At 37.1% G+C, this 54,096-nt stretch overlaps 1 protein-coding gene across 1 annotated transcript; it reads left to right on the forward strand.

Moving 5' to 3' along the window:
• The first annotated feature begins 468 nt into the window (after nucleotides 1–468).
• Nucleotides 469–49,666, forward strand: apbb2a (amyloid beta precursor protein binding family B member 2a). Its single transcript, XM_088343772.1, has 14 exons — nucleotides 469–726; nucleotides 5,894–7,040; nucleotides 9,448–9,620; nucleotides 11,850–11,993; nucleotides 12,092–12,177; nucleotides 12,262–12,322; nucleotides 13,494–13,640; nucleotides 13,733–13,860; nucleotides 36,432–36,546; nucleotides 40,185–40,260; nucleotides 46,240–46,320; nucleotides 46,409–46,524; nucleotides 48,049–48,231; nucleotides 48,298–49,666. Exons 2-14 carry the CDS (start codon nucleotides 5,927–5,929, stop codon nucleotides 48,478–48,480), a joined length of 2,607 nt encoding a protein of 868 aa, XP_088199898.1. The 5' UTR covers nucleotides 469–726; nucleotides 5,894–5,926; the 3' UTR covers nucleotides 48,481–49,666.
• Nucleotides 49,667–54,096: the final 4,430 nt, after the last annotated feature.

Raw genomic sequence — 54,096 nt, forward strand, 5'->3', positions numbered from 1 at the left:
CTAGGCAAAAATACATGAACTGCCATACCATTGTTAATTTGTATTAATTAAAATCATAGGTCGAGAATTTTGTGTTTCTTTTTCATAGTGGAATCCATACCTAAGGTAGCCGCCAACTATTTCCGCTGTCTTGCTGCTTGGTTTTCATTCGCATTAAACAACAGTGTCATCTAGTGGTCATATATTATACACTGGGGCTTTAATACTAGTGTTATAATGACTGAAAATTTGTTGAAATAAAAAATCCACTTCAATGACGTGTGATTTTATTTCTTGACTTGCCCCACAAAAATGGCGGGTTGTACTATTTAAAAAAATGTTAGTAGTGATGTTTTATATCTGAAGAACATCCTCTTCGATGACGTATGATTAAATTACGATCGCCGGCCACTTAATGGCGGCTTTCCCTCGTCGTCCTTCACTTCCCCCTTTGGTTATCCTCGCCTCTGATTGGCTGTTTTTTTTTCTTTTTGGAGAGGAGGTCTTGATTAACCATGGTGTCGCAGAGAGAGAGAAAGAGAGAGCTCAGCTGGGCCAAGCAGAACTAGCGTTCTGGATCCGGGGTGGGCGGATGATGTGATCGGATGCGGGAGGCCCGCTTGCACCTCGGGGCGGATTTAACTTGTCAGAAAACACGCCAAGAACACGCGTGGACTTCTCAGTCGTGTCGTGGAAGTGGAGGACATCCGTGTGACCCCCCAATCACCAAAGAGGATCAAATAAAAGGTAAGAAAATATTGGATTCGAGAGGTTCACCTGGTACCGGATGTTGAGGAAATCGACTGCGTCTTCGCTGTCTTCACATTTAAAAATATTTTTTGCATTAATTCTGCCTTTATTATTTGGTGGGAAAATGCGGTAGGGAGATAGGTTGCACCTGCTATGACGTCATCGACTTTCTCAAGTTGATTTTTTCGGACTCATCTGTTGCGTTTTTTTGTAAAATCGTGACTCGGAAAAAGGAGCTCTACCGTTACCGGGAGACGTTCACGGCCCACCCAGATTGTCTAGCGGGGATGTCAATAGAAGATTTACTGTTATTTGGCCGCTCTTTTGCATTTAATTCGTATTTCAAGCGAGAAAGACGAGTTAACTCAGTCTTTAAAGGGTAATTTCTTACTGATCGCTAATGCAACTCAAAATGGCGTGCATTTAAAACTTCCATACTGCAACGAATAAACAAATTTATCCCCCGAGTCTTCAAAAATAAGGTAAATGTAATAATATTTAATTATGATAATAATAATCTGATAATTAGCCAGCCCAGTCTCCAAACACTAACTTGTGAAAATATATATAGCTAGCTATCTTAATATTCTTTAACATTTGTTATTGCATGGTCATCCTGGAGTGCCACGTCCAATCTCGTGTTAACAATATTCAAAACATTGTTACACGTGATAATTAAGACGATTTGATTAAATTTAAAAAGGGGAGCCATTGCTTGGCACAAAGTAACAAGGAGAGGAAACAAAAATCTTAGGAGCGGGATTTCCAGCCCCAGATATCAAGTGTAATTGTTTTTTTAAGATGATAAAATCATTAATCAGTTATTTTATTATATTATGTTTCACAATTCAATCATATGTAATACAAAAATGCAATACTAGTGCCATTTTTTTATTTATTTACACTTCACGGGAATTTCCAAGTTCTAAATTGAACTTATATGTATCGTGCTTATCAGACTAGAATTATTAAGTGTGTGTTTAAGAAAACCAAATAAATAACTTTATCAATTCAAAGTAATTTTTTTTCAGACAGTAAAAAGACATTCCATGTTCAATAAGGAAATACAATTCCCTCCTTCTCCATCCATCAACTGGAAACACCAAATAACACAATAATTAGAACACATTAAAGACAATATAATAACAAAATAAATGCAGGTAGAAAATTATAAAATCAAACGCTAAAATAATGAAATAAAAACCATTATTGCATGATAAATTACTCCTTAGAAGTAATTAAATTGGATTACACTTTGTTCTTAATCTTCCCTTAAGGAACAGTGGAAAGCCTCTAAAATACTATCTGAAGAATGGTCCAATTATTTTATATTATATTTTAAGAACACTGTTGGGTGAAAATCTCAGGTTTTTGTGAGTTTAGCTAATATTTCTTTGCCACAAAGATGAAAAAGCTCAACCCTGGCAGTGATGCTTTAACGCTGCAAAATGCCTCGTCATGCTCTCCGCTTCTTCCTTTAATAAGATCCCTTCTCCACTCTATTTTCTTGGCTGTAATCAAGGCCTGCGTTGTTTAAGGGGAGTGGAGGACATGTGATTGCATTAAAGGCCCAGTGTGTATTGTATAGCGACCCCTAGTTCTGAATTGAATAATAAACAATGACACACACTATTTCATAGACATGATTTTAGGTTTGGAAATTCGTACTGATATGGCACAACTTGAAGAAGCTGTCCTGTTTGGCCACCATGTTACTTCTACAGAAGCCCAAATGACCATTTTGCGAAGCTAGCTTGTCCTGGTGGTGCTTTTAGCACTTAACAGGAACTTATTGTACCCAGCTGAGCCTTGTGATGGTTGCCAAATCCCTTGATTCAGGCTTCTTTTTTTTTTTCAACTGTTTCCTTCATTAGTCACTCATCTTAGCTACTTGGCTGCATACTATGGCCCGCCGCTAGCTGCTCTTGATATTGTTAGCTGCTTCTGCCTATGTCCTTCAGTGCCACTCGCCTTTCACAGCTTGTCATGTAAGTGAACATCACAGAATCCCGTGATTAAGAATATTTGACTTTTTTCTCCTTGTTTCCTTCTCTAGCCACTCACTCATATTACCTAATTGGCCGGCGGCTATAAATCGATGCTAGCCACTATTGTTAGCTGCTGCTGCTTCATACTTCAGTGTCACTCGCCTTTCAAGGCATGTCATGCAAGTGAGCTTCGCAGAGTCCTGTGATCAAGAAATCATTGACTTTTTGGGATAGTCTCCTTCTCTAGCCACTCATCTTACCCACTTGGCTGCAGGCTATTGGTCAATGGTAGCCAGTATTGTTATTTTTTTCTGCTGCAGCTTTTTCCTCTATTTTTACTCGCATTCTGCAGCTGTTAATGCTAGCAAATGTCACAAAATCCAGGCATTTGGTGCGTTTTTCTTCTCAATTTCCTTTTCTACTCACTGCATGTTATGGCTCACCGATAACCGCTTTTGTTAGCTACACCCTGTCAATGAAGCATGCTTTGTTCTTTAGTGTCACTTGCCTTCCAAAGCTGCCTCTGCAAGGCATCTGTCACTTGTCATTTTTAGCTTTTTATCCATGGTTTCCTTCTCTCGCCACTCACGGAGGCTATTGTACGTGAGTTTTGTGATTTAAGGTCCCGATGCTTGATAAATTCTGCCTTCTTCTGACTAAAAACCTTAGTAGAAATTGTATCTTATCCCGATAGCTGCTAAAGTTAGCCACTTATACCAGCTCTGACCAACTCCAGGAAATGGCTGTTTTAGCTGCTCCTTGTGTATCCCTCTAAAATTCATCTTTTCTCAGGCAAAACATTTGGAAGTGTAATGCTTTGGCCTTTCGGGATGTGTCTTCTTGCAATGTTTCAGCTTCATACTAAGCTCGAAAGACTTCTTGTCAGGGATTATTTCGCACTGTCACTTTATGCTTGGCACCTCAGGCAGGTGTTTGACATGGACGCTTACGAAAACATGAGATCAATGCGTGTTGTGTTTACTGTCATACTAGAAATGTGGACGGATGAGCCACGATCTGACGATGCAGGTACCTGTTGTGGAGTCTCGAGTGCGCATTCAGCACAAAGCGAGCAATGTTGTTTTGTTCCCGAGACCAAAGTGAAAAGCGGGCGGGCCCCGCATTAAAACATGCAGACTAAGGGATTCTATAGCTCCTGGGCAGCTCGGTTTCTTCGATTCCCAGGATTGTTGTCTTGCTTTAAAATCTGCTGTTTGTGTTTTTTCCATACTTGTAGAAAAGACATGGGCAAACCACAGCCCTCGAGCCATATACGGCTTTTGAATTTATAATCTTAAAAAAAATTGGTTGGAAAATGTTTAAAATGACTTAAAATGTTTCCCCATTTCTGTTCAATGCCAACGTTTCGGCAATGGGTGGCGCAATCAAACAAGATTTTCCCATCCTTTTATTCCATTCCAAGCTGCACAATAGATATACATGTAGGTATGAGTGACTGCTAAGCACTGAATACGCAGAACCAATCTTGCAGCTTCACTTTTATTTTCACTTGGCTGTTGACAGGGTTGGGTAGGGGTAAAATTATGACTCACAACACGTGGTAAGCTTTCTCTCCTTTCTTTGATCTCTTTGATCTCCGGCAAAACTAACATAAAATGTGACAGAAGCAAAATGAAAATAAATCCAAACAGCTTGCCAAGCCTGCACAAAATGTAGTAATTTTATTCATATTTAGTTTCTTTTGTCTTTTATTAGTATATTTGGTATTGGAATAATCCAAAAGTAATTGAAAGTAATCCAGTTAAAGTAACCCTACCCAACCCTGGCCGTTGAATACCTCCTCTAAAACTAACTAGTTTCTTGGAGCAATTTAACAAAATTTTTCGGACTATAAATCGCCTCGGATTATAAATCGCACCAGCCAAAAAATGCAAATCTAAGAAGGAAAAAACATAAGTCAGCCCCCCGGGATAAGTTTGAAAAAAAACCCGCGACTTATAGTTCGGGAATTACGGTAATCAAAATGTCTTTTTTTTTTTGTTTGTTTGTTTTTTTGTACAAAATGACGCCATCTTTTTAGTCTTTTAACAACCCCATTTTTTTAAACAACCCCTTTTCCGTTTTACATAAATTATTGTGATTTTGTGGAATGGCAACGTTTTCTCAGTTCACTTTCTACAAAAAGACAGTTTTGGGGAGCTTTTCAAAAGTAAAACCTATATTTGAATACATTTATCCAGTTTTGGTGTTTATTTGTACAACATGATCTTTTTTTTCTTTCTCTTTTTTTTTTTCACAAAAATCTTATTTATTTCTTATATATTTTTTAAATAACGTTTAGAAAAACAGGAAAAATACTCTTAATTGAATCCAAGCAAAATTCACTCGTAGTAAAGAAACAAATGGAAATTATTTTAAGACACTGAAATAAAACTGATCCTTAAAAATTTGCAATAAAAATCAACAAATGGGAAGAAAAATACAATTACAATTTTCGACAAGTCAAATGCAGTTTTAAAAATGAGAGGAAATTATAATTCATAAAATCCAATATATGAATAAACATCAAATATAAGCCTTACACAAAAGAACGGCGATTAAAAATTGACTTTATTGCTGTCATCATCTCCCTTTTTTAATAACAATCCCAATCGTCACTTGGTTACAGCAATGCATCTTGGCGAGGGTAGCGATTCGTGTGCTTCATATTTCTTGACAATGGAACACTTTGATTCCATGGTTATGATGATTTTGCTTCTCCTTTTAGTATCACTGCAAGCCTTGTGACACATGCTAAAAAAACACAGTACAAAAAATACACTATTGTATGGGCGAATCGCTAAGTCATTATACATCACGCAAGATTCTGAACTGAATAGCACAAAGGGCATTGTGGGAAGGAGTTCAGCCAATAGCATATCAGCATTTTAATGATGACGTGACGCAAACTGTTAACAGACCAGCATCTATATGATGTCGAACGTTAGCAGATGAGCATCTTAGAAACGTAACTTGGAATACAGTACACACAAACACTGCAAACTTTTCGAGCATGTGAAAAAATTTGTTGTATATGGTGGCGAAAATGCCGTAAGGAGGGGCTGATAAAACATTGTATTCCACACTGTAAAGTTAAAACGTTGTAAGGTGGCACCAAATCCTGGGGGGCTACTGTTTAAGTCAAACAAGTAATGTTTGGTTTTGTCTCCCAACAGGTTTATCCTTTAGTAGCATTCGTCCAATAAGCCATGATGTCAGTACAAACCCCGTCACTCTGCCGCTCTGGCTCCTCCCCCTCCAACGTGGGTCAAGCCAATCGCGGCATTTCCTCGGCCACGCCCCCCACTTCACTCAGCCTGCGCTCATCCTACAACCAATTACTCGGACGTGACGTCATTAAAGAGTCAGACAGCGGAGGCGCTTCGGCCACTTTGCCCAAGAGCCGTCACAGGAATCTTGACAACATGTCATCCAGGAACCAAAACAGGGGACGGGGCTTGCCCACAAAGTCCTCCTCCAGTTCTGCCCTCTATTCTTTCTCCACCAACCCAAAACTAGCAAAAAACGGCGCCAACATGCAAAGACGTGCTGAAAGTCAGCAGTTGGAGCTGAGTCGAGCCAACACGGAGAGCAAAATCCACAACGCCGATAACAACAATTCCGACTGGCCCGAGTTGGAGAAGGATAATTCCTTGCCGACTCCCTTCAGGAGACGGACAAAAAGCTTCTTGGAGTATAACAACAAGGACTGGGGGGACAAGGAGGAGGCCGAGCCCTTCTTGGAGAAGGAGCAGACTAACTCTGATAAGGAGAGGGAGAACCAGGAAGAGGAGAAGGCAAGTGGCAAGGAGGAGGCAGTCCCAGTGGTAAAAGAAGAAGAAGAGGACAAAGGAGAGGATGCAGAACAGGAAAAAGAAGATTCACCAGCACCTGCAAGACAACCTCTCCTTCCAGTGGTTCTGGAAGCCCCACTGTGTTCTTCCTCATCTTCATCCTCCAGCCCAGACTGGGAACCAGAGACCCACCAGACCCCATCCCACCTGGGATGCATCTCAAGTCCCAGAAGCCCCGCAAAACCTCCTCGGAGCTCCCAGCCCAGAGTCATCAAGGTGGAACTGCACCCCAACGACGAGGACCAGTTCTTGCAGCAGGCCTCCCCAAAGCTGGTCCGGTCCAGCGAGAAAAACACACCGACCCGGAACCGGCCTTGCCCCGCCCTGCCTGAGGCTAGGCCAGAACTCGGGTTTCCTAGAGTGAGTTTGAGGATGGATATGACTCCTGATACTCTGTCAGAGGATGAGGACTCTAGTTGGACCACTTTGTCCCAGGAATCACCTTCTCCTCAAAGTCCGAAGGAGACAGGTCAGTTTTTGTTCGGGAATGCAGATGTGAATTCATCTGGTTTTGGGATATCCATCTAAAAATAATCTACCAAATAATCTATTCCAAGGGTCTCCAACGTGGTCCCCACAAGCTCCGGTTGTCTCTTTAGAGCACCTTATCTGGCGAACCAATTATGAAAACAGTTATGTGTCGTTGGAATTTTTGAAGAGATTTTTTTTTTGGGGTGGGGGGCAGATTTAATTAATTTATTTATTTATTTATTCGTAATTTTTATTTTCCTTCTCTCTAAAAAATGTTTTATATTTTAGTATTTAGTCGGGCCTCTCATGCATTATGAAGAGAAAGAGAGGAGACATGACCAAATGGCGCTTCTATTTTTGAAGAAAATCAAAATATATTCAGATTCCAAGGATCTTTTTTAAATTTAAGATTTCTTTAATTTGTTAGACTGTATATTTTACAGTTTTTTTTAGGACCTCACACACATTATGAAGAGGCGGATAGGAGACACAACCAAGTAGTGCTACTACTTCTATAGATAATAAAAATATATTGTTAGATGCTTAATATCTGTTTTTAAAATGTATTTTATATTTTAGTATGAATTGGTGCTCAACGCACATCATGAAGACGTAGGAAGGAGACACGACCAAGTTCTGCTGCTACTATAAAAAATCAAAATATTTCTTATGATGGACATGTATGTTTATAACATGTTTTTAACTTTAAAAAAAAGTTTATATTTTAGTATTTAGTAGTGCCTCGTGCACATTATGAAAATGTAGAGAGGAGACAAGGCCAAAATGTGCTACTACTTCCATAGAAGAACAAAATGTAATCAAATAAAGAACACTAATGCTAAGAATCTTCCCAACAAGTAGTGTTGGCTGATTCATTACTCTATAGTGATTAAGTTACTCACTATCAGGTCTTTTTTTATTCTTTATGAAGAGAGGGGACACAACCAACGAGTACTTTTACAGAAAATCTAAATGAATTCTAAAATAATTAGAATCTTTTTTAAATTCATATTTGTTTTTTTATTTTGTTTTACTATTTACCGGTGGCCTTGGGGGTATGGCGCCCGCCCCGAGACTGGGAGGTTGAGGTTCAAGCCTCGGCCGAGTCATACCTAAGACTTAAACATTGGTACCCGTTGCCTCCCTGCTTGGCGTTCAGCATTAGGGGTTGGAATTGGGGGGTTTGGTCACCTAATGACTCCCAACACCTCAGTTTGGTTGAGCGAGGGGCTGGGAATCCCCTCCTCTGAATCAATCTCCCAAAAAAGAGTCAGAAAGGACTCTAGCCACCTCCCACTAGGGGGATATAGATAGATAGATAGATAGATAGATACTTTATTCATCCCCGAAGGGAAATTCACTTTTCCAGCAGCATCCCTGAGCTGAGAACAATCGAAAATAACACGGCTGTGATGTATATATATAATTTACCAGTAGGGCCTCATGCACATTATGAAGACAGACACAGGGTTCCCGCGGATCCTTGAAAAGTCTTAAAGGCCATTGAATTCGTTATTCTAAAAATAAGGCCTTAATTGGATTAAAATGTCTTTAATCGAGTCTTAAAATGTAAGGATTTATATTTGTTTGAACTTAAGTTGGAGTAAAAAAGTCATTTTTCTTGCATGATCAAAATGCTTCATGAATGTAGCAGATGAGAATTTGGAATTAGTAGTTATCCGCCGTTTTTTAAAATATCCTTTTTACGTGTTGTTTTCCATGTCTAAAATTTTGAATAACACGATGTTTTGAGATGGAAAGTTTTCAACCGGAGCAAAATATGATCTAATTCTTGTGGTGTTTTTTTTTTGCTTTTGTTTGTCTGTTTCAATCTGTTCTTGAATTTAATTTCAAAACTAATTAAAAAGTCTAAAAAAAAAAATCTTAAATTTAACTCTCCTTAAGGTGTAGGAGCCCTGGGTAGAGATGAGACACGGCCTAGTTATGCTAGTATATCCATAGAAATTTAAAATATATTCTAATGATAGACATAAAACCTAAAATCTTTCTAAAAAATATTGTTGGCTGATTCAATGTTATAGCGTGGCATCAAGTGACTAATTATCATCTTTTTTTTTTTTTTTTTCGATAACTGCAACATCATATTTTGCCATTATCGATTCTATAGCCCTAGGTCCAATTGTTTGCCTGCATCCTTGGAAATAGTTAAAGGATGTTTAATACAAATGGAAAACGACGCAGAATGATCCCGAATGGAAACATTGAAAGAAAATGAGCAGAGGCCATCGCCTTAAGGGCACTGCTGTAAGGGATGAGGACAAAGTTGCCATGGCAACGCAAGCTTTAACGATTCCCTTGCCTCCTCCCTCTGCAGACACACACATAAAAATGATGTTCTGTTCTCCATGTCTAACAGTTTTCCCCCCTTTTTTTTGCCGAATTAGCCGACGTCTGGGGCGAAGAGGGGCTGCCCCCAGGCTGGCGGGAGATCTCGGACTCGTCCGAGGTTTATTTTTGGCACGTCCCCACCGGCACCACTCAGTACCATCGACCTGTCGCCGCCGGCGACACCGAAAACGAACCAAAAGAGGACGACTCACTACGGCCGCCCAATGAGGTCAGATGGGAAAAATGCAGGACACGCTTTGCCCACTCAGTGGCAGTGTTTTTGGTTTGAACAATTTTATTGACACTATTAACAGCAAATAAACAATTTTAACAGCAATTAAGCATATTCACAATTTCGTTATATCTGACAATTTGACGTTTTAACAATTTTTTTCCGACCTTTTTAACAGCAATTAAACACACAATTTCATTATATCACATCCCAACAATATGAGTTTTTATCGACACTTTTAACAGCAATTAAATACATTCACAATTTCATTATATCATATTCTAACAATATGAGGTTTGAACAATTTTTATCGACACTTTTAACAGCAGTTAACCAATGTGTAAAGGGCAATACTATTGTGCAAGGGCATAGCTCTGTCTTCTCAAGTGGGATTTCTTCCCACCCTCTCAAGCAGCATCCTCCAGTAGGACAGATGTGAAAGACCCTGGAAGAAGAGTTTCATAAATACGTGCTTGTTGGATTTTTTTTTTCTGTGGGGAACATTTTAGTACTCACGGTGACCACTTTTAACAGTTAAGAAAACTCTATGGCCAGAAAAGGGTAGCATTGCAAATCTCTCGCAAATTGCAAAGAATAAAGAATTTAAAGTTGTGGTCCGGGATTTGAAGACTTAAGGCTAAAATCATGAAGAAAATATTACCCATATTTTTAGTATAATTTATCTATTTTCTCTAGCAAATTTTGACGATCTTAAAAACAAGTCAAATGTTATGATATGATTCATTGTATAACATGTTGCTAGTTGTTTTATTTTCTTATACTGAATATTTAACAAAACAATTTATTGCTAAATTCAACAAATAATATTTAAAATAAGATTATTTTTGTTTGATGGTTAAGAATGTTCATTTTTTGTTATTATTTATCTTGTCTTTCTTTTTCAACTATTTTTTCTTGCAAAATTAGACAAATAATCTTTTAAATTGGACAGTTTTGGATAGGCTTTTATGACAGTAAATGTCGCTAATTTTGTTTTATTATTCGTCTTAATTTACTGAGTTTAACTCGTGTTTTCTAGCTAAATTTGACAATTATTTAAAATGGGACATTTGTTATGCTATAAGAAAAAAACGCTCATTTTAAATACCTAATTAGATTTGTAAAAAGGAAGAAGAAAATACAATAGAGCAAAAAACGTCATCACATGGTCAAAAAAAGTAGGAGGAAGTATTCACTATTTTAATTTTTTTTTAAAACAAGAAAAGCAAACATCTGTCATTTAAAATATTTGATTGAAAACTTATAATTTTCATATTTTACCAAGAAATTAATGAAAACTTATAAAAAAAAATGAAGTAATTATCCATTGGAATTATCAAAACTTGATCAAGTCAGAATAAAAAGAAAATTTGTCATCCATAATATTTTGTTAGCAAATGTATAGCTCGTTTTTCTTTTCTAAAGAAACCATTAAAAGAATTTGTAAAAATAGAAAGAAAATCTTAAATGAATAAAACTTTATCAAATCAGAAGAGTAAAGAATTAATACTTAGTAAATCGATTAAAAAAAAAACAGAATAAAAACTGGAATAAAAAAACAATGAATACGTAAAAATTAGAAATTTAAATATCAATAATTAATACATACATTTTCAAACATGTAGTACAATTCATTCTAAATGATAAATAAAAAGTAAGAAATATTGTATCACAAAAGTACTTATTTAATGTTTTTCATATTTTACCAATGAAATTATTACAAAATATAAAACAAAAATTAAAAATATATATTAAAATGTGTAAAACTATGAAAAAAAATATTTCACAATTTTTTATTTGAAATTAATTCTATAGTAAAATGAGAAATAAATGTAAAAAATGTAGTAAAAAGAAAAAAAAAATCTTAAACAAGCCAATCTTTATAAGATCAGATGACATAAATATAATGTGATAAATATTTCATTATGAAAAACATATTAACGATTTTACCATATCCATAATTTCAAATATAGCAAAAACAGGCTCAAAAATCTTAAAATCAAGTCAAATCAGAAAAAACTTATGCTAATTGAAGGAAAAATTATTTATTTTTTAACCTTGAGAACAATCCTTATTTATAATGTGTTTCTCATAGAAGACCTACTCAAATTGTGTCAAAAAAGAAAAGAAAGAATAATCGTTTCAATCCATATTCAGAAGCAAGGACGTTATATATATATATATTATTCATATTTAAGCTTTCCTTGTTATTTTTCTTCTCGATAGCGCCCCAGCAGTTTAGTCTCAGACAGTTCTGTGGAGCCGGTTCCCTCCCCCACCAGTTCTTCCCCAACCTCACCCACTCCTTCCCCTGTCGATGACATCATCTATCCTGCACACAATCCCAACAGCGCCACCCGCACCATCAATGTAAGCTTTTTCCTTATTCCTCGTCAGAAATACTCTTTTTAATGCATGAAATGAAAGAGTTGCAGAATGATTTCACTCCACCATTTTTTGGTTTCCAGGATCTGAAGGATTTCCCAATCTATCCCGACCCAAGTCTGAAGGCTTTCGAAGGGGCCACGCTTCGCTATGCTTCCCTCAAACTCAAGTAAAAACTGCAATCAAACTCTTGCTGGTCTTGCCACTGTTTATTTTCTCTAAATTAAGGATTTAATATCTGTATTTTGTGCAGCCCGCCTGCCCCACTGGAAACCGTCGACCTCAACAATCCTTTTCCTGATCCAGACGCAATGGTGAGATTAACTATGTCCAACACTTTTTTGGGTGGGGAGTATCTAATTCAAAAGGAGATTTTACAGTTATAACATTGGAAAAGGAGACTGAAAGAAAGAAATGAAGGGAGGGAAGAAGGAAGAGGAGGGAGGAAGGATGGAGGCAAAGAATGAGTTAGGGTAGTAAGAAAGGAGGAAGAAGGTTAGAGAGAAAGAAAGGATGGAGGCAAAGGAGTCAGGGTTTAAATAAGGATGGGAGAAGGGATGAAGAGGAAGCAGGGGAAGGAGTTAGAAGAAAGAAAACAGGGAAAATGGGAGAAAGGAGGTGAGAAGGGAGCAAATGGGAAGCGGGATGAAAGAGGAAGAAAAAGAGGGGAAGAAGGATAATGGGAGGAAGGGGAAGTTGAGGAGGCAGGGGAAGAATGGAGGAAAAGGGGAGGACAGGAGGAAGAAGAGGGTTGGTGGGAAGAAAGAAGGCAAGAAGGAAGGAGGTAAAACGGTTAGGAAAAAGGGAGCAAGGGAAAGCAGAGAGGAAAGATGAAGGAAGGGGAAGGAGTGAAGAGGAAGAAGTAAGGGAAAAAGAAGGAAGGAATAAGGGAAGAAAAAGGAAAAATATAAGAAAGGAAGAACCAAAATGAAAGAAAGAAAGAAAGCGAGAGAATAAAATGGTGAACGAAAGAGATAGAAATATAGATACAGTAGATGGATAGAAAGAGACAGAGAATAAATGAGAATACAACAAACAAGAGAGCGAGAAGAAAGAATGAAATGGAAACAGTGAATGAAAGAGATCGAAAAAATGAAAGCAAGAAAGAAGGACACAGAACAGAAGAGAGAATGAAATAAAATAGAAGGAAGGAAAGAAAGAAATAATTAAAAAAAACATTAGAAATAGAGAATAAAAGAGCGAGAAAGAATTAAAATAATGAAATCATCCTGCAAAACAATTATAAAAACAGAATCCAAAATAATCTGTTAATATCTGTGAAGCAGGAAACAAAGCTGAAAAAAGATGGCAAAAAGCTAAACCTAGGTAGAAAGTTACTGTCAGGGCTAATAAGAGTCAGGTGTGGGGAGTTTGGAAGCAGGTGTGTGCAGTTCCGCCACTCCCCTCCAGTTGGCACCTTCTGGCATGCCACAACCCGACAACACCATTAAAAAATAAATGACAACTCGAATTTGTCGATTGCAGTCGTTCCCAGTGCGGTCATTGGGCTGGGTGGAGATGTCTGAACAGGATTTATGCGACGGCAGGAGCAGCGTGGCCGTCCACCATTGCATTCGACAGCTTTCCTACTGCAGGAGGGACATCCGAGACTCGGCCGGAGTCTGGGGAGAGGTCGGTTAGCGCACAAGTCCTAAAGTAGGAGTGGCTAGAGAAGGAAACAGTGGGACAAAAATGTTAATGTAGTTTGTCACTTTATTTTGAAGGGGAAAGGGATGCTCCTGGTGCTCCAAGAGCGTATGTTGATTCTTTTGGACCCAGAGGATCAAAGTCTCCTTCACTCTCAGCCAATCAGCAGCATTCGTGTGTGGGGAGTCGGCCGGGACCATGACAGGTACATTTTAATGTTTTTTGTTTTATTTTGGGGTGAGGGTGCTTGGTTATTTGATAGACATCTAACTCCATTGGCAGAAAATTTTGATCATTTTTTTGGTTTAATTGTTAATTTTTTTAATTAGATATTTGTCATGAAATGTTGATTGGGTGGTTGGATCCCTTAACCACACGGTTGTAGGGGCACCAATGCCGCTCCATTTCTTGTGGTGTGTCTTGGGCAAGTACAGCCTGGTGGCGCCCATTGTTTCCTTATTTTAATACATTTTTCTTTGTTATTTCATGAGTTTTGTTGCAAGGATTTTGTATTCAATACATTTTCTTAATTATTATTGTAATACATACTTTATTAGTTATTTTTGTTCTTATTCCCATTTTTTTCTGTTTCTTCTATATTTAGTTTACATTCATTGTAATTCAAAATAAATAAATGAAATAAAAAGATCATTCTTTGAATAAGAAATATTTTTGTAATTTTGTTCATTTTAGGTAGAAATCATTTTTATTCATTATTTTTCTTTAAAACTATATTTAAAATAAATTTTTCATTTCAATTTTTTATTGTATACTTAAATCTTTTTGACACGTGTTTATGAAGTATTTCATTTATATTTCAATATATTTTTCATTTAGTTATTTAAAAAAGTTATATTAATTATTTTTAAATCTATTTTTTAACTGTTATTGTATTAAAAAAAAATTTTTTTTCTTATTCCCATTATTTTTTTTTGTTTCTTAGATATTTCATTTACTTTCATTGTATTTTTAAATAAAAAATATCGTCCTTTAAATAAGAATTTTTTTTTTTAATTTTGCTAATTTTAGGTAGAAATCATTTTTATTTATCCCTTATTTTTCCTATTACTAATTAACTTCACTTAAAATTGTTTTTATATCCTTTATTGTAGTATGATTTTTTTACATGTATTTATAAAGTATTTTATTTATGTTTTAATACATTTTTTGTTTAGTTATTTTATTATTTATTTTTGTGTTGATTATGTATTTTGTATCTATTACTGTATTAAATATTTTTATTTTTTTATTTTTTCCTCTTCCCATTCTTCATTATTTTGTGTCTTTGATATTTTAGCCATTTTCTACTTCATCTTTTAAAATGACAAAGATCATCTTTAAAACAAGCTAAATTATTTTTTGTACCAGGAGGTGGAAAATGTTGCACATTTTAGGTTTCTTATTAATTTCATTTTTGTTTTTGTTTTTTGTAATGAACTATGCACCGGTATTATTAAATGCATTTATATAATGCTTTTTAGGAATATTCAATTTATACTTAATTGTTTATGCTCATTTTTGGGTTTTTATTTATCATTTAGAATGGATTTTAATGATTGAAAATGCCTTATTAATTATTAATATGTACAATTTTTATTCATTCGTATTCATTGTTTTTTTATCCTTCATTGTTAAATCGATTTAATAAGTATTATTTAATTCATTATATATATATTGTGTATAATCTAAAAAAAAATTCAATTCTATTTGTGATAGGATATTCTGATGTGTAATACAGAGTATATGTCGCTAGAGGGCAATAGAATCAAAGCCATTTGCTGGTTGGAGTTGGCAAGTTTTTTTTTCCTGTCTTTGCATTTTGGAGAATATCCTTGACATATGACAAATCATGAATTATTTGCATTTTCACATGTATCAATAAGAGATGCTTAAAACTACTTTAGAGACCGATAACTTTAATTTTAGTGCAATTTATTATTTATTGTTTCATTTATACTTTTTTTATTGGGATAATTATGAGAATACCTTTCTTTCCTTTGTAGTTTATTCACTGGACACCTGACTACATGTTTAGAATGTTTTGTTAAATAAGAAAAAAATATTGTAAAAAATGAATATTTGTTTAGGAAGCGCTTTTTTGAACAAAGAATTTTAGATTTAAAAAAATCTGAGCTTTTTTAGTTAAATGAGGAAAGAAATTATAAAAAAAGAATTATTACAAAGACATTTTTTTTGTTTTGTTTTCAGTAATAATAATACTAATAACTATTATTACTATTATTATATTTTAATGATATTAAGTTTAGATAAAAATAATTTCACTAACCCAAAAATTAATCATGTTTTTAAAATCTGAAAAAAAGTGTTTAAAAAAGCAGATCTCCTTTAATTAAATAAGAAAAAAAAATCAAAAACAATGATTTTTCAAGACAATATTTTTGCTTCTTTTCGATCGTAGAATAATTACAATATGATATAATTTTAATAATAATTTCAATAATAATAATTCAACACACAAAAAAGATTCAAATTAAATTACAAAACAAGAACTCGACTTTACAGTGTGTATAAAAATAATTACAGTTTTATTTATTTTTATATATTTTTAATATTGAGATAATTATGGCCAGATCTTATTAGTAGTATGATAAAATATGTGCATCTATTTTATTACTTTTTTATTCATAATTTGATATTTGTATTAATATTTGTGTTATTATTACTCTTATTATTAATGTGTTAAATGTTTAATTAATATTTATTCATTATTTTTTTCTTATTCCCATTCTTATTTGCCTATTCTTTCTTTAGATTATATTACATTTTATTAGCTTTTTCAACCTAAAAATAGAATAGACTAAATTGTAAAACAAGATATGTGTTAATATTTTTTTCACTTGACTTTACACAGATAATTTTTCTTTGAAGATGATTATGTTAAATGAGAAAAAAGTATTTTAGGCTATTTTTAGGAGTAATTTTCTTCTTTTTTTTTTTCAATTTTTTTCAATTTTTTTTTTTTTTTTTTTGCAAAAGAAAATAAATTTTAATTTTCTCTGTTTATCTCAATTCAAACTGAATGACAAACACCACTCACACCCTCCTCCCCGGCACCTCCACCGTTCATAAATCGGGCGGGGCCGAGGGGGGGAAACGGGAACCGGCGGTCCCTCGATGAAGTCATGCATCTATATCGGGACCACTCAGCAAGTCCGAGTACCTGAGCACGCATGTGTGAAGTTCTGGTCCGGTTCTCCCGTCTCCATCCCTCATTTGGGGCTGCTCCTTTTGTCTCCCGCATCCCTGTCGTGTGATTGGCTGCTAGCCTCAGCATCTTCCTCCCTCCGCTTCTCCCGCACTTTCTGCCGGACCGGAGAGAGAAAGCGAGCGATAGCGGCACTTTTAGACAGATGCTGACTTTAACTGAGGGAAGATGCATCCCTCCTAGTTTTGACTCTGAGGAGTGAGAGAAGAGCGAAGGAGAATTTGAAAAAAAGAAGAGAAGGGTGTATCGAGGAATGGGACAGGAGCAAAGGAGTTAACTGGGCGAGGAACGAGTTAGTGACGTGGCCGGCATGTCCGCATGTGTGAGTATTTCCCATTTCTCATCCATCGCTTTCATGCCGCCGAGCAGATGTTTGCAGGGTGGGGGGATACAATGCAAAAAGAGCAGGGAATGAACGGGGTTGGTGCGGAAAACAGGATTAATGTAGAAGTGCTGCAGGGGGGCTTCAAAGTGCACGTGCTGGAATTGTGCTTTCATTTCCCTCTGCTCTTGCAAATAAGACGGTGTGCATTTTATTTTTGCTGTTTGAGGGGGTGGCATGTGAAAAAGTGAAGACCAACATGAATTTTATGACTGGGGAGCAGGTGAGGGAGGGGGCAGATGGTTGAGAACATCTCAAGTGTATCCTTAGTTGTACTTCGCTCGAACTGAAAGATTTTAGTTTGTCAAACATTTCATGTAGTTATCTTATGCTTACTCCGCTTCATTCGTTTAGGCTTCTTCTTGGTGTCACACTGGGTATTTGTATATTGTATTCTTTTGGCTTTATTATTGTACTGTTCTCAGCTCAGGGATGCTGCTGGAAATGTGAATTTCCCTTAGGGGATGAATAAAGTATCTATCTATCTATCTCTATCTATGACATGTGCATACCTGTCAACCTCCAGGGCTCCAGGCCCTTACAAACTGTCGTATTTTCCCTTACAAAATACTCTTACACCATATTTTTTTTTCAAACATGTTTATGTAGTTTAACATGTTACATTGTTTGTCTCATCTCATTAGCTGCACCACTTATCCTCAGTAGGGTCGCGGGGGTGCTGGAGCCCATCCCAGCAATCATCGGGCAGTGGGCAGGGGACACCCTGAACTGGTTGCCAGCCAATCGCAGGGCACACAGGGACAGACAACTCGCTCGCTCATTTACACCTAGGGAAAATTTGGACCGACCACTTCACCTGAAATTCATGTTTTTGGAATGTGGGAGGAAACCGGAGTGCCCGGAGGAAACCCGCGCAAGCACGGGGAGAAAATACAAACTCCGCACAGGAAGTCTGGAGCTGGATTTGAATCCACGCAGGAGGTTTCCAAGACATGAAATGTGCCGCACATGCACTTACCACTGCGCCGCCGTGCTGCCCTATATTATTTATGTATTTTGTTATATCATATATATTGTTAATTAACATTTTGTTGTGAGATACTGAGTTGCTCGACATGAATGAGGTTTATTATAAAAAAAAGTTCAAAAATTAAGTGGCTTGGAGGTTCACTGTAGAAGGAAAAAATACATGCAAATATAATTAAGTAGAATAATACATTTTCTTATTCATATTATTAATTCATTTTCTGCATTAAATTATTGTTGGTAATAGAATAGAATAGAATAGATAGAATAGAATATACCTTTATTGTCATTGCTACAAATGGGCTAACATATTGTGACAACGAAATTGGGCATGACACTCCAGTTTTACACATTCATAGTGAGGTATGAGCAAGAAGATAAAGGAACAGAGAAGATAATGTTATAAGACAAGGGGGATAAGGCTATAGTTATAATTTACATGGTATTTACACAAGAAATGTCGGCATGTGGGATGTTACATACAGGGTTGTCGTGATAACGTTGGTATCGTAATATACTGATTAAAGGGATAACCACAAACCTGTCTTTTTTCATTTTCTCCTTTTATACTTCCTTTTTTTCTTAACGTCTTTATACAACATAATAATTCGTAATATTATGCATCAAAGCAAGTGAGCCGTTGGAGAGCCGGCTCTCTTTAATGAGATGAGCCGAAAAAGCCGGCTCTCTTAAAAGAGACTGAGTTCCTTTCACTACACAACTACCACATGAAATTCGATGTTGAATGATGCATGATGGGAAATCCCCAGGCGGCACACGTATGCGCACAGTAGCATCAAAATGCTCACTTCGTTTGCAACGGAAAAAACGATAACGAGGTAGAGGCTACCGCGGCGAACTCGTTTGACTTGATCGATAGTGGACAAATTTGCGTTTTTCCGTACAGATTTTCTTGTGCGTCGTACACGTCTTAAAATGCATAATAAAAGTATTTTGTACAGCAAAAACGTACAGGTTGACAGGTATGCATGTGGGTGTGTGATGCACATACTGGGAGTTGTTATACATGGACTTCATTCTTTTGGTCTCTTCCTGGTGTCACAAGACATGCAGAGTTTGTGATGCATATAATTATCATGTATTCAACAATCCTGCTCTTATATGTTTACTGATAGCTTCATTCTTTTTGGCCTCCTCCTGGTGTTACAAGATATACAAGGTGCAAGACGCATACAGTTCTTATACACTCTTTCTTGTACTCGTTTTACTATGGGCCTCTTTCTTTTTGGCCTCTTCCATGTGTAACAAGACATGCAGAGTGTGTGACGTATAAAGTTATCATATATTCATTTATTTAGTATTACTATGGGTTTTATTCTTTTTTAGCTTGCTCCTTGTGTCACAAGACATGCAAGGTGCATAGAGTTATCATATATTTAGTCATATCCTAATGTATACTGACTTCTTTCTTTTTGCCCTCATCCTGGTGTCATAAGATCCTGATGTCACAAGACGTGCAGTGTGTGTGGCGGTTCAATTTCGGTGTACAACTAGATGGCTCGGCTCTTCTCATTTCCTTGAATACTTGATCAATGACGTACGCAAAACAAGCTTGTCAAGGATTTATTGAATTACGGCTTGGAAAATTATCTATTAAGGGGGTCACCATAGAATGTGTTTTGATCACGTTTTCATGCTTCAAACTTTGTTTATAAAATGCTGGGAGAGCAGCAAATCAGGGATAAAGTGTATGTGCGTAGTGGCACCACCCCGCATGCCTAAATCAATCTTGAGTGTCTGTTGTTTTAGTTGTTCTGGATTAAACGAGGCCCATGGATTTTTTTTTTTTAAATAAGGGAATAAATTAATTTCATTTGAAAAGCAAATAAGGGACACCTGGTTGAAATTTATTTGATAAAATTCAAACCAAAAACATACACGCCATCTTAGAATTTGAAATAAAATTGTCACGGTTGTCATGGCACCCAATTGGCCCCACCCGTGCGTCATGGTTGCCATGGCGCCCAATTGGCCCCGCCCGGGTGGCGCCAGCTGGAGCTCGTTGACGGATTGGCTCCCTGTCAGTATTTAAACTCCAGTCAGTCCCCCTTTTGTCGGTTCGTCTGCGAATTTCCCTTTTTACACGGCAAGCCCTTTTTCACCTGTCCTGTGTTTTTGCTCCTGTTTTTCTCGCGCTTCGATCTGTTTGATCTCGACCACGACTGTTCTCCCGTCCCGAATTATGACCTGATTTAATCTCGACTACATCTATTCCCCCGCCCCGAATAACGATCCATTTTTTATCTCGACCACGTCTACTCTCCTCTCCTGGTTTTTGCCTTTTTTCCCTACTCGACACCGCCATCGCTCGCCACGAAAGTCCCACTTCCGGGTCTGACGAGCAATCGTGTGTGCGCTCCTTTCCCTTCTCCCCAATAAAACTGGGAGTAATGTTACGCGAGTGGGTCCTGTTTCCTGTTCTAGTCCTGACAAAAATAGAGCCTGAATAAGTGTATGGAATACCTGTTAACATGGTGCAGTGGTTTGCATAAGCACCTAGCACGTGAAACGTCCCAGTTCGAGACTGGGTGATGGGGCACCACCTGGCTGTACTTGCCCAAGACACACCACAGGAAATGGCGTCTTTACGACCCTAGTGGTTAAGAAATCCAACCCACCATACATGACTGACATTCCTGATAATGTCCATAATGACGTAATATATTAAGAGTATTTCAGGTAACTGTAGCGTAAAGAATATGCTTACCAAACCATCTGCTACACTACAAATCACTATAATCCAATAAAATCTTCATCTTCGGTGTCACTTTTACCGGTAAACAACTCCCCCAACTTGGGAGGTGCACGATGCGCCGCTTCCTCTTTGCGTCACTTATGTCAGACTCATTATCACTTCTATTCCACCCTGGTCATCCTGGAAGGGGGATTACCACTTGTGAGGCCCCTTCTCAAGGTTTCTTTTTTCCTCACGCTGAGGTTTTGAGTTTTTCCTTGCCTGCATGTTGGTTTAAGATCAAGCGATGGTGTAATTGTAATCCTGTTCAGTCCTTTGAGACATTTTTGTGATTAACGGCTATACAAATAAACGTGACTTGACTTGACTTGACTCGACTTCCGCTTTTCGCCAGTCCGTTACAATTTTCTCACTAACTCCAAACTTTTCTGAAAACCTTTCTGTCCGACGACAATTTTCAGCTACATATGTCACTGTCTGCAGCTCCTTATTTGCAAAATGTGATTTTCTTTTCGGTGCCATTTTTGTTCAGCCCCTTCACAGTGGTTTTTATAAATGACCGGCAGTGTTGAAATTATCAACACAGGCCGACAACGCCCTTTTGCGGTTTAGATGGATAGATAGATAGATAGATAGATAGATAGATACTTCATCCCCGTAGGGAAATTCACACTTCCAGCAGTATCTTTGTGTTAAAAAATAAAATAATAAAAGATATAGAATACAAAAATACCCAATATAACGTGTTGATATCGAGTATTTAAATAGTGCTATGGAAAATACACACTGTAATAAAAATCGGGTATTATGCAAATGTGGGGGTGGGGTTTAATGTGGGCTTTTACTCCCCTGGGTGGAGTTAAAGAGCCTCATGGAATGAGGAAGAAATTATCTCCTCAGTCTGTCTGTGGAACAAGAAATTTACATGTGAAAAATAACTACGTGTTAATACTTTTACACATTAGTCTCACCAAAGTATAAGTCGCATCCCTAAACTATGAAAGAAAAAATCTAGTTATTGTCTGGAAAATACAGGAATTACATTTTGTAAATAAGTACATTAATATATTTGTCATATTTTTTTCTTTTGTGAATTACTACATTTTTAAAAAGGTAAAAAAAAATTTTTTACCGTTGATCCTTTTAGCCATTTTTGTGGTAGAAAGAAACAGAATTGGAAAGACTGCCACGCCTATTGGATATGAAATGAAAATGCAGAATATTCAATATTTGATACAAATGTGTACAATGACGTCGTTGATATTCAACGTGGCTCTTCTGACCTTTGCTACACAAAATAAAAGAAGCAAAACAAGCAGCCCTTGAGCGTCATAAATATTTTATGGCTGCGCACCCTCGCCATCACCTTCGTTTATGTCACTGCGACGGCTTCCTCCAGCTTTTCGGCCCCCGTCTTATTTTCTGATGTCAGGGCCCCCCGTTTGCCTTTAATTATTATGCCAGACTCATGTGTCGGCCCGCCGGGACGAGCCCAGACGCATCGGATCCACGCCGCGCTGATTGATGGCCCCTCCTTCATCACTCCCGAGTCGTTTCTTCCCCTCCGTGATCCATCAACGCCACTTGGCCGATCGTTGGGACAGGGAAGCTCAGCCTCCTGGATGGGTTGCCACGCCCACTTGGGGATGAACCCCTGAGGTCCCGCCCCCTTCCGCCCCTTTTCGGCCCGCGTTGGCATAGGTTAGCTTACCTGGTTGTCATCGGTTACCGATTCATTTTAATGTCGCCCTCGCCTCGCGCCTCTGGCTGATAAAACTCGGGTCAATAAAAATCCTTAGAGTTGAGGAAGGGGGTCATTAGGAGTGATAGTGGCCACACAGAAATGGGCAGAGTCAAGTTGCTGTCAAGACCAGAGAATGGAGACAGGACACGCTCATGTGACGTTTCTCACAAGTTTGATTAGAAGAAAGGGAGGGGGTTGCGCCTACGATCCGGGGATTGCTGGACGCGGGAAGCAGGGTCGCTCTGAAGGCGGAAGTGGGACTTCCGTGGCGAGCGATGGCGGTGTCGGGAACGGAAAAAAATGGGTCAGTAGCCGGGATAGAAGAGCAAAAAGGTGGTCGGGGTCAGGAACAAGTCGAAAACCGGGAGAGGAGAGTAGACGTGGTCGAGATCAAAACAGGTCGTAATTCGGGACGGGAGAGCAGACGTGGTCGAGATAAAAACAGATCGTAGCGGGAGACGAACAGGAACAAAAAAACAGGACAGGCGAAAAAGGGCTTGCCGTGTAAAAACAGAGATTCGCAGACGGTCCGACAAAAGGGGACTGACAGGACAGAGTTTAAATACTGACAGGGAGCCAATCCGTCAACAAGCTGCAGCTGGCGCCACACAGGCGGGGCCAATTGGGCGCCATGGCAACCGTGACAGTTGCAAGGTTTTTGGTTCATTTACAATGCAGAGTCAACACATGTTATTGTTGTGATAATAAAATACAGTATTTTTCGCACTAAAATAATAATAAGGATAGTAATCATTTATCCTTATTATTATCATTTTAACAATAATGATTTTACTCAAAAAAAGATTAAATTAAATTGTAAAATAAGAAACCAATACTTTTAAAAAAGCAAAACTTAATATTGCACTGGCTGACACCATCTTCTGGCTGAAATCGTCATTGCAGCTCCTTTGGTTGCTCGTGCAAATATGTGAAATTTTTAGATGCGCTTAAATAAACTATTCCTTTTTCATCTTTTTGGGGGGCTTGGTTTGGCATTTGGACTGCACTTCAACCAGTCCTTTTCTTACGGTCACCATTTTCATCCTAGAATTAAAAAAACGCAAGCATGTGCCTGAAATCACATTCCTCTTCCCCACCCCCCTGTTTCCATTCCTTCAGTGTAATGTACACTGTGACCAGGAGACTGAGGGTAAAAGTAAAATAAAATCAGACAGGTGCGGTGGAAAAAATATAAATTAAGGCTCTTTGAACTCAGTTGGGCACATTAACACATAAGTACTAGAGAAAATATTTAATTTTAAACTTTTTAAGAACACCTCAAACCATGCCATCCCATCACCTTTAAATTATATTAACGTAAAATTCTGTTGGCAGATAATATTTCAAATTTGACTATATTCATAACTTTTTTCTAGTATTGTTACTAGTAAAAAAAACAATGGCACATATTCGAGCATTATTTTTAGCGTTTTACGAAAGTTATTTCATGAAATAATACTCCTAAAGGTATTATAGTTTTTTTGGGGGGTCAACAGTAAATTTGTGAAATGAAAAAAAAAACAGCAGGATAAAAAATTATTTACACAAAAAATGTATATTTTAAGTATATATTACATTTTTTTTATACTTTTTGCATTTATCTAATACAGATTTTGAATTATTATTTATTTCATTTTAATCAATTGATTTTATAATTCGCTTTTATGTACTGAAATTAGAACTTTGGTAATTGTTTTAACTTTTTTTCTTTACTATATTTATGTATATTATTTTATCATTAATATCTTTAATAAGTTTCTTCATTTAAAAAAGGATATTTTTAATAATTGTCTGTTATTTTTGTTATTTTTAATTTTGTTTTAGATTATTGTATTCATTCATATTCTATTTCTATACTAATATATATATATATATAAAATGGGGGATTTGAATTTTTGTTACTGATTTTCTTTTTTACATTTTAACTAAGTTTTGAATCTGATTCTTTTATTTTTGTATTCCTTTTTCTTTATTTATGTAGACAATTTTGTGGTTTTCACTTTTGATTCTTATTTTTCATTTTTATTGCTTTCTATTTTTATCAATTTTTTTAATTAATTTTGACATTTTATCCATTTATTTGTATGTATAGTTTTGAATATTGTTTTTGTTCACTCATCTACTATGTATATAAGGTTGTTGTTTTTTCATTTTTGATACATAGTTTTGTTATGGTTTATTGATTTTATCATGTGTTAGTAATTATTTATTTAGTTAATTCTGCATTTATATTCATTTATTTTTATGTTACGTTTTAAATCTTGTTTTTGTAATTTTGTGTTTATGATATTTATCAATATGATTTTGTTGTTTTACTTTCAGATTTTTAATTTTGTGTTAAAGGAACAGTGGCTAATATTTAGAGCCTCCTAGTGGTACAAAAAACATGCATTCTGTAATAAAATATTGATTTGAATACCAGGAAAATATCCTATTATACTATTATATCAATGTTAATTTTTATTTAAAAAAAATCCTAAATCGAGAAATGTGTATTTCCTTTACACATTGGAATCCACCCATAGGTTCCCCCATGTTTGTTCGGCATCCAGCCGCTATGCTGTGATTTGTGGCACATGCCCTTTCTCGCAACAGACTACACATTGCCATCTAGTGGTCAAATAGTACGCACTGGGGCTTTAAGCTTGTGAAGGATTTTTGGGAAAATGTTGGGATTTTCAATGAAAATGTGTATTTTTTCATAGTTATGTTTTGCTACGTTATAACATGAACAGGTTTGTAATTACCTCTAGGTGCCACAGGATGGCGACCAATATTTCTTATTAAAAGAGTTCCTCAACTCACTTCAAATCGTCGGCTTCAATATAAAACCATAGCTGTGTGTATATATATATACCGTAAATTCCGGACTATAGAGCGCACCTGATTATAAGCCGCACCCACCACATTTAGAGAGGAAAACCGATTTGTACATACACAAGCCGCACCTGTATATAAGCCGCATGCGCCCACATTTAAACATGTAACACAAACACAAAATTAACCCAAACCCGACTTCAAGTCCCGCGATTGAAACTAAATGTCCTTCATCACGGTCTAAAAATCCGGCCGGCAAAATGAACGGAAAATGATACCGGTACTTAAGGTTTGATGCAGACCTGCGGAGTCCAGGTCCCGTTGAAAGTAATCCAAGGAAAAAAGTGTATATGTCCAAAGGTAAGGTTGGGAAAAATATATCAGATGAACACATTTACTCACGCAACTCCCTTTTCTTTAACCAACTTTTTACCCCCTCTTCTTTCCTTGTCTGTCCCTCACCTATAGCGGTCCCTACTTAAACTCCGCACCCCGCGTTTGTTCCGCCCCTCATTTTTGGTTCACCCGTTCAAATCAGAATAAGTGTCTAAAAAAAATACAAATAAATACATTACAAAAATATACAGTTGCAAATACATATTATACATGGGTTACACATATTTACAAAGAAAGACGGTACACCGAGAGAGTTTTCAAAGCTTTAATAATAATAATATAGCTTTGACAGGGCAGTTAATGGTAGCACCACTCGAGCGCCGCTAGTGGCCGTTAGAAAAGTTACATAAATTGGCCGCATCACTGAATAAGCCGCAGGGTTGAAAGTTAGGGAAAAAAGTAGCGGCTTACAGTCTGGAATTTACGGTATATATATATATATATATATATATATATATATATAATATATATTTTTTTTTTCTTTGCATTTAAAACACGAATATAGTCACTAAAACAGATCCACTTATCCTAAACATTTGACACTATTTAACCTTAAACAATTCACCGGTTCACACGAGCGAACGCTTAGCATGAAACGCGCATTAGTGCGGCGGCAGCAAACGAGGACAAAGCGTAATTGCGGGCGCACGGCGAGCGAGCTTTTTGGAATCACTTTTGCTCAAAATCTCTTCTCCCTCCCACGTTCTCTTTATCTCTTTCCATCAAACGTGCTCGTGCACCCTCGTCATTCGTGCACGCACTTTCCCAAGCGGTTTGATGTGAAACCATGAAGTGTGCAGAGAACAGCAGGACATTATCTTACTCGCTCTTTCACGCCTACCCACAATCCCTCTCGTCTCCCCCCCGATGCTGTAAAATATGCAAGGGAATATGACGAGTGTTGACATGCGTGTGCCTCCCGGCTTGTTGCCGCACCCTTCCCTACTTACCACAACGCACCCCCCTTTTTTGCAGGATTCAGGTCATAAAGTGTGTGTGGGTGTGAACACCACATTTTATTATATATTAAATATTTACAAGATAAAGAAAGATGAGAACAATTTTAGAAATCAATATTTGGAACATTTCATATCTCAGTGTCCTTAAACTAAGGCTGCAACTAACGCTATAATAATAATAATAATCTGTGAATCAGTTGATTATTTTTTTAATGAATGAGATTTTTTTAAAACAAATTTTATATTCCTCCTCTTTATCAAAATATTTAGGTGTTGGGCAGATGGATTAGTGTACAAAACAACAGAAAATTGAATGATATAAAACTAAAGAATTCAAGTGTCTGCCAAATAACATGAATACTTACGTATGCAATACACCTACAAATATTTAAAATACTCTTTTCCTAGCACTATATTCAAAGATCGTGTATTATTTGGACTTATCATACAAAAGAAAAATGAAGAATGGTCAGTTAAATCCTTTTTTTTTAAATAATAATAATAAAAATGGTCTCAAGGCACTCTGCTGGACAAAAGTGGTACTACCCCAACATCACAACGAAATTCAATGCTCTCTTATTTCTATTGATTTAACATGCTTAGTGCTTCGTAGATCGCGCAACACAACAAACTGATGATGAAATTAGTTGCTCGTGCTGTTAAGCATCGTTTTCAATCGATTGTAATGATTCGTTGTTGCAGCCCTACCTAAAACTTGAAGACCTTATTTAAGAAACATGAAAGGATTCTCCTTTGTGGGCTTCATCTGGCCCCCGGGCCGTGAGTTTTGTATCTATGGGTTGTACAAACATGTTGGTGTCCTCTAGTTGTATTTTGGTTTTAAGACTAATATTAAAATGAGTTACTTGGGGACTTATGCCTTTCTTGGTAGCGATAAAACCGTGAGTATTCCTTTTATCTATTTCAAAGATGAATTATGAAGTTGTTTTCTAATTTCCTATGTTTGATCTTAGGTGTAAGAAATTAATTTTAAATAAATGAACAAAGAACGCAATAGGAACAAATGAAGAAGGAATAAAAAATACAAACAGACAAAAGTGAACATACGCAGGAATCAAAAATACAAATGAAAGAACAGAAGTATGAACGATAATATGATTGAACGAGCGCACTAAGAAAAGTACATGTGAAATTATAAACAACAGTATAAACTAACAAAATTACTAATAAGTACATACAGAAATACAAACGAATGAAAGTACAAATGAACAAACGAATGAAAGTACTAAAGAAAATACTAATGAAAGAACTTATAGAAATACAAAACAACTGAAGAATGAACGAAATAATGAAAGTACAAACGAATGACGGCAATAACCGAAGTACGTAAAATACTAAAGAATGAATGTATGTGTAGGGGCCAGAACGGAGACAGGACCCGCTTCCGTGCGTTTCTCTTAGTTTTATTGGGAAGAAGGGAAAGGATAGTACACACGATCCGTATTTTGCTGGTCGCAGGTAGCTCACATGCGGAAGTGGTATTTCCGTGGCGAGCGATGGCAGTGTCGAGAGCGGAAAAAACAGGCCAGTAAAATTTGTGGTCGAGATCAGAAAAAGTGTCTGAGCAAACAGACTGTAACCAGAACAGGAGAGAGTCCGGGTCGAAAAGCTTGCCTAACATGAGCTGAGGTTCGCAGACGGACTGACAACCGGTGACAGAAAGACGGGGGTTTAAAAAGTGACAGGGAGCCAATCAGCGTCCAAAGCAGTTGGCGCCAAAGGAGCAGGCACAGGTGCCCCACATCAGTAATCATGACAGAATAAACAAACCGAAATATAAATGAGGTACAAAAGTACGACTGAAAGTGTAATTGAACAAACGAATGAACAAAGAGCCCAAAATTGATCAAACAAGAGTAAGAATGTACAAACGGGCGAACGAATGAAAGTGTAAATTCATGTTCTAATCAGGTACAAACAAAAGTTACAAACAAATAACCGAATGAAAGTAGTAACAAAATAACAGATGTTTAAAGAAATATGCAAAACAAAGAACAGGAGTATGAAAAGAGTACAAACAAACAAAGGTACGAACAAAGTAACGGAAAAACGTAAGTAAGAACAAACGACAAAATGTAAGTACGGATGAAAGAACTAACAAAAATTAACTAAAGCACGATAGTACCAAATAATGAAGTGATTAATGAGAAAACAAACAAAAGAATGAAAGTACATAAAAACAATAGTAGGAACAAACGGGAAAACATACCGTATGCAAGCTAAAGCAAAAGAACGAATGGAGGAACAAAGATGCAAACAAGAGAACAAAGTAAAAACAAACGAAAATTGCAAAAAGTACAAACTTCCAAATCTGTAGAAAAATGCTAAATTTCAGCATGAATCTTAACACATTATAATAAATAAGAACTCTCAATCGCCAAAATAATTTTAGCATCAAAGTTATTTTTCCCTCTCGGGTGCCACACTATACGACATTTTATACTATTTATTTGTTATTTTATGACTGTGCTACTGACCACCTACTGTGGCGTTCATTACGTTTAGTCGATTAACATTGAGCGAAACGCTTGTGAATAATTCACCATGTTGCGGCAGGGTATCATAATAATAACCGTAAAGTAACTCCGATTTATACTGCGCCTTTCAAGGGAGCCGTTTAGGGTGCGCACATGCTTCCGGCATTAAAAAAACTGTAAATACAACCGAAGATATTTAGACATTTAGCAAGGATAAACATCAAATTCTAGTTAAGACTTCTCTGCTAGCTTTCTATGGAAGCCAAAAATAAAATAATTAAAACTTACCTAGAAATAAACATTTAGCTCAAGGTTACTGTGTAATATGAGATAAGCGACCAGTAGTCATATCGGCCATGCCTACTTGTGTTTACCAGAATCTTAAGAATTTTACGAAAATCATGAAAATTTCGCTACCTGTCAATCTAAGACCATTAAGACGAACTAGCTATCAGTTTAAAGAGGTTAAGAAAAGTTAACTAGCTATCAACCTAATAGTGTCATGATTTGCCAATTGCCCTCACCTGCGCTCACTTGTTCAGCCCCAGCTGCCACTCGTTCCCAATTAGTCCTCCTATGTAAACACGTCATTCTCGTTCACTCCTGGTCAGTCCGTCTGCGAACCTCAGCGCATGCTAGGCAAGCACTTTTGACACTGGCTCCCGTTTTGATCCTGACCTGTTTCCTGTAACGATTCCCGGTCCAAACTTCGTTCTCTGTCCCGGCTGCCCGTATCCTGATTGTTTCCTGTATTGATCCCCGATCCAAGCTCCCTTCTCCTGTTCTGGCTACCCGTATCATGATTCTGTTTCTTGTATCGATCCCCGATCGAAGCTCCCTTCTCCTGTCCCGGCTACCCATATCCTGACTGATTCCCATATTGATCCCTGATCCGAGCTCCGTTCTTCTGTCCTGGCTACCCGTATCCTGATTCTATTTCCTGTGTCAATCCCCGACCCAAGTTCTGCTCTTCTGTCCCGGCTACCCATATCCTGCCCGATTCTGTTTCTTGTATCGATCCCCGATTCCTGGCTTCCCACTTGTTCCGATCTCCGACCACGCTCCGTCTCCCGTCCCGGCTGCCCGACTTGTTCCGATCTCCGACCACGCTTCGTTCGCCAGGGCTTCCCACTCCTCCTCCCCAGCGAGCACCAGATTGCTGTCATTTTCCTCTTGCCCTGACTTCCCCGATCCCTTAATAAAGCATTGTGTGAAAAGTTACGCATTTACTGGCCGTGACAAGTAGAACTAAAACCAGCTAGCGAGCTATCAATCAAAGACAGTTAAAACAAGCTAACTAGCTATTAATCTAAAATGTTCACAATAATTATTTCGCAAGCTACCAACTTTGAATAATTATATCACACTATCTATCTATTAATTTACGATGGTTAAGGAAGATACAGTAGCGATCAACCGAAAATAATTAAAACCATCTAGCGAGCTATCAATCGAAGACAGTTAAGATAAGACGGCCTTCAATCTAAGATAGTTAAAACAAGCTAGCTAGCTATCAATCTAAGATATTTACAATAATGTATGATAACTGTAATAACTTTGCACGCCACCAACCTCAAATATTAAAACAAGCTATCTATCTATTAATCCAAGATAGTTAAGGGGATATAGCTATAAATCTAAGATAGTTATAACAAGCCAGCTAGCTATCAATGTATAAAAATTCAAAGAAGCTAACTATCTAAGATCATTAAAAGGAGCAAACTACTGTAGCTATCAAGCTAACACGGAAATGTACTTCATTATAAAGTAAATACGTTAAATAAAATCCTAGAATCCCCCAAAAATTGGTTAAAGCAATAGTAGATAATTTATAATAATTACACTTTTTTTTAAAGAAAAGCTACATTTCATAGTTTTTATTTCAAAAATGAGTTTTTACTTCATTTTGGCACTCTTGAGCTTCCATCATGGATTTTGCGGAAGAATGACTTGAGTTGTCAATCAAACTAAAGGAGGCGGGGCTAAAGAACATAGAATGTTCTAGAATTCTAAGGTACTAGCAAAGGCTCCATCCACCAAGTTGTGTTTTAAACCACGTTAATTGAATTAAATAAGTCATTCTAAAAAGTAGAATGTTTCTTAAAATAAAAAATGCTAATTATTGTTTTAGTATGACATTTTAATTTAATATATTTTAAGGAATATTCAATACATGTAAGTAAAGTTGAAAATAATTAGCCACATTAAATTACTGTTATTTAGACAATATGTTTTTAATTTCAAAAGTGCATTCTCTTGATTTTGGGCTTCCATAGCAAACTCCAATTGCAGGGGAAAGTGCTGTCATGTCCGCTTTTGTGAACAAATAAACTCTCGGCTTTATCACCTCCCTTTTTATTCGAATTTTTATCGCTTGGTTTTACATTCCATCGGAGTGAACTGCCACTGCCGGCGCTTTTGTTTCGCACTTATATCGCCGACCGGGGTTTGCGTTTACTTCAATCCTTTCTTTGCAGTTGTATATGCGCGTCTTTTTTTTAATTAGGCCATTGAAAATGTGAGAAAAGCTTTTTAGTTTGTGGGAACATTGTCAGAAGACAAATTAATTGCCACTTAAGAGAGAAACTGCTATCTATCTCTATCTGTAAATAGATCTATAGATAGTTAAGCTAGCTAGCTATCATTCTAAAATACTTTGTACAAGCAAAGATAGCTAGACCAATAGATAGATCTATCGCTAGATAGCGATAGATCTATAGCTAGATAGATCAATAGATGGATAGATAAATATATCTATAGATACATCTGTAGAGAGATAAATCTATAGAGAGGTAGATCTAGAGATAGATCTATAGAAAGATGGATCTAGAGATAGATCTATAGAGAGGTGGATCTAGAGATAGAAATACACAGAGAGAGAGAGATCTATAGTGAGATCTATAGAGAGATGGCTCTACAGATAGGTTCAAGTCATTTTTATTTGTTTAGCCCTTTATCACACAGAGTCTCAAAGGGCTGCTGATCTATAAATAGATCTAGAGAGAGAGAAATCTATAGAGAGGTAGATCTAGAAATGGATCTAGAGATAGAAATACAGAGAGAGAGAGATCTATAGAGAGCTCAATCTATAGATCGATCTATAGATAGATAGATCTAGAGAGAGATAGATCTATAGTTAGGTAGATGTAGAGATAGATCTATAGAGAGATAGATCTAGAGATAGAAATATATATAAAGAGAGAGATCTATAAATAGATAGGTGCTTGAGATAAACCAGCTAATTGTCAGTTTAAGATAGTTAAAATATGCTAGCTAAATTTTAATTTAGGTTCATTCTGATAGTTTAGCTGGCTATCAATTAAATATAGTTAAAATACTTTCACTTGCTATCAATCCAAGACAATTAAAACAAGCTAGCTAACTAGCTATTTATGAGCATGACAAATCCTTGACTGAATGTATGAATTGATTTTCTCCTTCTTTTCCTCTTTTTTACTCCCATTCCTTTCAACCTCTGCTTCTTGGGAATCAGAGAAAGGTAAGTTTACATACATATATAGGATTACTATCAATTGCGTATCAGTTAGTAATGATGTGGATTTCTTGATAATCGGAAGCTTCATTTCTGTGGTTATCATGTTTTTGCACTTCTCTATTTAGCATCACTGCAAGCCTTGGAACCCATTGTGTATAAATACTGTACCAAAAAATACAGTGTTGTATTGCTAACTCACAAAGTGAACAAACAGAAAGGCATAGTGGAAAGTAGTTCAGCCAATAGTCGTATAATGGGACACATGTCATAAAAAGGGTAAAAAAAACAAAAAAGTAATCATTCCATACCGTGTAGTAAATTTTTACCATTTTAGACTCATAGCTATCTAGTTTGCCTGAACTATCTCAGCTTGATTACTACCAAGCTTGTTTCAATTTTTTTACGTTTTTCGGGATGCAAAATCATTTCTTGTTGATGTTGTATAGTGGGGGAAAGCTGTAAAGCGGGGCCTAAAAGAAAAACCATATACATTTTAGCTTATCCTAACTGTCTTGGATTGAAAAGTAGCTAGTTTTTTAGATTAATGACTAGCTTGCATATTTAACCATCTTAGACTCACAGCTAGCTAGTTTGTCTAAACTATCTCAGATTACCAGCTCAGTAGCCTAGATGGTAGTGTGCCCGCTTTGAGACTGGGAGGTCGCTGGTTCGCGCCTCGGCCGAGTCATACCTAATTGGTAAAATGGCGGCGCCCTCTGTTGGCTGCGGCTGCATCGGCTCGCTTACAACGGGTCAGGTATATCGACATTTCGTTCTGTGTACATTGTTACAAAGAATGACAATACAAAAGGATATTATTATTATTGCTTACTAGCAAGCTTGTCTTAATTTTTTTTAAATTTTTGGGGATAGTATAGTGGGGTGAAAGCTGTAAAGCGGGGCCTAATAATAGGAAAAACCGTATACATTTTAGCTTATCCTAACCGTCTTAATTTGAAAGGTAGTTAGTTCTTTAAGATTTATGACTAGCTAGCATATTTTAATCATTTTATACTCACAGCTAGCTAGTTTGTTTGCACTATCTCAGCTTGATGGCTAGCAAGCTTGTCTTAAGGCAGGGATGCCTTATCCCGGGGTATCCTGAATAACAATGCCCCGTCGCTCGTTTTTTCAACTTTACTGTTATAGACAAGAAGTCAATGGAAGATAAAGCCGCTTTTAAAAGTCTAATGGGATAAATAGATTTCAAATGGATATTATTTTTCTTCTTGAACAGCTCCAGGAAAAGATATCTGTATGGAAGATGTAGGGCCACGAAAATGTGGAATATAAATTGGTTATTAACCCAATTTTGGGCAGAAATATAAACGGCCCCGAGGTGAAACCATTCATCTCAATATGCGATTACGCTCGCCAACAGGGAGTCGAAACCGTCGCCAGATCGAGAAAAAAAAAAAAAAAGTCTCGTAAATGCTCGAAAATGCCAGGAGGTGTTTTGCTATTAAAAAGTGCTAAATCTCTCCTCTCGAGCTGCATTCGGATGTTTATTTGTTTTCTTTTTTGGCGCGCTCTTAGTACGAATGTTAACTCGGTCGTGGACGTTAACTTCTCACCGTAAAGGAGATAAATGGCTAATGAACGAGACTTGCACACAATAAAGTCACTTTTATAAGGTCTTTTGATTCTTTGTAGTTTTCTCTTCGGGAAGTCGAGGAGAAATAAACACGTTTCGGCTTATGGTGACCTGAGCGTCCTTTCGCTGTTTTTAGGGATAAACAGTAACTGTTTTTACCATCTTAAAATGAAAACTATAAAGTCTGCCTATAGACACACCTAAAGCTATGTATTTTTTAAAACAATGCTTTATGTATCATTACTATCAATCTAAGGTAGTCAAAAAAAACAAGCTAGCTATCGACAGAAGATAATTAAAACAAGCTATCTAACCATCAATCTGAATAAATAAGATAAAGTAAATAGCAGGCAATTTATCACAGTTAGGATAAGCTAGCTGGCTTTCAACTTAAGGTAGTTAAACAAGCTAGCTAGCAGTCAATCGAAGATAGTTAAGATAAACTAGCTAGCTATCAAATTATGGTAATTACAGTAAGAGAAGTAAGCTAGCCATCAATCATTTTTTTAGCTTACCATCAATCTAAGATGATAAATACAAGCTAGTTAGCCATCAATCTAAGATAGTTAAGATAAACTAGATTGCTATCAATTTAAGATAATTAAGCGAAGTCAGCTAGCCAGCAATCTTTTTTTTTAGCTTACCATCAATCTTAGATGATGAAGACAATTTAGTTAGCCATCAATATAAGTTAGTTAAATTAAACTAGCTAGCTACCAATATAAGGTAGTTAAGAAAAGCTAGCAAGGTAGCTATTTCAAGCGATTAAGACAAGCTAGCTAGCCACCAATCTGAATACATAAGATAAACTAGATAGCAGGCAATTTAAGGCAATTAAGATAAGCTAGCTGGCTTTCAACTTAAGGTAGTTAAACAAATTAGCTAACCGTCAACCGAAGATAGTTAAGATAAACTAGCTAGCTATCAATTTAGGCTGATTACAGTAAGAGAAGTAAGCTAGCCATCAATAATTTTTTTAAGCTTACCATCAATCCAAGATGATAAATACAAGCTAGTTAGCCATCAATACAAGATGGTTAAGATAAACTAGTTTGCTATCAATTTAAGGTAATTAAGCGAAGTCAGCTAGCCAGCAATCTTTTTTTTTAGCTTACCATCAATCTTAGATGATGAAGACAATTTAGTTAGCCATCAATATAAGTTAGTTAAATTAAACTAGCTAGCTACCAATATAAGGTAGTTAAGAAAAGCTAGCTAGATAGTTATTTCAAGCAATTAAGACAAGCTAGCTGGCCACCAATCTGAATAAAGAAGATAAACTAGATAGCAGGCAATTTCAGGTACTTAAGGTAGTTAAACAAATTAGCTAGCCGTCAACCGAAGATAGTTAAGATAAACTAGCTAGCTATCAATTTAGGGTGATTACAGTAAGAGAAGTAAGCTTGCCATCAATTTTTTTTTTTAGCTTACCATCAATCTAAGATGATGAAGACAAGCTAGTTAGCCATGAATATCAGGTAGTTAGGAATAACTAGCTAGCTAACAATTTAAGGTAGTCAAAAAAAGCTAGCTAGCCACCAATCTGAGCTAATTAAAACAAGCTTGCGGTAGAGAGGAGACACAACCAAAATGTGCACAACTTTTGTAAAAATTAATAAACTATAATAAAATATATTCTAATGAGGAACAGAAATGCTTCAAATTTTTGTAACAAGTTGTGTTGGCTGATCATCGGGTCCTTTTTTTCTATCGGGCCGAAAACTGATGTCCTATATGTTTGTTATCGCATTAGATTAAATTGTATACCTTATTTATAATAAGCCAACTAGCGATCAATCTAGGATTGTTATGATCAACTAGCTAGCTAGCAAAATCACTTTTGCGGTTGAATATTTTGATTACGTTCGTAATCAGAGCGAGAAAACCTCCTCCAATGATGCCATGGCATGCGCTAATGTGTGTTTTCTTATTATCTATGTATTTATTTGTTTTGTTTGCAGGGACTTTGCCTACGTGGCAAGGGACAAGAACACGCGTGTGCTAAAGTGTCACGTGTTCCGATGTGATACGCCCGCCGCCGCCATCGCCACCAGTCTTCACGAAATCTGCTCCAAGGTAAAAAAGAAATTTGGAAAAACTCTTAATTCCCTTAGAAATTTAGCAAGAAAAAATAAATCACCTTTTTGCATTAAATTGATCCTTGTAAAAGATTTAGGGGGAAATAAAGTAATGAACAGGAAAAATAGGTTTTCAAACTTTGTTTTGAAAGAAGGTTAATAGTTTTATGCTGAAAAGATTTTATAATTACAAAAGAAAACGCAAATTAAATTGAGAAAAAGAAGTTTAAAAAATATTTGAATTCTTTTTTGAGTTTGAGTTAAATATATTCTTTCTTTATATATATATATATATATATATATATATATATATATATATATACATTTTTTATTCTATTTTTATTAAAATATTTCTTAATGAATTCTGAAGAATTGTTTCATCTGTTTTCTTTTTTATTTTACTGAAATTATGAAATTTCTTTTGATAAAATCCAAAAAGTATAATACTGTTTTTTAAATTCTTATTATTTATAAAATGTGAAATGCTTAAGAATTATTTTGTTGTTTTTCTTGTTATATTTTTGTATTCCAAAAGTATATACTCACCTTAAATTAACCAAAAGGAAAATAAGTAAAATACATTTTTTTGAAAAATATTTTAACTAGTTTTTGGAGAGAGAGAGAGGGAGAGAGAGAGAGAGAGAGAGCGAGCGAGAGAGCGAGAGAATATCATTTTTTATTATTTATTTTTTACCCCTCAATGTATCACAATTTAACAGTTTGAGATAATTAGAATATACTATTCCCATTTTTAGTTTTAGTTTAAGGTACACTGTGTACTATTTAAACACTACCTGTTACTGTATTTTGTAGTGCAACTGAAAATGAGTGCTACAAACCACAAGGAAGAATCACAACTATGGAGACTCTAAGCGACCAAAAAGCACAATTTTTCTTCTAATATTTGTGCACAGCCTTTTGCGAGATTTGGGTATTTTTGGACAATTACGTGCACAATTGTATCCCATTTATAAGATTAGTTCATGTATTTTTGCTTACCATCGAAATCAATTTGTAAAAAAAATGTTTTTAAACCGCTAAGAGTTGCTCAATAATACACACTGTCCCTTTAAATCAATACGCCAAAGAGTGCGTATGATACTGGTTTCAGAAAGTGAGCTGTGTCATCCAGAAAGGTTTTAAAAACTTTTGATATCATACTAGTAAAAACAAAATAATAAAAATTGTATTTTTCATTCGGTCACTGGCAACCTTAGATACCGCACTGCTGTTAAGTTTGATCTCTCTCATAAATAATGCAGACATCGATAGAAAAAAAACTCAGTGCTGCGTATCGTTTGTGCACATCTCTAACCCCCCCCTCTGCAGACCCACCGCACACCCTTTGATTAATGGCACTTATAATTACGCGGGAGTGCCTGGCATACAAAACGAGCGCGCCCACAACGATGAGGCGCTGCAGCAGGAGGGGAATAAAACATTTTGCGCAACTTCATAAAGACAAAGATCAATTATTATTAAATCTGCATTTTAAATACATATTTTTAGACTATTCCTTTTGAAGTTTGCTTTAAATAAAAAAAAACCAGCATGGATATTTTTATTAAAGTGTTTTATTTCTTCATTCTTGTATTTATTTGATCGTTTAATTTGATTTGTTGAATAAATGTTCTTTTTTTTCTTTTAAGATTTTATTCATTATTTTTATTTATTTTCATTTAATTGGTTGACCTTATTTCGTTTTAGGATTTTGTTTTAATATTTATTTATTTTAATGTATTTGTTTAATTATTTCATTTCAGTTTTTTTATTTCACAGCTTTTTCATTTAATATAAATTTTAATGTTTTCTTAAAAATAGATATTCAATTTAAAAAATATGTTATTATTTTAAATATTATTTTTTTCCTTACTTAACAGTATAAAAAAGGAAAATGATATTTAAAATAACCAAAAATATATCGAAAAAGGCTATTCACTTCTAGCAGAAATATGTTCTTTATCCTCTGTGAAGAACAGCTAATAAATCTGCACTTTTCATTTTAATTACATTTTTTATCAAGAAAGAACATAATACATATTACGGAAATTGCTTTGTTTTTAATTTAATTTAGTTTTATTTAGTTTTTAACTGATTGTGGTCACTAGCCTAGATGGTAAGGCGCCCGCTTTGAGACTGGGAGGTTCGGGTTCGCGCCCCGGCCGAGTCATTCCTAAGACTTAAAAAGTGGTCGGCGGCGCCCTCTCTTGGCTGCGGCTGCATCGGGTCAGATGCAATCGACATTTCGTTCTGTGTACATTGTTACACAGAATGACAATACAAGGAAATTATTATTATTATTATTACAGAATTAACCAGCAGGTGATGCTGGAGGTGTACTACCGGAATTAGTTTAAAATAGTCTAATTTATTTCAATATTATTCTGATGGAGCAAATCCCCTAAACATTATTGTTTATTTTTACTTTTAAATTATCAATTTTACAGTTCATTGATTTTGATAATAATTGATCCGAACAAAAGATGTGGACACAAGCAGAATGCACACAAAGCAATCTAAGATGTATTTATACATGGTAAGAAAAAAATATTTATACAAAGAAAACATTGCATCAAGACAAACTCGTGCGCTTTCACTTAACATGCGGGAAAGAGGGGAGGAATTCTCCTTTAAAGAAAACCTTTTTTCCCTTTTGTAGACTTATCTTTTGCTTCTAGAGCAAAGAGAGAGAGGTAGCCACAGGGCGATTTAGCCCCGTTGCAGCCTGGATTTGGGCTTCCCAATTATTTGATTGATTGATTGATTGAATGATCAATTGGCAATTTTACGCAATTAAGTAGATCTCCAGCATGAATCATGACGGCACACAAAGGCAAATCAATATGCTTTTCATTTCAAGTTAACCGTCTAAAGATTTAATTTTTTATTATACATCTGTCGATTCCGATCACGGGTTTGGGTACACTGGCAGTTCAGTTTATCAGGAAGTTTAGATAATCCAATGCTCCAAGAGGAAACAAAAACAAGAAAGGGGAAAAGAAAAGGTCTTGTGGGACGAGGTGTGAGTCTTTCAAAATTCCTTAGTGGCTGGAAAATAATTGGTAATGTATTTGTAGCAAGGGATTCCCCCTAAAAAATTAGTAAAGTAAGGAAAAATAAGGAAATATCCCAAAATCTATCAATATAAATGAAAATCATTTTTATGCAGGCGCAGGGTTTTTATCCTCTGTGAAGAATGACTAATATCTCTGAATTTTCATTTAAATTCAATTTTTAGAAAAATGAAATGCGTATTATGCAAAATAATTAGTAAAATAAGGAAAAATTATATTTAAAATGACCCAAGTAGTATCTACGAACAAAAAAATGAGTATTTATTATTACATAATTATTATTTCAGGTTTTTTTTTTTTAAATCTCTTGGTCATTTTAATGACTTAATCATTAAATAATTCAAGGAAATCTCACTCAAGGAATTTGAAATGTATTTTCTAACAAAGTTTTCCATGTTTGAGTAGTTAGATACTGTTAAAAGAATTGTTGCAGTTCATTTCCACATCGGCACAAACATACCCTGCTCACTCTGCTCATCTATGGTAAAAAAATGTCTCCTTTCTTTTGGATTTTCTCCTCTCACAAAGGTTTGTGCATTCTCTTCCTCTGTGTGTGGTCTAGATTATGGCTGAAAGGAAGAGTGCCAAAGCTGCAGCCGGCAGCTCCTCCCAGACTGGCTCTGATGTGCCACTACAAGGTGCATGCATGCAGGTTTATTCTTTGCAGGGAAAAACTGAATTTCTTAGCTGGGCGCTATGTTTACTACCACGCATTATAGTACACTTCCCTTATCGCTGTCTGCTATTCTGAGCTCTCACTAAATTGTTATTACCAGTGTCTGAAACTCATGAGAAAAAGTTAGCGGACACCAGGGCAGACAACTCTGAAAAGTTGCCTGCCCAGCCATAAAGTTGCCTGCCCAATTTTTCACAACTTGAAACGCAATAAGACGTCTCATCGCAAAAAAAAACATTGTTGCAAAGTATTAAGGATTGATAATCAGAATATATAACAGAACAACACTTTAAAATTAAGTTTATTATAAATCTACTTATAACATTCGTTGCATGTATATGACATCGCTGTTTTCCATCTGCCATCAGTTATGTACCTGTATTTACGCATCCTCATTCATGCAACGTCTGCTACAAGCCACGTGAACTCCTCTTTCCACGATGCTTTTAATGTACGTTTACGTTTTGTAGCATCATAAATTTTGTTAGCTTCTTTTGAATCTTTCTTGGGGTGAGGTTTTGGCTTAATTCCTAACCACTTATCCATTTTTTTGTGTTCTCTGTGCATCTACTCTGGAAAATGATATGCAAATACACGACCTTATAACGCTCGGGAAAGTCCGGAAGCACGAAGTTATTCGATGCAGGCTTCTGATTGGCTGCCGAGTATGCAAATTGCCAATCGAACCGAAACTCTAAAATTTCCAAATCGAACGAAGATTTCGAAATCGGAATAAAGCAAACGTTTGATTTGAAAGAAAAATCTTTCGGGTTTTATTTTTTTCTTCTTGAAAAAAGTTGTCGGCCACCTGGACGGAGACGTTTTGTAAGATGCACGCCCCGGGCGTCCGGGCAGACGTTATTTCAGACACTGTTATTGCACTGAAAAGTGGGTGGACATAATGTATCTAATCAGAAATGCTAGAAAAAAACATATTAAAATGTAATGTAGTAAAATTATCTACCACCAAAACTATTATTTGTTTCATGAGTAATTTTGCTTACATTTATTATTTTACCAGTTCTTAAAAATGCATTGAAATAAAAATAATACATACTGTCATGATTACCGATGTGATGCACCTGTGCCCGCCCCTTTGGCGGCAACCCCTCTGATTGGCTCCCTGTCCCTATTTAAACCCACTCCTTTCTGTCACCTGTGGTCAGTCCGTTTGCCAACCTCAGTTTACTCTAGGCAAGCCTTTTTCGACCCTGACTCCCACCTGTTTTTGCTTCCGTCTGTTCCTGGCTTCGACCGTTTTTTTGATCCTAACCACGTCTATTCTCCTCTCCTGGCTTTCGACTCATTTCCGACCCCGACCACGTTTTTGCTCTCCCGTCTGCGCTACTGACCCGTTCTTCCGTTCCCGATACCGCCATCGCTCGCCACGGAAGTCCCACTTACGTGTTCAGAGCGACCTGCTTCCCGCACCCAGCGATCACCGGATTGTGGGTGCAACCCTTTCCTTTTTTCCAATAAAACTGAGAGAAACGTAACGGAAGTGGGTCCTGTCTCCGTTCTGGTCCTGACCATAACATTAGAAAAAATACTAGAACTGCTAGAAAAAAATATCCTAAAAACAGATCAAATACAATTAAAATTTGTTTCTATTGTACTTTTCAAACAACATGTGTTTAAACTGTTTACCAACTAAACATCTATTTTTTAAAACAACAAACAAAAACTGCTCCAAAAATATTTTAAATATACAGTAAAACTATATACATGAATGTAAATGGTCTGCATTTATATAACGCTTTTCAAGTCACTGAAGACCTCCCAGAGCGCTTTACAATTTGCTTCACACTTACCCATTCACACACAGACTCACACACCGATAGCAGCGCCTGCTTATCGGGGGGCATTAGGGACAAAATTATGACTTGTTGTTTTAGGGTATAGAGTTGAAAAAGTTCAAAAGTTTGAAAAAGTTTCAGCCAACAAAATCATGATCTGTTTAATAAATGATTTTATAATAATTTAACAATAATTTAATAATTTATCAAATTTTACAAGATGAGCATTAAATCAAACTACGATCCTTAAAAAAAGAAAATAATAAATAAATAAAATAGAATAACGATATAATTTATTATTGTATGTCATTAACTAGATAAACAATTATGAACAGTGTATTGAAAATACTTCATCAAATTCTAGAAAACATTTGAAAGGGAAATTATCATTCATTTATTTTTTGATTTAGTAATCATTCTTTGTCACAAACCAGGAACGGAGACAGGACCCAAAAGCGTTCGTTTTACTCAGTTTTTATTACGAAAGAGAGCAGTGCTTGCATCCACGATCCGATGATCGTCGGTCACTGGAAGCAGATGGCAGGAACGCGGAAGTGGCACTTCCGTGTCGAGCGAGGATAGTCGTTGACAGCGAGAAAACAGGTCGATGGCCAGGACGGGGGAGCAAAACAGAAACGGGTCCAGAAACGATGTCGGCAACAGGAATCAGGCATGAAACAGGGCAAAACAGGTCGATGACCGGGACAGAGGAGCAAAAACAGAAACGGGTCCAGAAAAAGGTCGGCAACAGGTATCAGGCAGGAAAACAGGGCAGGATAATGTCGGAGAGTACAAAAGCTTGCCTCGCTGAGAGCATAGGTTCGCAGACGGTCTGACGGGTTCCTTTCGGAAGACGGGAGTTTGAAAAGAGTCCAACAGCCAATCAGGTCCCGTGGCTGTTGGCGCCAATCAGTAATCATGACATTTTATTTTCCTTTTTTATGTCACTATTTTCCGATCTTTTTCATAATTCAGTGTTTACTTTTTTATTTGTTCATTTATTTAATTATGTATTTATATATTTCACATTTGTGATTTTAATTTGTATATTTATCTATGTCATTTTTTACAACTTTTCCACACATTTCTTCCTCAACATTGATTCATGTATGTATTTATGTACCGTGTTTTCCAGACTACAAGTTGCACTGAAAAAAAAAAACTGCATAATACGGTGCACCTTATAGACTGGAAATATGGTAAATCAGGACTCCCTGATTACAATTTAATGTTTCTACATACGTTATTTACTCATAAGGGTTAGTTCATCCCGTTGTTGTTAATGTTAATGTTTCATAAAACAAGTTTTTTTTTAATTATTATTATTTTAATGCAACCCTTGCTCTTAATGCAGTTTTAATTTCCTTAATGTCCGGTGCACTTTATGTAATTATATTTATATCAGTTTCATTTCTAGCAAAAAACGCAGTCATAGATTCCCTTGACTAGCCTATAGCGCCGGTCTCGGCTGAGTTCCCGTCCAATGATGATGATGTCATCATAAATGGTCGCCTGGAGCTCCCGTCTCTGTCTCCCCGATGACCCGGAACGAAATAATCGCTCTGGAAAATAGATGGAAGCTTCTCCGCGGAGGTTCTCGTTCCCTTAGCTCAGACGGGAATGATGATGATGTCAGGTGGAATGTCCTCACTCTGTCCTCTGTTTGTCCCCGTGGTGCATTCAAGTGAGAGGGAAAAAAAGACGCTCTCCATCCTTGTGCTGACGGAAAGGAAATCTCTGTGAGAGTGAGGGGAAGACAGAGAAAATGCATTATTCCAAAAGGATTAAACAGAGTGGATAACAGAAATGAGCTCATGATGAATTAATAGCCTGGTGTGTTTATTATAGCGCCTCCTAGTTGTGAAAAAATACTTCATTTGATATAATAGTTCAAATAATAAGCAGAACACACGTATACTTGAGTTTAGTTTTTAAATTTTGGATTGATTTCAACAGCGACTTACTGCATACAGCTAAGCCCCAAATGTGATGGTGCCAGAGTCCAGTGATTCAGGCATCTTTGACTTTTTTTTCACTGTTTTGTTCTCTAGCCACTCTTGCCAGCCACTTGGCTGCAGTCAATGGCTCACCGCTAGCCATCATTGTTATATTTCACTGCTGCTTCTTTGTATTCAAGTTTCACTCGCCACCCAAGCAAAGATGATTGATTCCTGTGATTCAGGCATATTACACTTTTTCCCTGTTTCCTTCTCCAGCCGCTCATGTTAATCACTTGCAGGTTGTAGCTTGCCGCTAGCAGCTATTGTTATTGATAGCTGCCTTTAAACGAATACGGTATTGTTATTACAGGGCTTCTGTACGTGTTGGCTGCACACTAGGGCTTTAATTAGAGTTCACGTTCTTAAAATTTAGCATTTAAATTTTTTCCCACTCATTTTGATATTTAGTATAACATGTACAGATAAAATAAACGAATCTAGATAGATATATATTTACAGCATAGACCCAATTGTATTTTTTTGCCCAACGGCCAGAAAATGGGATGAGCCATTTTGCCACAGTTTCCTTCTCTAGCCACTCATCTCAGCCACTTAGCTGCACGCAATGGCTCGCTGCTAACTGCTATTGTTAGCTGTTTTGTGTAGATAAAGCTTGCTTTGTTCTTTAGTATCACTCAACTTATACATCTCTCCCTGCAAGTGAAGGTCATAGAGTCCCACTATACAGGAATCTGTCACTTGTCATTTTCAACTTTTTCCCACTGTTTCCTTCTTTAGCCACTACGCAAAGTAACGTCCATGATTCACTGTCCTGATGCTGTACAACTTCTGCTTTGCTTTTGACTTATTCCACTGGGCTTTTAGTCGCTTCTCCTGCTAGCTGCTAACGCCAACGCTAACCAACTCCTAGTATTGGCTCTTTTCAGCCGCTCCTGGAGTATCCAGGTGGCTGAGTTTTTGTCAGTGCAATATTCATGTCCTACCACTGGCTAATTTCCCACAAATGTATCTGAAATGTTGTCATTAAGTCCTGTGATCCAGGGATCTTCCACTTTTTTATCCCACTGTTTTCTTCTCGAGCCACTCATGTTAGTTTACCTTCATGTCCTGTCGCTGGCTGAAATTCATTCTTGTTTAGGCTTGAAAAATTGAAAGTAGGCCTCGCAAAACTGTTAAGTGGTATCCTTCTGTAGTGTGTCTTCTTTGAATACCTTCAGCTCCATCATGAGTGGCGTAGAAAGGATCCTGTCTGGAAATGTGCAAATATACTCCAACCCAATGTTCCCTCTAATTTTCCACGGGTCTGAGCGTTAACACAAAGTTGGTGAGCAACGCTTGAAACAACAGTGAGCAACAGCAATATCAAGTGTGGCAACTGAGTCATTAGTAGTATGATACACAACTATATTTAATCACATTTTTTAGTGGAAGTACAATGTTCGCAACAATATTGACTTGATATAATTGGAAATTATTTGAATGCAACACAAACTGTTTTTTTTCTTTTTTTTTTTACTCCTTTAAAAAAATCCCATTGTGTTTATTTTTTCCTAGCTGTTACTTTTTTTGTTCTCTATTTACTTTTTTCCTTTGTTTCTTTCTTTTCTTTTTTTTCCTGGCCTTTTTCTGATTTTTTTTCCTTCTTTTTCTCTTCCTTTTGTTTCTTTTTTTTCTCAACTTTTAACTACTTTTTCATTTTGGTATTATTTTCTTTTTTGGTCTATTCCCCCTTCCTTTAAATCATTTCGTGCATAATTTTACATAATATTGGGTCATATAGGGATGAAAGAAGGAAAAACAACCTGAAGAGCCGTTTAGGACCCGAATGAGCTGGTTCCTTTTAGTGAGCCGAGCCGAAGAAGCCGGTTCTCGAAAAACTGTACTGACTGTACTCAACTTCGTTCTACTTCGACCTTGACTTCAAAATACCGCATTTAAAAAACAACGTCAGGGGAATCCTTGTATTTTTAACTTCATGCACTGTAACTTTGACTTAATTTGCTTCTTAATTAGCAATTTCGAGCCCTGATTTTTGTGAGCTGGCTAGATTTTCTTGTGAGCGGGACAGCTTTGGGCAGTGCGCGATTGCGCACGTGTGCAGCTTAGAGGGAACATTGCTCCAACCTAGTTTGAACTAATCCAAATCGTTGTGATTAAAGGCCATTTTGTTTTCTTTCAACGCAGAATTTCCAATGCCAAAGACGGAGCTAGTACAGAAGTTCCACGTTTTCTATCTGGGGATGACGTCTGTGAATCGGCCCATCGGTACGATTAAACCGGCTCTTAAAAATGAAACGGTGCAATTCCAAAGGCAATCAATTTGACGTTCCCCTCGTGGGTCTGGCGTTTGCAGGTATGGACATCATCAACGGAGCCATCGACTGTCTGGTGTCCTCCACCGGAAAAGAGGACTGGACTCCGGTCGTCCTCAGCATTGCTGACACCACGCTGGCTGTTATCAAGGACAAGGCATGCTTTCTCTGTTATACGTGTTTTCATGGAGACTTTACTTTTGCATTTTGGGGGATTTGAAAGACATGGTTCTCACTTTAGATCCAGTAGCAAGGAACATTCACATCAATCTCGTATAACTTCACTTCTCTTTAGAACCTGTAATGACTGTGATAAACCAGAAATTGATTTGGAATTGATATGTTTTGTGTCAGGGGGTCAGGGTTTGGTTTGGGAGGGTATAGAGTCAAGTTTTTGGGTTAGGGTTAGGATTTGAGGGTTGGAGTTGGTTTAGTTTTGAGGTGAGTGTTAGAGGGTTGGGGTAAGCGTTAGAAGGTTATTAAGTGTTTTGGCTTGAGTTCAGGTTTAGGGATGAGGTCAGGATTTGAGAGTTTGGGATGGTTTGGGGTTAAGGTTGTTGTTAGGGTTAGAGGGTCAGGGTGGGGTTTAGGGTTTGAGTCAAGGGTTATGGATGAGGTTAGGATTTGAAGGTTGGTGTTGGGGTTCGGATTAGTGTTGGGGATAGGGCTTTGGGTTTGAGTTCAGGTTTAAGGATGAGGTTAAGTTTTGAGGGTTGGCGTTGGGTTAGGGTTTAGGGTTTGCATTTAGGGTAAGGGATAAGGTTAAGATTTGAAGGTTGGCGATGGGGTTTGGGTTGGTTTTGGTGATAGGGTTAAGGGCTTGAGCTTAGTGTAAGGGATGAGGTTAAATTTTGAGGGTTAGTGTAGGGTTAAGGTTTAGGGTAAAGGATAAGGTTAGGATTTGCAGGTTGGCGATGGGGTTTGGGTTGGTTTTGGTGATAGGGTTAGGGTTAAGGGTTTGAGCTTAGTGTAAGGGGTGAGGTTAAATTTTGAGGGTTAGTGTTTGGTTTGGGGTTACGGATTTGAAAGTTTGTGATGGGGTTAGGGTTGGTTTTGGTGATAGGGTTAGGGTTAAGGGTTTGAGCTTGGAGTTAGGGATGACATTAATTTTAAAGTTAGGGTTAAGGGTTTGAATTTAGGGTTAGGATTTGAGGATTATGAATGGGTTTAGTATTTGGGGTTTTGGATTAGGGCTAGAATTGGACAATTTGGGTTTGGCTCTAGGTTTAGGGTTTGAGTTTAGCGTTATGGTTGAGGTTAGCATTTGACGGTCTGGGTTGGGTTTGACGTTAGAATTTAGTGTTAGAATTAAAGGGTTAGGCTTATAGTTTAGGATTGGGGTTAGTAGTAGTAGGCTGGGGACAGGTTTAGAGGTTTGGGGTTTGTGTTAGCCTTAGGGTTTAGGGATGGGGTTAGAGGGTTACGGTTGGTGTTGGGCTTAGAATTGGGTTTTCGTTTAGGGATAGGTTTAGAGTGTAAGGGGTTGATGTTAGGGTTTAGACTTGGATTTAGTGTTAAGGGTTTGTGGGTTAGAGTTGGGGTTAGGCTTGGGGGTTAGGGCTTCAATTTAATGTTTAAATACGCAATTTGCAATTGTTTGAATTAATATTAATACCAAATTAAATGAGTTTCAATTCAAATATATATAGAAGCAGTACAAATAATGACTCTACCCATGCAGGAGGAGGAAAAGGAAGCATTAGTGGAGTGCCGCGTCCGTTTCTTGTCCTTCATGGGAGTGGGCCGGGACGTCCACACCTTCGCCTTCATCATGGACACTGGAAACCAGCACTTCCAGTGTCACGTCTTCTGGTGCGACCCCAACGCCGGATGCGTTTCCGAAGCCGTGCAGGCGGCCTGCGTGGTAAGATCCCATCGTCTTCTCGTGCATCCATCAAAATGTCTGATCGCTCCCTCTGCCTTTTCACAGTTACGCTACCAGAAATGTCTGGTGGCACGGCCGCCTTCGCAACGGGCGGGGTCCTCGTCCTCGTCCTCGCCCAACCCCGATTCCGTGAGCCGGCGAGTTAGCACTAGCGTCAAACGAGGCGTCCAGTCGCTCATAGACACTTTGAAAACAAAGAAACAAACGGCCGAAGTCCCTCAGCAATGACCCTCACTCGAGCACAGCATTTCCTCACGTTGCTGTGGTAACCGGTGATGTGTATACCGTATTTATCCGTGTATGACGCGCACTCCAGCATAACATGCACCCCTCATTTTTTATCAACAATCGGTATAAAATTTCACTTTTTCTCCGCTCAAATTCAGCATTTCTCTTGTCTTTTAGTAATGGAACAGTGGTTCTGGAATTTTGAGTTAACTTTTAATCGATTAATCAAGCAATTAATCACAGGGTGCTTTTAACACTAAATCAAAACTGAGGACGTTCGTGATGTTCGACACCAGATTGATACCAATACCGATACTCAACTCTGGAGGAATGAAGATTACAGGAACCGATACCACATATCGATACCACCTTAACATTTATTATGTTGAAATTATACAGTAACAGAACAGTTGTTCTAGAATTTGGAATTAACTTTAATTCAACTAATAATGAATTTATTGCAGGGTTCTCCAAAAATTACATTAAAACTAATGATAAGGGATATCCGATAGCACATTTTTTTCAGACACTACACAACTCTTGAGTAGTCATAATATAGAAACCAATACCATATACCGATACCACAAAAAAGACATTTTGAAAGTAAGATCTTGAAGTCCCAACATAACTCTTATAACGCTGTATTTATTTGTGTGGCCATGATTACAATGATTTACGTAAACTATGAACACGATACCAACATAAAATAGATTTGTTTTCCTCATCATGCTTTCTTTGCACATATTTATATCTTTCTTTATATCTCTCTTCTGGTACCATGAATAAAAGTGATGTGATGATAAATTAAAATCGAATGTATTTACAGATGTCCTTTTTATCACGAGTGGTCTAATAGTGGGGGATTCGGGGCTCTTTGTTTGGGTTGGGATTTAGGGTTAGGGTTTAGAGTTAGAGTTTAAGGTTAGGGATGAGATTAGGATTTGAGGGTTAGCGTTGGTGTTGGGGTTTGAGGGTTAGGGGTTAGGATTAGGGTTTTAGTTAGGGTTTGAGGGTTAGGGTTGGTTTGGGTGTTAGGGCTAGAAGGTTGGGGTTTGGTATTAGGGTTTGAGTTTAGAGTTAGGGATGAGGTTGAGATTTGAAGGTTAGAGTTGGGTTTGGGGTTTTGATTTAGGGATAGGGTTAGGATTAGAGGGTTGGGATTTGGTTGGTCCTGGGGTTTAAATCTAGATTTAGGGTTGGTGTTGGGGTTAGAGGGTTAGGGGTTAGGGTTTAGAGTTAGGGATGATGTTGAGATTTGAGGGTCAGAGTTTGGTTTAGGGTTGGGGTTTTGGTTTATGGAGCGGGTTAGGATTAGAGTGTTGTGATTTGGTTGGTCCTGGGGTTTAAGTCTAGATTTAGGGTAGAGTTTAGCGTTAGGGTTGAGGTTACAGTTTAAAGGGTTAGGTGGGTAGGTTTTGGCGCTCTCACCATCATGACCCGGGTTTGATTCCCATTGGATCCAATGTTTTGCGATCGTAGTCGGAGACATTTTTCGACTGATCATTCATTGCACAAATACGGTAATGAACTACCGTAAAACCTTGTGTACAACACCCACCCAAACTTGAAGTTATTTCAATTTTTATTAAATGCTCATTATACATAAATAAATACGGTATATGTCAACCAACAGCACTCCGGAGGAAGAAAAATACAAAACGATCTCCTTTTGGAATTACTTTATAGTCATAAAAGGGGCGGGGTCACTAAAACCTCATACTGAGTCACCACAAACTTCACTTAAATGACTAGAAAATGGAAACGGAGGTTTAAAGTCCTCTGGGTAAATGATTGTCTTTAGTGATTGTTATAATCACGTACAGTAGACCCCCAGGATACAGCGGCCCCGTCTTATGACACTTTCCCTTTACGATGTAAAGGCATCAGATGTTTTCTTGGCCCCCTCTTTATGGCATTTTCCCCACTATACGTCAAGAAAAAATTAATTAAAGTGGCCAAAAACGTATAAAAATGTTTCTTAGATGCATGTCTGCTATTGGTCCACGTCATTTAATATGCTGATCCGCTATTCATTTTTTGTCACGGCATCACAAAAATGCCGATATATTATTGGCCAAATTATCTCCCACGATGCTTTTCTCTCATTCATCCCATGTGCTTCGTAAATACTTAGCGAGTTGGCAATATCATTCTGTATTTGTCATCTTGTATTTATTAGCTATGGGTCCCAATCTTTGCATTGGTGCTAAAGGAGGTAGCAAAAACATGATAAAAATTGGAACGAAGCTTGTGATAAGCAAGAAATATGAAGAAGGCACACTAATTGTTTCCCTGCCTCGCTAGATTGCATGGCTATAACCAGTCGACAATCATGACAAATATTAGAGATAAGGAGGCCATTGAACCATCAAAGTTTTTAAGCCACTCCCCCTGTGCATCCACCTGCTACTCCACATGACCACCTCAAGTTAGGTAACAGATACTTTTATTAAGTATATTAATATATAATGTTACTGAATATATAGACATAAATCGTACATAAGTGCAAACTATATCATATTTTGTTATTTCAATATTTGTATCTGAGGTGCCGGGGGTCCAGGAAGCTTTTGCTCATTACGGCACTTTCCCTTTTTGATCCCCAAATTCAGAATGGATTTATGCCTTGTCCTGGGGGTTGACTGTATTTACGATCGAATCATTGGAACTGCAGGCAAAAAAATAGTGTTTCCAACTCTGCATGTTGATGGTTTTATGTTGACGTCATTCAAGTATTCACCGATGTCGGGTAGCAGCTGACGTCACAATTTGTGAATGGATGAATTGGGCACAAGAAGAGAAACTGCTCACTATTTATTTTGAGCTGCTGTCTAAATAATGCCACTTTGCTAGCAGTCAAAATGTCGCCACGTCCTCAGGAATCTTTCCAAATATTTGTGTGGGCTTGAAAAGAGGGCGGATTGTTTCATCGTTAACAGTGTCTTGAGATATGATTGGAATATAATTTTAACTGACCCTACATTTATGTTTATTCATAAGTAAAGGATGATTATTTAGGGACAAATGTAACATACCTATGCTTATGAGTTTGTTAGACTTTTTGCAGAACTATTTGTAGTCTGACAAGACGTTTTCATGCATGTCGATTCTTTGTTAGCCTTAAGCGAATCCAATTTCAGGGTTAGGGTTAGAGGGCAAAGGTGTTAAGAGTTCGGGGGCTTAGGTTAGATGGTTGGGATTGGGTGGAGGGTGAGTGGGAGCTAGGGTTATGGGTTAGGGTATGGGGCTTAAGGGGGGTTAAAGGTTCTGAGTTAGGATTTGTATTTAAAGTTAAGGGATTGGGTGGGGGTATAGATTTAAGGTGTAGGGGGGTACAGGTTTATGGTTAAGGGGATTAAGATTGAGGGTTATGGGGTTAGGGATATGAGTTTATTGTTAGGGCTAAGGGTTTAGGGGGTCACAATTATGGGTTAAGGGTCTTGGGTGAGAGTTATCATTTTGGGGGGTTAAGTGTGAAGGGTTTTACGGTTTAGTGTTTATGGCTTAGGGTTATGGTTGGGGGTTATGGTTTAGGGTTTATAGTTCGGGCTAAGTGTTGCGGTTTGGGGTTATGGTTTAGGGTTAAGGGTTAGGGTTTAGATTTGGGGGTTAGGTTTTCAGGTTAGTGGCTAGGGATTGGGGAGTTTGGGGGTTAGGAGTTTTAGGATAGGGTTATGGGGTTAGGGTTGGGGGTTATGGTTTAGGGTTTAAGGTTCGGGCTGAGTGTTACGGTTAGGGGTTATGGTTTAAGGTTGGGGGTTAGGTTTTCAGGTTAGTGGTTTGGGATCGGGGAGTTTGTGATTAGGTGTTTTGGGACAGGGTTAGGGGGTTAGGGTTAAAATTAAGGGGAATGGGTTAGGATTACACATCAGGGTTTAGGTAAGGGATTAAAATTAGTGTTTGTTTTTTTGTTCATGCTTTTGTGTTTTTTTTTTTTTTTTTTTTTTTTTTTTTTTAATTCTCTTTTTGTTGTATGCTAGTCTGACACTAAACTTGAACCGGGAAAAAAATATTTGTCAAATGTTTGGCACTCATATCTATAAATCAAATGTCGAATTCTCAACAATTGCATCTTGTATCTCAACACACTGCTGCAATTGGCCTGGAAATGAAAAATGTTTCATTTTTTGTTTTTGTGTTTTTTTGTCTTCCTCTATCGTCCCTCCCACACAGTATCAAACATAACACGCGAGTAAATGCACTTTTTCCACAGAAAAGTGCGACTTTGCTGCTTTTAAACGTCCGCTGCGCCATTTTATTGTAAATCATCACTTACCAACAGCGTAATTGTGATCTGTTGTGAAAATAATAAAAATGCTTTGGCAAAAGAAAGGAACTGAGAGTTTTGTTTCATCATTTCTTTATTGAAAATTTCAAGCATGAAAATGATCCATTTTAAAGTCAAAATGAGTGACCTATGTGAATCATGTAGCTCCCAGGAGAAAAAAATGTTTTGTGTGTGAAGCGGACGGGTGAGGTTGTGCGTCTCAATTGAAATTTTTGTAGTTTGCGCGGGTGCCGGTTTTTGCCTTTTAGGTTACTTTAACTGTAAAGATGAATCAAACCAAACTTTTCCGTTTTCTGCATCAAGTTTGTATATTTCACGTTAAAAATAAGCAACAAGAGCTTCGTTCTCATATTGCTGTCATTGATATTTTAGGGACTCATGTCGAGTACACAAGAGGGAAGAGTATTTCACGGAATGTTTACCGCCACTTTTGAACAATTGCTACTAAAACTAAATCGTAATCTTGCTATTATTTTAGTCTCTGCTGCAACTTTTGTCACCGTTCCATGTCAGTTACTTGTAGACTTTACAGTTTTAGTAGTTTCTAGTGTGAACACTGTAAAGGGATGTATCACTTGCACTAATACAATATGTGACTTGCAGACTGCATTAGGGGAAGAGCATACTGCAGCGGTTAAAGAGCTAAATGCAGGAATACACTTTGTTTCTAAATAAAATATGGCGGTCACAAAGTACTAGGATGCTAAATTTCTCCTCATGGAGATATTCTCCCTACCGTATTTCCTCGTATCTACAACTATGAATTGGAATACTGAAATCAGGGGTTCCCCTTTGTGAATGGGCTAGTGTTGATGCTTGAGTTTGGGTTATGATTTTGGTTGGAGTCGGGGTTAGGCTTTTAAGCATTTATAATGACGTGTAGGTCAGCCTGTTTTCTACATACAGGGTAGTGGGTTTGAGTTTCAGTCAAGCCAGTACAAATTTAAGGGCTAGGGGTATAGTGTTGAAAACATGTTTAGTGAGTTAGTGTTGGAGCTGTGGTTTGAGTTTTAAGTAGGGTTATGGTTTTGATTGGAGCTTGGGTTAGGTTTTGGTTGTACTCATTAACAACACTGGTAACTCAACTGGTAAGATTATGTAGTACACTTAGAGGGTTCCTTGTTTCAATCCCTAGTCAAGACAATCAATATTTTAGGGTTTGGGTTTTTTGGTCGGAGTTAGTATTTGGTTGAAGTTAGGGCTACAGTGTTATGGTTCAGGTTTTGTTTGGATTTTGGGTTAGGCGTTTTTAAAGTCACCATCACCGGTAGCTCAACTGGTAAACTATGGGATAGCTGCATGCAGGGTTGTGGGCTTAATCCTCAGTC

The sequence above is a fragment of the Urocampus carinirostris genome, chromosome 9 (genome assembly GCF_059441175.1).
Source record: "Urocampus carinirostris isolate Australia breed hairy pipefish chromosome 9, RoL_Ucar_1.0, whole genome shotgun sequence".
In the NCBI taxonomy this organism is placed as follows: domain Eukaryota; kingdom Metazoa; phylum Chordata; class Actinopteri; order Syngnathiformes; family Syngnathidae; genus Urocampus; species Urocampus carinirostris.

Bases quoted from the DNA above. Each gene is read 5' to 3' on its own strand.
- apbb2a (XM_088343772.1), top strand. From the start codon at position 5,927: ATGATGTCAGTACAAACCCCGTCACTCTGCCGCTCTGGCTCCTCCCCC. The intron at 11,994-12,091 runs GTAAGCTTTTTC...TTTGGTTTCCAG, and splicing joins GCGCCACCCGCACCATCAAT to GATCTGAAGGATTTCCCAAT. The intron at 12,323-13,493 runs GTGAGATTAACT...TGTCGATTGCAG, and splicing joins TTCCTGATCCAGACGCAATG to TCGTTCCCAGTGCGGTCATT.